Raw genomic sequence first — 68372 nt, 5'->3', positions numbered from 1 at the left:
ACGATTAAAGGGGATGAATGTGATATATGAAATAGTAACAGAGGATCGAAGAAAACGAAAAGTGATAAGCAGAGTATCACATTTTGAGCCATAGCGTGTATGTTGAATGTTTCTCATAATCATTGTAGTATGATTCACTGTTTTGTTGATAGGGAGAGTTGTCTAACTATTTAAGAATCTAATACTGCTAACAATGATATTACATTCCATTTTTTTTTTCACTGTAATGGAAATAAAAGGGTTCGTGTGTATGCGAGCGAATACCATGCTTCCATAAATGTTTTCTACTTTCCACTTAAACAGTGGGAAGAGGAATGGTGGAAAATTGTAATGAATAGCAGTGAATATTCGGGTAGGCACAGGAAACGTATTGTTTACAGAGTTTATGAGGAAAATATTCTTGTCAAGCATGCACTTAACCCTTTCATGTTTTTCTGTACTACCGGACAAGAGTATCGTGGTAATTTAAATCTTCTACTCTGGATATAGGGCTGCAAATTGCAGCCCTATATCCGGAGTGGAAGATTTAAATTACCACGTTGATATCCGCGTTACGATGGTATCGCTGGAACGAAATTCTGTTGTTTGATGAGTGAAAAACTAATTTCTGTGTACGTACAAACAAAAAAAAAATCCACATAGTCTGCACCCCAGTTCATCGAAGAGCACGTTTTCAGTGGCATTGTATCCATAAAAATTGGACAAGACAGCAATGGGCTCTTTCGTTTTTAGTCTTTCCTCCGATTCCACACCTGCTTGTTACGTGAGAATGTTATTTTAAAGGAATAGACACGGCAGTCATGCTTAATGACGCACCAAGCTGAAAGTGGCAAAAATCCCTTCCAGAAAACGCCTCATCCTTGCTCCAACGGACACTTGGCCAATTCGTCTCAAGAACTTCTGAATCACTTCGTGCTAAGCATGACATTGTAAGCTGCATCGCAGTTCAGTTGAAACGTCTCTCTGCAGTTTTCTGTAAACACATTATATTGATTATTTTTCGTCCTTAGGAAATGTAACTTTTGCCGAAAAAAGCACTGCAACTTAATTTGACATTTTTTGTGCAATGTAATTTATTAGTGGGTAATGCAATAGAGGTCCTTGTTATTAGACATGGTGGTATAAAGTACACAAAACAAATGCCAGACATCTTCCATAACAAGCGCGATTCTCTCCCAGGGCCTGGGAAAGAATCGCGCTTGTTATGGAAGATACTAACATACTACCTTATTAGTATGCTGGCAAATTTTTATCCAGATTTGGCTGTAGTCATAAAAATTATATATATATATATATATATATATGGTAAAAATGTATTCATCCCTAACTTTTTGGCCAGTATTTAATACGAGTCGATAAGGATCCCCCTAATATATATATACACACACACACACACACGAGTGTTTTTACTTAGTGTGGAAACTCTGCTCTAGAGACCAAACACTGAATTTTTCAAGCCACTTCAGGACTTCAATAAGCAGGGCAGTGGTTGCACACCAGGCAATGAAATTCCTGAACAGGCATATGGAGAAAATAAATTACTAGGTGGTTGCTGCAGACAAAAGGTCGTTAGGTAGCGAATAAATTTCTAGGACTGAAAACGTGATAACTATTTGTCAGGGAATTTTTTCACGAAATAAGTGGTCACAAAGTAACTCTTGAGCCACCAATTTCGTTTTAGTTTACACAATAATTCCAAGTCAAATGGCAGTTGGACACTTAAATATACAGGTCAAAACTTTTTTGTATTTGATTTTACTGTAGCACAACCACAAAAATGGCTAATCTGTAGATAATCTTATCTTCCATTAATTCTTCCTTCGATTCTGGCTAAAGACTAGACCAGAACTGCTAGTTTTTATCCAGCAAGTAATCAAGTTAGCCAATCCATGAGCTTCTCTTGAATTTCAATTAAACTTTTAAAATTCCTCTTTGAAAATATGCTAGTAATCACTTAGGGAGGAATAATAAATGAACTATACTTTTTACTTCCAAAGGAAAAAAAAACAAAAGTAGAATCTTTTGTTCTGCATGGGTTTTGTTTCACTGATCCACAATCTCTCCTTGCCTGCATTTTTGGTTTCGGACAAATGCCATGGAAGAGGTCAAAACTAGTGTACCACCACAAACCTGTAACATGTTAGCAGAGATGAGCATAACCAATGTGTTCAGCAATTACTTTTCTCTTTCGTAATACATGATTGGAATATATCTGTTCTCATACTTCAAATATAACATTTGGATATTGCATGGCCCTTAATCATCCAACCAATAGTTATTTGTATCTTTCAATATATATATATATATATATATTTTTTTTTTTTTTTTGTTGCTTATTCTTTGCTTTCACTGTTTAAGAAAAAATGTTGGCCACTTTGATTTTAAAATATTTGACCCTTGAAGTACGCGGGTTTGAGCAGCGCGGATCCACTTATACGCGGTTTTTTTTTTTGTATATAGGAAGAAATTTGGAGATCTGCAACGCTTTGAAAAAATTCGCAAACGAACGACGTAGCTTAGAAAAAAATTATGAATGCATAAAGTATATGTAGATACTAGTCTATTTTATTATTTATTATCATAAAGTGTACACAATCTATTATAAAAAGTTAAATTTTATCAAAACTTAGGCACACACTTATAGACCATACATTTGCAACCGACAGAAATGTAAACAAACGGAAAGATGAGTGTTAAATCACAACTGCATAAAAGTAACTATTATTTAGTTTAATTTAATTAGAATGAAATAAAAATTTTATAACGATTCATTTGTATAGGCTAGGCTACAGCGCAACAATCTTATCGATTGCACTAGGCTACGATAAAGCAGTCATTGCTGCTGCTTCGTTGTCAAGGCACGAATCGTTATACCTGTAAATAAATAGGAATCTCTTTTTCATTTTTAATATCTAGTGTTTTGTATCAGATCAGATAAGACCAATTAATGTAGATACTGACAGACATAAGATTCATCTTGTAAAAAAGAGGACAAACTTACGGTTTCGATAAATACAGTAACCGTAAATGTATTTTCACTTCCTTATGATTTTCTTTCACATTCTTTTCTCTAGCATACTTTATTGTAAGAATATAGTATATATATACATATACGAGGGTCTGAAAAGTTCTCGGGCTAATAATAAAAAAAACGAACCTTTAAAATAATTTTTATTTTTCAATATATAATCTCCCTTACGACTAATACATCGATTCCAGTGCCATTATCCCGTCCCTGTAGTGGTTCTCAGTAAGATCTGCAAAATATCCCTTCACAGCCTCTTGATTCGGGAAGAGTCTTAAATTTAAGTCTTGATGAATGATTTTATTTTTTTTTTTTTTTTGTCTGGTTAAAATATCGGAATATTCCCCCGTTAGTTTTACCCTTTTCAAGATAATAAACAAAATGCCTTTAGCATCCCAAAACACCGATGCCATGACCTTTCCTGCTGATGGAACCGGCCTGTGCACTGTTTGGATTGTGGTATAATGGTGATTCCAAGTCTCATCCATCGTAATATAAATCAACGCACAAAATCGGTTTAATTTTGTTAAAACGCTCCAAGCACTATTCAGATTTTCATGCGAGTGTGTTTTTAATATGCTGTGAGCAACATGGCACCCACTTCTACAAAACTTTTTCATTTGCAATTCTTCATGCAAAATACATCCTTTCTTTTGTAATGCCTGTAGTCTCAGCAATTTCACACTTTGACTCGCCAGTCGTCCAGTACCATATCGTGCACTTAATGATTTCTGACGTTGTTACACTTTTTGGACATCCTTCACGTAAATCATACAGCCATGTTTAAACTGGGCAGGCCATTCCTTAATTGTCGAAAACAAAGAATGCCCATAAAGGTTTGTGAACTTCGAATGAATTTCTTTTGTTGGCGTTAAACCTTCTTTAACAAATTATTTTATACATTTCAAGGGACACAGACAACACTTTTACTCCAGATAGCTGTATAAAACAAACTACTTGACAGAATTTTTTAACTTGCAATTTCACATGGATGCTTATGACAGATATACCGACTTATATATATGAAAAATCATGCCGATAGTGGTGCCATCTATGATCAAGGCCGAAAACTTTTCAGACTACCGTCGTACATATTATCTAAAGTATGTTATCAGTAAGGATTTCTGTTAACAGTAGGCCATTAATAGTTGTTTTTGGGGAGTCAAAAGTTAAACGCAGAAGGTCGACGCCCCTAACCCTGGGTTGTTCAAGGGTTCAACTAATTACATACACTTAAAATAAATTTAAAAAAAAATCAATTGCAATGTCTGCACTCTGAATGAGAAATCTGCGGTCCTTATTGACTGTTTTTCTTGTCATTTTACTTCTGACAGGTATAAACTGTCAGAAGTAAAATATCTGCATTGAGTAGTAGGAAGCCACCAGTCCCATTTTGAAGTCTGTTGTGATGTGCCTTCCTAAACACTTTGTAGTGTTAGATGGCTGCAGTTTGAATTCCAGCCAAAATTAGTCTTACACTTTATGACTAGTGTATGACGCCCATGTGTTTGCAATCTGTCATCTTAATTATTTCTTTAAAAAAGGTACAATCATGCAAAATTTCAATGGTATTAGCATACTGAATGCTTCACCTTTTGGGATTGGGAACAAAAAAGCAATTTCTGCAATCCACTAAAATTAACTGCTATTTGTTGCAAAGAAATATACTTTACTCCTGAATAAACCTTTTCTATTTGTTAAAACCACAAGCAGGAAGAGAAAAAAAAACTCAATTACATGAGGTACTGAAAAGACTATGTACAAGCAGACACACTGCCACAAGAAAATCTATGGACTGAAAAACAAGCCAAAGAATACCAAGGTGCCTGCTTGCATACCTATGCTTTTTTTTTGAAAATTGTCACATATGCAGAGATGTTTTCTTCAATGTCCTGATGCATTATCACGTGAGATGCAAATATATATATATTATATTCTTCATCTGAAATTTACATAAAGTAAGAAATGGCAAGACTTCTCACTGTTTAAAACAGAAAAATGTGAAAGACATTATTTACAAAATATAGTATCAAAATATATAATCTATAGTACAGGATATACTATATTATACATTAAAAATGAAGATGAGGTGGACACACTGCAAGACAACACAAGATGGCCTAAATCATTAAGACTAGGGGATGGCAAATAGCAAGACAAAATTTTCTAGAATGCTAGAATAGAATGAATGAGAAACACTGAAAACAGAATGAAAAAAACTGGAGGAGTTCATCCAGCAGGGCTGCTCCAGTAAAAATATATAGGTATAAACAAAAAAAATATTGAAGAAATTAATGTCTTGCCTTTGGATGCAATGACTGCTTCCATGTATTATATATGTTACATTCCTTTAAAGCATTAGAATGTTCTACTAATAAGATTGGCCATGTTCATGCCATAATTTTGCATTCTAGTTCATCCCATACATTTTTTTTGGTTATATGGTGATTACTGCAATGCTATTTTTGCTTCCTTAAAAATCAGAATTTCAGCAATCACCACACTGCTATTTCCTTTCCTTAACAAAAATCATTGGAAAGTTTCTGTGGGAAGCTTCTGGTATTGAGACCAGATTTTCATAATTCAGACTTACATTAGGGATACTAGCAAAACACCAAAACCTCCACATCATCCAATGAAAAAGTCAGGCATTTATGAGATTCATTGCTCTTATGGTATTTGATGTTGTAGGCCAGACAGGAAGGTTGGGGAAGATCTACATTTTCTGAACATGTAAAAAAGCCAGTATAAATAAGGCTTGGCACCCCACACAACTACCACATACAAAAATACCATATTGATCTAAATCAAGGCTTAAATCTTACAAGTTTGGCCTGTTTTCATTAAAAATCTAACTGTCATGGACCTAGGATAAATATGACATGCACAATGCCACAGCAACAACTAGCAGTGTTCCTACACCACTGCATATAGAAATGAATTTAATGTTTTTATTCTGGTTATTTATTCGTACAGTATGTACCAAATGTGAAGTTTCTGATAACATCTAAAATGTGTAATTAACTGTTTCTACTTTTTATTTATTGTGTATAAATTATTGCTAATAGCCCTGACGATATGTCTGACAAAACTTGTAGGGTTATAATTGCTTATTTTTATTACTCATTATTTACCTTAAAATATGGTCTCAATACCAGAAGCTTCCCACAAAATTATCACATTGCTTCTTTTTTGCCACATGCAGAAAGATGCAAGTCAGTACAAAAAAACTCAATGCAGGGTATCCAGTGTGAAAGCCCAATGCACCCGTGCACGCACACCTACATACATACACAACACAATTATTTAAAGCACTGCATAATTTGTGAAGAAACTATTCTGCCTGGTGCCAACACTGTTCTAAACTTTTAGTTGTGGAAAAGTGGCTCACCCATGTAGACAAGAACCTTTATGAGATGGAGGGGGTAGTTTCTTTATAAAGGAAAGAATTCAGAAGACATACAGGAAGGGAGTATAACTGGAGTGGATTACAGCAGAGAAAAGTTTAAATTAAACAGGAATTTTTATCACACTGTCAGAAATGAAAAGGCAGAATTTCTTTGGTGCTAGTATAAAACCTGGGCATTTGGGTACACTTGTTTATGAAAGAAGAGTAGCTTGCAATGGTGGATTATTATTGTCAATTTGTTTTTGAAAAGCAATGATTTTAAGTGATCTAGATGGGTAATATGATATGGAACTGTAGTATACTTCAATATTTTTTTTAAATTGAAAAAGGTGTGTGGAGCAGGACAGATAATGTCAGATTAAGACCCAGGGTTGAGTTCCTAGCTTCCATTTGGAGGTCAAAATTTAAGAGTACATGGTCAGGCCATTGTGATACTATTAGTTTTGCTATCTCAAAATGCCTCACTGCATGGGGCAGCCTAATCTGAACAAAACCATGTATTTCCACTATCAAAGTACAGTTAGTACCTATCTGTACTTTGAAATTTTTCAAAGTACAGTTAGGTATTTAAAAAACCTCATGCCAGTGTTTCACTAGCTCATACAAGCATTCAATGCAACTTTTCATTCATGATAGGATGCATGTCTAGGTTGCAATTTTCTGTAATTAGTGCTTTGGGATAAAAAGAAAGATAATGAAGTTATTTTTCTTTTTTTTAAATTTTCAGGTTCTATAGGACATGGGATGCTCTCAAGAACATTCACTGTAGTTTGAAGTATGATCTGTACAATAACTGATAGAAGAAAGTACAAATATTATGTACATCACTGACAAAAGGATACTAATAAAGAAGAGAGGATCTGTCCTAGCAGTAACCCAGGTGGATAAAAGCATTGGTGTGTAGACTGTTTAATCACGATGATTTAGAGAATAAATCAGACACCTGAGGTAGATTAAACCATTATAAAATTCCATCCCCTTACCATATTTGTCTTCTGCCAATGCACTACCCAACAGTTTTCATAGATAGGCAAGAGTACAATGATCACAAAGACTAATAACAAGACTACAACAAAGAATTCAAATTGAATCCAACATCAGACAAAGAATGACTTTCCTTCATATTTCAGTTTATCTTACAAGTGTTTTTCAAATTTCTAGATAATGCTAGCTTAGTCTAATGAAATAAGGGCATGTAAATATTTAGTTTAATAATTATTTCAGTCCTTGTTGCAAGCATTATTTTCTTCCACCAAACTTGAAACACAAGCATGCATGCTGTTGAATGCCATTTCCCAAAGTAACCAAATACTGACAACTTCCAATACAGTAAAATCAAATTGTAAAAATACTCATTAAAACCAACAGGAATTTATTTTTGTGGCATTTATTTTTTATTTTTTTTATTTTTTTCAAATTCTGCTTCTTCAATGTTGCTTCTTCCTGAATGAGCAACCTGAAACATACAAATTATTCAATTAAATTTACAAGATAGTTGTAACAATTTGAACTGAATTTAAAAAATAAACTATTACTGAACGGAAGAAAGTTATTTTAAAAGCAACTAGATACACAAAATGACCAAACATTACACAGCCAGTTCACAGGTATCTAATTTTTCATGATATACATTTTTTTCATAGCCATTTCATAAAAGGAAATTAGTGTTTTGACTAATGGCTGTCATGCTGTACCATCATTCTATATTTCATATTGAAAAGAAGAACACATAAGAAAGTTTTAAAATGAATAAAAGTTGATCAGCTCTCAGATGCAAACTGTAGACTAAAATACACAAACATGATTGAAGAAAACTGATTGATTCAGCCAGAGAGGCATGTGGCGAGGTTGTCTGTAAGGACAGAAAAATCAGAACTCCATGGTGGACACAGGAAGTTAAAGAGCTGGTGAAAGAAAGAAGAATGCATCAAAAGTTCCTGACAAATAGGTCAGCTTGTGCTCTTAGAGAAAACAGAGACAAAGGAAGATAGCTAAACACTACATAAAACTAGATAAACAAAAGTCATGGGAAGACTTTGGTAAGAAAATAAATATCAAGAAGGCGGAAAGATATTCTGGAGGTTGTTGAAGACACTCAGAAATGGAGGAAAGAGTGCTTGTAAAAGGAATTAGACATGAAAACAGGAGAAATCCTTCAAAAAATTGTTGTGTTGTGGCAGTTATTCGAAAACGCTACAATGGGCAGATGGCATCAATGGCAATATCTTATTAAGAATGAGAATATCAGGAAAGAACTTGAGATTTCTAGCATCCAGAAATGTGTTAGAACTAATCTCAGGTGGTATGGTCACTTAAACAGAATGGGAGAGGAAAGATTAGCAAAACAAGTATTCTCTACAAGGGTGCAGGAAAAAGACCCAGAAGAAGACCAAGATATATGGATTGATACAGTAAAAAGTGCCTTAGAAGATAGAAATATAAGATCTCATAATTTCGAGTTGGAACGTCAGTCTTGACACATAACAGATTAGCTAACACATTCCTGGATGCTAAAAATGTTAAGTTCTTTCCTAATATCCTAATTTTTAATACGATATTGCGACTAATGCCATCTGTTCATTGCAGCATTTCGAATAACTGCCACAACACAACAAAATGTTTTGAAGGAATTTCTCCATACTTCAAGGATATCTTTTTCTCCTGTTTTCATGTCACCTTTATCATCTCTAATTCCTTTTACAGCACTATTTCCGAGCTTCTTCAACAACCCCCAGAATATCTTGCCACCATTCATGATATTTATAATCTATGTTCTTATGTTTATCTAGTTTTACACAGTGGAGCACAAGCAGAATTATGTGCCAGCAACTTTTGATATACTTTCTTCTTTACCTTCACTGCCTCTAAGCTTCCTGTGTTCACCATGGAGTTCTGATTTTTCTATCCTTGCAGACAACCTCACAACATGCCTCTCTGGCTGAATCAATCAATGTTCTCTTCAGGATTTGTTACTGAATCTCCAAGATTTGGTTCCTGTTCTCAATCTGTTTCATTTTTTCTTGAATAATGTTTGTGTAGTTTGGTCTACAGTTCACATCGAGAGCTGCTTAACTTTTATTCGCTTTAAAACTTTCTTAATGTTCTTTTCAAAATAAAATTCAATTTTATCCTGCTCAAGACTAAATCGTTATCACTTCCAATTTCAAATCCTATGTACACTGTATGTCCTGCACCAGGGAGAAAACATCACTATTGACAATAACATAGTCAATGATTATCATCAAATTCTTGCCATGTACCCTCAGGGGGCGTACAGAATATGATAGTACTACATGAAAAATTTACATAATTACTAACTTCCTATCTACAATTTTCCTCCAAATCAGTCTATTACTTGTCAAGACTCCAATATTATCATTATCAGATCTTATATTTCTATCATCTAAGGCCCTTTGTACAGTATCAATCCACCTATATCTTGGTCTTCCTCTGGGTCATTTTTCTGCCAACCTGGCAGAGAACACTTGTTTTGCTAATATTTCTTCACCCATTCTGTTTAAGCGATCATATCACCTAATTAGCTCTGCTTACTCATTCCTGGATGCTGACAATGTCAAGTTCTTTCCTAATATCCTCGTTTTTAATATGATATAGCCATTGATGCCATTTGTTCACACCTATAATCTTTCTCAGAACTCTCATATCTGCGGTCTCTAGTCTTTGGTCAAGTGTTTTACTTCTGACCCAGCTCTCAGATTCATAAGTTAAAACTGGTTTGAACACTGTCTTGTATACAGCTAATTTAGTGTCCCGACTAATTTCTCTCTTATTCCATATGAATTTATTCAATTGACTTCCCACCATACCAGCTTTGCTGATTCTGTTGTCTATTTCTATATTTAATTTACCATCTTATGTAAAAATCGTGCCTAAGTACCTGAAATGTTTTACTTGTTCCACAGGTTCTCCATTCACAACACAGTTGACATTTTCAATGATTCTGCCTATTTTCATTGTCTTTGTCTTTTTATTGCTGACCTTCATACCACATCTATTACAACAGCTATTCAATTTAGTCAGAGAATCTTGCAGACTGGTAGCGGATTTATTTAGAAGTATATCATCATCCTCATAAAGCAAAGAGCTGACATTAACATCTCCAATTTTGATATCATGTTTAATACCACTTTCCTTCATAATGTGATCCATATAGATAATGAATAACAGAAAGTATAATGTACAATCTTGTCTCACACCAGATTTAACATTAAACCATCTTCCTGTACTTCCTTCAATTCTAACTGCTGACTTACAACTCAAATAAAGACTAAGTATTGCTTGATATAATGCCCCATTGACACCATATAACTGTAGCGTATTGAATAGCTTCTCTCTTGGCACCTTTTCATATGCCTTTTCCAAATCGAAAAAACTTAAATACAGATCTTCGTTATATTCCCATGCTTTCTTGACTATTTGTCATAAAGTGAAGATCTGATCCTGACAGCCTCTATTTGACCTGAATCCAGCTTGTTCTTCACCAAGCTTTTCTTCCATAATTCTTCTCAACCGTTTCTCGAATATACTTGCATAGATCTTGCCAGGAACACTCAGTAATGAAATGCCTCTGTAATTTTCACATTGTTTTATTTCCATTTTTATATATGGGTACTATGAGAGCTCTACTCCAGTCATCAGGAATTCGTCCCTCTGTCCAGGCCTTCTGAACTATGCAGTGCAGCCATTGTAAGACTTTTATACCACCACACTTCAGCATTTCTGGTCGAATATCATCTATTCTTGCTGCCTTTCCACATTTCAAGCCTTTGACGGTTTTTTCCACTTCAAGTATGGATATGTATCCCTGACTGTATGCTGTTGAGTGTTTTTTTACACTGTGATATAATTTTTTGTTTCATTTACCAATTTTTCCAAGTAATTACTCTATACTTCAATGATATCTTTTTCCCGTTTTCATTTCACCTTTATCATCTCTAACTCCTTTTACAGCACTCTTTCTTCCATTCCTAAGCTTCTTCAACAACCTCCAGAATACCTCACCACTTCCTGATATTTATTTTCTATGTTCTTGCCAAAGTTCTCCCATGATTTTTTTTAAAGCTAGTTTTACATAGTGTTTTGCATTCTTGCATTTGTCTCTGTATTCTCTAAGAGCACAAGCTGGCTTATTTGACAGGAACTTTTGATATGCTTTCTTCTTTTCCTTCACCGCCTCTTTAACTTCCTGTGTCCACCAAGGAGTTCTGATTTTTTTTTTTTTTTTTTTTTTTAAAATCCTTGCAGACAACCTCACCACATGCCTCTCTGGCAGAAACAATCAATGTTTTCTTCTGAGTTTGCCACTGATTGATTCCTGTTCTCAAACTCTTTCATTTTTCCTTCAGTAATCTTTGTGTATTTTAGTCTACAGTTCACATCTGAGAGCTGCTCAACTTTTATTTGCTTTAAAACTTTCTTACAAGTTATTATTTTCAATATGAAATTCAATTTTATCCTGCTCAAGACTAAACAGAGATCACTTCCAATTTCAAATCCTCTGTACACTCTGGTGTCCTGCACCAGGGAGGAAACATCACTATCAACAATAACATAGTCAATGAGACTTTTCTTATTCCTAGCCTCTTCTCTCCATGTGAATTTGTCCACATTTTTATGTTGGAACATGGTGTTAGTAATAACCAGTCCATGTCCTGAGCAGAAATCCAACAGATATTTGCCATTATTATTAGCTTTGCTCTTTTCTCCAAATTTTCCCAAAATATTTTTGTATGTCTCACAATCATTTCCTACTCTGCTATTTAGATCCCCAACAAGGACCAACTTTTCCTTTTTCATTGTGTCAGTTGCTTTTTCTAAAGCCTCAAAAAATTCCTCCACTTCTACTTTAGTAGAACCTTCTGTGGGCCCATAGGCACAACAAAGTCTCATTGTCCAGTTCCCCATTCTCATATTTGCCCACATTACTCTACTTGAGACTGACTGCCATTCAAGAAGATTAGCCTCGTATTTAGTGTTGAATACTATGGCCACTCCTTCTTTTCCTTGATTGTCATTGCCTGAATATAACATTTTGTATTTATTGCTCAGAAAGATCTCACCAGTTTTGGTCTTTTTTGTTTCAGTCACCCCTATTATGTCGATCTGGTACTTATCTAATTCCTCAGCTAGCTCCATTTCTTTGCCATTCAGGCTTCTTATGTTGATAGTACCGATCTTTAACTCTGGTGTTGTTGAGTTGGGGTGTGCTTTTTAGATTTGTTCCAGTAGCTGACTTTTCACTGTTCGCCCTGGTTCCCTGGCAAAAACAATGGGGACCTTGTTTAACCGGGCGATGCCCGGTTTGGCATGAAATTCTGTGAATTGTAACAATTTTGTATCGTGGTTTAAGCCAATAAAGAATACAATTTAGTTAGCTAAATCCTAAATTGCCAGCTCATCCTCACCCATTCAGTATCCAGGTAGATACCCAGCAGGGTGCACCACGAGAAGGTGAGGATTTTACATTATTTCAGAAGTCCTGGTCGGTTCTCCTCATTCCTTTAGATGCTATGTGGAGGTCTCCTCTCAGTTATACAGCTTTGACCCTTAAGCATCCCTATGTATAAGATAGGGTGCTTAAGATATATTATAATTAATTATAGTTATACATGATAGCACATGAAAAGTTTACATCATTACTAATTCCTTATTAATAATTTTCTTCCAAATTAATCTTCTCAGGACTCCAATACTGTCAAATCTTTAAGGTTGTTCCAGGAAAGAAAGAAATAAAGCATAATAAATACACAAATCATACTGTTTTCTGAATTCAACCACTTATTCGTTTACCAGTCTATTATGTTCATCTAAAAGCAATGAAAGAAGCACTGTCAATATTGATAGGGAAGTCAAGGACCCATAAATTTCCAGTTATGGGATAACAGCAGAAACATAAACCACAGTTAACGTAAGTCAAGAATCTGCTTCTGAATTATAACCAATTCATTTTCTCATTAACTGACCCCCCCCCCAAAAAAAAAAAAATCCACAAGGATATTAACTTACTCAGCAACAGAAAGATAAGAATTGTTTAATGTATCACTTATTCCCGCTTTCCCAATTTTTTCAACATTTTCTCAGCTAATGAAACTTTCCACTGTCCATCCAAGAAGCTGGAGGGTCCAATTGATGGCTTGGGGAAAATGGAAACAATGCAGAAATCTATCTACCAAAAATGAATTTGTGAACTAGCAAGTTGATCTTTGGGAAGAGTTTAGAAATTTTTTTAACAGAAAACATTTTGGAGAAAACTGCTAATCAAATAAAACCATCAAAATCCAAGCAGTTTGACAGTACTTTACAAAATTGTTTTGCATTTACCAAAAATTGCACGACAAACTCCAGGTATCAATAATAAATAACTTACCTTCTGTTAATCTTGCTTTGCCTCCAGTTGGTTGGCATAACACTGTGGAGCAACCAACACACAAAACTACAGTTTGAGCATGGCTAAACACAGTGGTTATCTTGTAACATCCTATTAAAAAAAAAGTGCATTATAATATGTACATATATAAAAAAAAACAAAAATGCAATGAACTTTTGATGGTTTTAACACACACACACACACACACACACACACACACACACACACACACACACACACACACACACACACACACACACACACACAGCTTCATTTATATTTAAACACCTAAAGAGCTCAGTCAAGTTTCAAATATAAAATTGTTCTGAATGAAAGGATGTTAAAAATCATTCCATCGTAGCCAAATATTCTGAAATATTAGTTTCGGAACTGACTGGAGAGATTGAGAATACAAATTCTGGCATCTGAGTTATCTTGTTAGTGCATTACTTAAGACACCACTTACCCCTACGAAGGAACCTGTATGTTTGTTATATAATTATTAGTGTTTCAGATTTTAAGGTTTCACAGACCTGACAAACTGTTATTTAGCAATCTCATATCAGTGATTTTCAAGCTTCAAAACTTGGCTATGAAAGAATGGATATACGATATTCCTTCAACAATGAACAAAATTAATTTAAGAGAAATTGCGATCCATACTACTACTATGCACAGATTTGGACTCCCAGATTCCATGCAGATGAAGCTGTGGGGCAGATCCAGCAGGACAAAAATTATGGCAGATCTGTGGAATGCTCCCTATGAGAATAGATTGAATGTATGTAGGCTTCAAAAATTAACTGATAGACAAAAAAAAAGGAGACAATAGAAGCATTTAAGGAGTTTTATAAGATTGACAGACATTTTTCAGCACATGGCAAGGGAGAGAATAAGGGATCGCCAGTGGAAGTTGTGTAAGAGTGTTGTTAGAAAGGGTGTTAAGGACTATATTTTTTTTGCTTGGAGGGTGGTGAATGGTGGAATGAGTTGCGAGAGGTCTGAGTGCTTCATCAGTGAACAAGTTCATGGAGAGGTAGGTATGATAGGTATTGTATGAATGATGGCTAGAAGGTGAATAATGGATCTTCCACAATGGGTCTTCTTACCCCATGGAGATACCTGTATAATAATAACAGAGCAAGGTTCCCATAATGCTAATGCACTATAGGTTTATAATCTTTAATGGATGGAAGTCAAAATGCTGAATCATATTTAATGTACCATATTTAGGAATAAATCAAATCAGATAACACAAATTAATAGAAATATTTGAGTTTTCTGTATTAATATTTTCTAATAAATATCTGTTTACCAGAAAAGTTTAAAATCAAATATAAGTAATGTATATCACTTCTTCACTGGAATCCCCACCTTGATATGGTGAAGGGGACTTGCATGTTTTGCAAGGATGTATTGAGTTATGCCCATGGTTGTATATTCTACCAATAGGGCCTTCTCAAGCCAGACAGGTCAATACTGAGGAACTAGAATAAGAAGGCTTCACAGACTGGGTGCAAAGGTACTTCAGAGCAGGAGCTTCCTAACAACATCTGATACCCACTGGAATGTAGAAGCTAACTATAGAGCTTGCTTACTAGTCACTCAGACATTCTGATGCAGAGCTGTGTAGGAAAAGAGGCAGGTTACTTATCCTTGAGGACAACAAGAGTCATAATATCAATTATGACATTCCACAGGTCCAGTTAGATTGGCTACTCCAAGGTGATCTGTTATTGTGGGAGAAAAGACAACCACACCCTATTAAAACCACGAGTACACTAAATACAAGAATGAGTCCACAGTAACCAGCATTACTTGGCCTTACAATATCCAGAACCTAGCTCAGCAGAGAAACTGAGCTATTGGACCAGACATGTTACTCCAAAACAAAATAATAAAAACAAGTGTAAGAAAACTAATCTCATTATCGCTACATACAATGCAATGCAAAAATATTAACAAATGATAAAAACATGGAATTGCATATGAAATGGGATATAATAGGACTAAGCGAAATATAAAAAAAAACAGAAGGTTGCATAACACTGCAAAAAAATTATACAATCAAAGAAATAACATGAACAAAAACAGAAATTTCCAAATGGATAATATACAGGAAAATCTAATAATAGAAAGTGCATATAAGATTGCAAAAGATAAAATGGTTAAATCCCACAGAAAACAAAAAATCTGTTGGAGAAAAGAAGATACCTGCCGAGTTAGATGCAGTTATGGAGACTGCAGCAACAAAGCCTATTTAATTTTGGATAAATGAGTTTAAACGTGGTCATAAGTCCATTGAAGATGAAGTGCACTCCGGACACCTGACTTAGACCACTACGAAAGAAATTATTGACAAAATCCATGGTATTGTTATGGAACAACAATCAACAATCGCAGCACAATGGGTGCTGCGATTGTTGACTGTTGATCAAAAACGCATGTGTTTGGCGATGTTTAATCGCAATTAGCAGGATTTTTTGCACTGATTCATGACCGTACATGAAACTTGGATCCACCACTACACACCCAGTAGTTCAAGTCCTGAGTCCAAGCAGCAGTCAAAACAGTGGACAATGCCCAGTGAAAGAGCACCGAAAAAAGTGAAGACCACTTTGTCAGCTGGGAAGGTGATGGCCACTGTTTTTTGGTATTCCCAAGGAATTATCATGATAGACTATTTGGAAAAGGGCAAGACAATAAATAACAGGAGTCTATTATGCAACATTGTTGGACTGTTTAAAAGAAGAACTGAATTAAAAACGCCCATGATTGGTGCACAAAAAAGTTCATCAAGACAATGCATCCCACACATCCGCCGCAATGGCAAAATTGCACCAATTGAGGTTCGAATTGGTTCCACATCGACTGTATTCTCCGAACATGGCCATTATTGTTCCCAAACTTAACTTGAAAATTTTCTTCGAATGAGAATGTCATCAAGGCTGTCAAATGACTATTTTGCACAATTTGACAAATCCTACTTTTTTTAGATGGGATGAAAAAATTGGAAGCTTGCTGGACCAAATGTGTAGACCTCGATGGAGACTATATTGAGAAATAAAGGTGATTTTTTTCCAAAAAAAGTGTTTTAACGTTTTTTTTTTTTACCAAACTTTTCAAACAACCCTCGTATTAATTTTAAAAAACTAAATTTATAATATCCAGATGATACTGTAATACTAGCAAACAAAAAAACAGAAGAAATGATGAATGAATTAAATACAGTATCAAAAGCAGGTTATACATAAACTATGAAAATACTAAAATGACAAATATCAAAGGGAACCAAATAATAGAAGAACAAATAATATACAACAAGGAAATAGAGCAAGTACCTTAGTAGAACCTTTACATTAAGCAAAAGAAGAATTCATGAAGAAATAAAAAGGAGAATCCAGCCAGGCTGGATAGTTTTTGGCAAACTGAAAAAAATTTCTGTAGTAAAATCAAATCAGAAAACAACCAAATTTTTCAACCAATGCATTATCCCCATTATGACACATGGTCAATAACCAAACAGAATGGAGGAGCCATGCTAAACATCAAAATTGCAAGACAAAATAGGGAATGAAGATATAAGAAAAGAAACAAGTATTGGATGCAGGAAAAGAGATTTTACAATTAGGAAAAGGCCAGAACCTATTGCACAGATAAACAATCACCCAGATGAATCCACATAAAGTAAGAAGAATGCCTGGATAACGAGAGAGAGAGAGAGAGAGAGAGAGAGAGAATATATAATACATTTCCAGCCTGCACATTTGATATGCTAGTCACACAAGGAAGGAAATGCTTTCAAATCAAAATTACAATTAGCAAATGCTTCTGTCTTTGGTTTTTAACTGTGGATCTTCAAATCAATCTCATTTTGTTCATTTTAAGCAAGTATCACACTGCTATATCTGGTTTCATAGGTTGAAAATGATTGGAAAAACTAATCACAATCGATTAATAAAAAAGAAAAGAAAAAATACCATTAAAAGTTATGTATAGGAGAAAGAGTGACAAAATAGAGCCCTGAAGCACTTCACCATCAAAGCTTAAAGAGATGCAATCCACAATGATATGCAGTGAATGCCTAGGAAAAGGATGTAATGATAAAGAAATGACTCAAAACACTAAACTAGCTGCAAAATCAATTTTAACTTATGGATCTGAGAGCTGGATAAGAAACAAAAACACTTAACTGGAGGCTACAGATATGAGTTCTGAGACAGATTAGGAGAGTAAGGGGCATTAAATGCAGAATTACATTAAAAATGAAGATACAAGAAGAAATTTTACACTATTAACAAAGCAAGCACTTTTGGCCAATGCCAGGATTGTAGGAAAAAACCAAAGTAAGACCAAGATACAGGCAGATTAATTTGATATAGTAAGGAGCACTAAAATATAAGATCATTCGTCCTGACAGATAACAGATTAATTAGCAGGAAAATTGTTGATAGGAAGTCAATGATGTAACCATTTCAAGTACTACTACTGTAATATCCTGTACACCCTAAGGGTATGTAAACAATTTGATGTAGAATTTATATATATATATAAAAAAAAAAAAAGCACCGAAAATGTAGTTGATGTTTTCAATGAATCTATTTTGCAAACATATTTTTTATACCCAGTGATGGCTGCTTATTTTGTCCTAACATTAATCACATGATAAAAGATCATGTCAAGTGTCATCTCCATCTAGGAGATTGACTAAGTCTACCTAAGATCCATAATGTACAGTAAAAAGATACGATGGTAAGGTTCTAATCTCTTTCACCTCGTATTTAGTATCCTATGCATGTAGGCACATGTCCATGGGGGCTGGTTTTCTTCTGGGAGACAAAATACCCAATTGCCTGGGAGAAAAACCCTCCACCTCAATATGAGACTGCATAACTCACTATTTGAAAACACCTGATAAAGGTTGCTCTCATCATATAATGGATTCAAACCTAGGTCATTCCAACCAAAAGGCTTGTCTATACCAACTGAGAAACAGAGGCCCTGATAAAAGGACTAGAAAAATAACATTGTATGCATTCAGCAATAACTATTGGAAATTACAGCTACAATGCATATACACTGTAAGGAACTATGCATATTTTGCATAGCAAGAAATGCAAGGTAAGAAAGTACAGTAGAACTGAGATGCAGCAATGAATGCCACTTAATCCGGTTAAATGGAATATGAAGGATTATCACACCTCTTAATGGAGATAATTGATAGCACTTCTTATCCATGTTTCTTCAACCTTATCATATGCTTCATATCCATATTTTGGTGGATATGAAACAAGCCATGGATGGTAGGGAGGTTAAAGGATTCATTAGAATAAGCCTTCCACTATAAGAAAATGAAGTATACTATGCATACCAAACTTCAGTTTGTTAGAGGTAAAAAACCTAAAAGTTAGGAATTGTATAGACATTTGTTATTTACAATTGATTTATTTTTATCCAAAAAAAAAAAAAAAAAAAAAAAAAAAAATCCCACTTGCAAAATGCGTGCAAAAAGTCAGCCAAGGACTACCTTGGCTGACTTTTACATCCTGCTTGGCCAAAGGCTTCCATTCAGCTAGCTCAGTATTACTGCCAAGCTTGGAGTCTTTTCTGAATAGAAACTGTAACAACTAGGAGTAGTTTTATTTATAAAGAATTAATGGTAAAATGTAATCATTGTGTTATTATTTTGACAGTTAATTCAAACTCTTTCAGTTTCAGATAAGAAAAAAACTTACCAGGGCATTTAACATCCATGAAAAAGGAGTTTGGATGTTGAACAAGTCTCTTAAGCTTGCATTTCCGTCTCTCTTCATCTGCAGATGGATGAAGCAGATCTTTGGCCAACTAAAGAAATAAATTGCGCTACTTATTTTGAACATCATTAAAAATCGATTTATATTGGTATATGTGCAAACCAGAAAAAATTTTATCATAAATTTTTGCAGGAAAAAACTCATTTGGCAATTGTACATTACTTAATAAACAGACCAAAAAAAAAAAAAAAAAGCAAGCTCAAATGAAATGCATCCTGGGAATGGATATTTTTACACGTTATATTCAGGACACATTTTCAACCACACAGAAACACTATTAGTATTATTACGACATGACATCCTCAAGGAGTCCAAAGACTCATCAAAGAAGGGCACCTACTCTACGTCTCTACCACTCAATCCACCAACTACAGAGACCACATCTACACAATTGCTATCTACTGCCCACCATCACTAGTATCTTCAGATAATCACAAACACCCATGCCCACAGCGGGATTCGAACACACAACCTTTTGGCTGGATAGCAGATACACAAACCACTCAGCCAACCAGGCCAGCAAAGCCAAACTACCAGCATTAATAATACACTATTATTTAATAATACTTAAGAGTGCTTTTCATGTTTGCAGTTAATAGTATTCATAAAAATGTTAAAGCATTATCTGATCAAAGTGACACACCATGTTCAGGTTAATCCACATATGTGGTCTCAGCCAACAAATTGCAATGGATATCAATATAGCCATTATGATATATATATATATATATATATATATAAGGAAAATGTGGATTTCTAGACAAAAGTAAAAAGATGAACTGAAATTATTGTATCTGAAGTAATCTCATACCATAACAATCAGTTCTAAAAAAAAATCGAAATACTGCGATTACAAATGGTTACCATTTGTCATCAGTATTTATAGATTATAAAAGCATAACTAGAGTAGGCTGGTAATTTTGTATGATGTAAGATGCTTTATCCTTTGTTCAATGGTATGAGTAATAACTCTAAATCTGAGTTAATAGCATAGTAGCAATTATAAAACAGGGATCCATAATTTGGCAGTTTTTGCAAAATTGGCTGCCAGAGCAAGCCGTTTTTAATTATTGGCTGACTGCCTGACACTTCAACACTTGAAATAATATATTTGCTAGTTATGCTAGAAAAAAACATTTGCATTAAATGTCAAGAAATTATAAGTTTAATTTAATTTATAACCAAGAAAAAAACTTTCAACAGCTAGCTCTGTCACCTGACTGAATCCTCTCCACCACTTTTTCACCAAGTAATCCAGACTACCAGATCTGTGTAAAGTTCCAGATGTGGCCTCATTAACAATTTATAAAGTGGAACAATATCTTCCCTATCCAAATTGTCAGTGTGTTCTTCAACAACAAGATGGTCAAAACAGCACATCCATGTAATTGGATGTGCTGTTTTGGCCATCTTTGCAATATGCCCTCTAAACATCAATTCTCTGGAGGAAGAGATCACATGCTATTTACTATATCGATAGAACTGAACTAAAAGAATTTCATGAGGCAAGGGACTTATGGGAATCATGCACCTCTAGAGAATTGATGTTTAGAAGGTATATTGCAAAGGTGGCCAAAAACAGCACATCAAATTACATGGCTTACATAATTTTTTGTTGTAATCTTGAAAACAACTGCTTTAAAGTTGATGTAGATGACAATACTCACTAGGCACGTCTTACACTGTCACTTGAGTTGTCGTCAAATGTTTTCAAATATTCACCTAGCTTTATTCCACTAACTGGGATGGAAATCAACATTTCTGGATGGTAAGAACTTCATTTATTTAACATGATTGGGATCAATGAGGGATCAAGGATTCCATGAAAGGGTCGACAGTCTAAAATATAATGCATAAATGTTTTAGGCAAAATAAAATAAAGCGCATATTTTAATCATCACTCCCTTCAAAACTAACATTTCATTGATGGTCTTTATTTACGAGTGGCCAGATGTCGTCATCACTTGAAATCTCTCATTTGTATAATTCTCATTGCATACTTCGGCTGGTTTAGTTATCAAGTCAGTAATAAGACCTTGCTTACCACTATGCTGCAATTTTTTTTATTAAGTTCATAATATGGTGCTAAACAAATATCCAATTGTCTCGTGAATTTTCTGGAACGCTCCCCTGAGAGATCATTATCCATAAAATTCTTGCCAAGTTCAATGCTTCTGCTTTCTGCTAATTTCTTTAAACCAAATTCTTCGCAATCAGAATCTTCAGCAGAACTTTCCCTGCACTTGGTTCGATGTCATCTATTAATTATACCAGTTCCTCCTCATTTAAATCTATTTCCTCATCAGTTAATTCACTAATTTCATTTTCAACCATATCGCCATTATTATAAAAATACATTTTTTTACATGAAGGAAAAAAAAAAAAAAAGCATTACATATTGTAACTCACCAAAAAATGAAGTGCTCAGCCTGAGATTAACACAATGATTTTTAATGCACTTTCCTGGTAGAAAACGAAGACAAATTTCAACAATAAACACTTTATACGGTAAACAATTGATGCACATGTGTGCTAAAGGGTATTTTCCCCTAATATAAATTCACTACATAACTACATGTGCAATACAGGCAGACGCAAATTTAACGAAGATGAAATTTGATTTTTAAGTCACACGTTGAAAAATATATGAAAAGATAAAGGATTACTAGTTTGTAGATTGTCTTATATCGAAACCGAGTTGTATCCCTTGTTGTATAAGTTCAACAAGGGATACTACAATTGTAGACTGAGTTATATTGAAACAGCGTTGTATAAGTAGTTATACGAGGGTTACCTATATATTAAACTGTTCTTTATGCAGATGATATACTTTTAAACTAAAAAAAAGTATAAGATTTTCAGGATTCTTTATTAGCTGCTGTATCAAATATGGCATTATAAGGAGCGATAATAAAAAAAACATATAGGAACATGGAAAACTTTCTCAATGGCAACCTGTAGAACAAGTAAAATATGCTTTTCTATTCACAATTTTTAGCAAAGATACCAAATTAATTCCCAAAAGAGATAACAGAATAAACAAAACTGGTATGGTTAGGAATCAGTTCAATAAATTTATCTGAGCTTTCCTGTCACTGAGTTCCAGCTATATCATCTTCCCACCACCAATTTGGTCTTTTCAAACAACAGTTATGACTTTTCTAGCCTGTTGCTTGTCATTTTCATAACAGACATCATCCATATGCACACAGTATTCCTTCCACATCATCCGTTTATTACGAATCTCTTCCTTAAGATTACTCATCCATTTGACTCTTAATTTTGTCCCGAGATTCTTCGAAATCTCGGGACAAAAGTATTTTCTAAAATCTTCCCACACACAATTGATATCATTGTATCCTTTAACCGATACCATTTCACTGAACTCAGTATCGCCTCAGTTCGCTGGTCGTAATTTCCTGCTTTATACTCCAGTATGTAACTTTGTTCTGAATGGAACATTCATAAACTTAGTCACCTCCAAAGTGAGTACAGCATGGAAACTGTTAGCAACCGAAGATAGAATAGTTACGTCTTTAACTGACACCCCCCCTGATGCTATGAGGGTGGTCTGAAAAGTTCTGCTTCGAACATAGATGGCAACACTATTGACAAGATTTTTTTTCTAAGTTGGTACATCTGTCAAAAGCATCCATGTGAAATTGCAAGTCATTCTATCACGTAGTTTGTTTTATACAGCTGTCTGAAGCAAAAGTGTTGTCTGTATTCCTTGAAATGGAGAATCGTGCAGTTATGAAATTCTTTGTAAAATTTAATGCCAAAAGAAATTCATTCGAAGTTCATAAAAGTTTACGGGAATTCTTCTCCTTCGATTTCAACAATTAAGAAATGGGCTGCTGAGTTTAAAGGTAGCCGTACCAGCCTTGAACATGATCCACATGAAGGATGTCCAAAAAGTGCAACACCACCAGAAATCATTGACCAAGTGCATGGGTATGGTATTGGATGACTGGCGAGTCAAAGTGCATGAAATTGCTGAAACTACAGGCATTTCAAAAGAACGTCTAGGATATATGTTGCATGAAGAATTGAAAATGAAAAAGCTCGCACAAGATGAATGGCTGCTTGCTCACAGCAGATTAAAAACACACTCACATGAAAATATGAAGTGCCTGGAGCGTTTTAACAAGAATAAAACCGATTTTGCATGTCGATTTATTACTATGGATGAGACTTGGATTCACCATTACACACCAGAATCCAAACAGTGGACAGAAGCCAGCTGTTCAGCACCAAAGACAAAGTCGGTTCTATCAGCAGGAAAGGTCATGGCATCGGTGTTTTGGGATGCTAAAGGCATTTTGTTTATTAATCTTGAAAAGGGTAAAACAATAACCAGGGAATATTAATCTGGTCTTTTAACCAGACTAATTTAATTCATGAGAAAAGACCTGGTTTGTGAAAAAAAAAAAATCATCTTTCATCAGGACAATGTTTCTACCCAGAAAGGTGTTTTGGCAATGGGAAAATTAAGGAATCTGCACTATGAATTGTTGGAACATCCACCCTAATCCCCAGATTTGGCTCCCCCTGACACTCTCCCTTCCCAAAACAAGCTCTTCCTCGCAGGTCAGCGCTTTTCTTCAAATAAAGAGGTGATTGCAACTGTAGAGGGGTATTTTGCAGATCTTACTGAGAACCACTACAGGGACGGTATAATGGTGCTGGCACATCGCTGGAATAAACGTATTAGTCTTAAGGGAGTTTATGTTGACAAATAAAAATAATTTTGAAATTATGAATTTGTTTTTTCATTGTGAGGCCGAGAACTTTTCAACCCACCTTCGTATTGGTGATATTGCTATTCCAGGGATGTGTACTACACGCCTAGCATACTCGCCCGATTTATATTTTTATATTATATAAGAGAGAAAGAGAAATAAAGCATTGCAATAATTAAAAAAGCAGTTTCCCTACTGAATGTTGCAAGTAATATTTATGCAAACTCCTATGGATTCCTTGGTGATGAGGAAGTTGTGAAGAGCGTTCAGAGGAGAGTGACTAAGTTGGTGAGTGGTATAAAAAATGATCCCTACATTGATAGATTTCGAGTTTGTGGATTATGGACATCGTAGATAAGCAGAGAAGAGGGGGATACGATGCAAACATTTAAATACTAAAATGTTTTTTTACAAGATTGATGCAGGGTAAATATTTCAGCTGTGCGATAGTGATGGAAGAACAAGAGGTCATCCCTGGAAATTAAGGAAGTGTCATTAAAAAAGGTGTGAGAGAATTGGGTTTATGAAATACTATGATGACCGGCTGAGGAAATGTATTTTACAGAGATTGGTAAATAGGAAGAGATGATATGATCAAGAGGAGCTTACCAGATAAATACACAGGAGGTGGTTTTCAAAGGGCCTGAATTAGGGAATAAGATGAGAAGACAATTGTCAGCAAGGGTGATATAGAGATTCTGCAGGAAGACTAAATTCATGCATTACAGAACACATACCTTGAGCTGCTTAAAGGTCACTACTACCCACAGGATATGGAGGAGGAAACACTAGAGTTGAATCTGATATGTAAAAACTGATAAGAGAAAACAATCACCATGTTGCCACCGGATGCAAGTGATCCTGTAGTTGTGACATGGGATGGCCAGAAAAAGCCAATTTTAAAAGCAGACACTATGACATACTTGGGAAACTCATTGGTAACATCAATGCATTTCCAATCAGTAGTAACTAGAACCTAGTTTGAAAATAAGGGTGATAACAGTTAAACAGAATGCATGACTTATAAAATTAAGGAGCTGCAGAGAATGCTACGGAGAAATTTTTTGTCCTCCTTAACATCTTAATGGACTATTTAGATTTACTGCTACCATCACCAGGTTTATCTCTTTGCCTGTCATAGGCAACATCTGGAATTCATCCAGCTGTCATAGATCTTATAGATAGTCATAGATAACATATTTCAGTTTGCCAAAGCGACAATGATTTGATCAACTGTTATTCTACTGGCCTGACTGCTAGTAAAAAAACGTACAAAGCTATCTATATCCTATAACATCATCATCATCATCACAGAACAAATCAATATTAATACTTTTCATACAGCAATATTGGTAGCCCAATCGATAATTTAGCATAAGTGTGTTATATTAAAACTAAGATTCTAGATTACTACAGTCCTAATAATTTATAATGAACTCTTAGAACAAAAGATTATGTGGGTAAAATATGGACCATCCATATTTCTGAAAATTTTAAACCACTATTATTGTTACAATTAAGAGGTTCATAATTTCACAGGCCTCTTTAAATTTTCGCTCAATACCACATTTTGTTGTGATGTAATAAAAAAAAAAAACTAAGAAGGAAATTCACTTCAGCAAAAGCACTAAGAATTTATAACCATATAGAGAAAGCAAGAGAGCAGAATCTGCTATCTTGGAATCTACTTGCAGAAACTTAGCATTTCCTCAAAATTAGATTCTAAATTTAAAATTGGAACTCTTCAGGAATATTTTTTTAATTTTTTATGTAGTCTGGAAACTCTGCTTAGAGACCAATCATGGAACTATTTCAAGCTACTTCAGGCTTCCAAATAAACAGGGTGCTCTCACACCAGCCAATAAAATTTATTTCCCACCTAAACATCCATGCTTTCATGGCAGGTTTCGAACCCAGAGCCTGTTGTTGGAGAGTGGGTACACTAACCACTTGGCCAACCAGGATGACAAGATATTTGGATTGTTCTTGAGAGGATTACTGACAACTCAATTAAACATACCTTGAAACAAATAAACTAAAACTTAGTGATTATCCTTTCTAACAACACCTTGAATAGTAATGAACTCTTGCTACTTAATAAAGGCCTAAACTTTGCTGTGACACCCAGGCCAGTTAACAAATTGGATTTTATATACCATATTGAAAGAAGCATAAGATTTCTCCCAAGTTATCAGCAATACCTTCTTAAAAATGGCTACAGCAAAAATACTGTAACAAAATTCTTCACAAGACTCCACTCAGTAATAAAAATACACTAGATTACAATACAATTGTAGTCATTCCATACATTAAAGGGATATCAAATAAAATAAACAGAATACTGCAGAAATACAATCTAATGCCACCTTTTAACCCTCCCTGCAAAATTAAATAACTTATTCAACTCTTCCAAGGATCCACTTCCTCCAGTGGCCCAACCTGGAGTATGCTGTATTCAATGCACCTGTAATTTGCCTCATATGAGTAATACAGGACGCACATTTCTTATTCGAAAAAAAGGAACATAAACGACATTAAATTTAATATCAATGGTAAATCTGGCCTTTCTGATTCATGTCCTGAATACTCTACATAGAACTGACTGGAAACGCACCTGTTCATTACATCATACCAAAATGTAATACAAGTGTAAATTTAAAGAGGCCTGTCAAATTCTTATCAACCACCTTAATCTGAACAGTAATGGTGGTCTAAAAATGCCAAGAATATGGATGGCACATATTCAACCTACATAACCTTTTGTTCTAAGAGTTCATTATAAATTAAATTAGGACTGTGGTAATCTAGAACTTGTAATTTTGTAATCTTTAATTTGTAATTTCTTTCATTTTTTTTTTTTTTTTTTTTTTTAACTAGAAGTCAGATTAGAATAACTGTTATTCAAATCTTGTCACTTTGACTTACTATTTGAAATGTAATACAGCTTGTCTTTGTACACTTTGTACAACGGACAAAACATTAGAGATAAGGATGTTGGGAAGTTGACACCACTGGCATTAACATGCAGAGTGAAACATACCCAAACCAAATGCAGATGATAAATAGGCAGACATTGTGAATTCACCAAGTGTATAGCAATCAACAAACGTGGGTATACGTGGCAATCTTAGCAACTTTGATTGTGGACATATTATATGCATAAGACAGATGGGTCATTCTATCGCCCACGTGGTAAGAACCATAGGGTTCTCGAGGACAACTGTAAGAAGAGTTTACTGTGAGTATGCCATCAATGGACATATCAGCACTCCGCAAGCAAGTGGTAGCTAACCACGCATCACACTGTTCAGGCCCATACTGCAATATGTAGTATGGGCACAAATAACATCCAGTTTCAATGTCAGAGGTCCAAGCAGCATCAGTGAGCAAATGGTACGGCATACCCTGGGCTACGAGAGCTGATGCCCTAATCGTGTACCACTGATGACAAACTGTTGATAGTTTGTTATCAGACACTGTGACTCGTCTGGTGTCAGAACCATCAAAACTGGATTTCTGCAGAGTGAACCAGAGCTGTGTGGTCTGATGAATCCCATCATCAGTTGTACTGAGCTGACATAAGGGTGTGGGTGTGGTGTCAACAGCATGAGGCCATGGCCTCATAGTGCCAGGCTGGCTCTGTGATGATTTGGGGAGCTTTGAGGATCTGGAGAGATCATCAAAAACTGTGAGCTAACAGAATGTGATGGCTAATCACCTACACATTTTAAAAGCCCTTACACATCCTGCAACTAATGGTCTGATTCAGCAGTACAATGTGCCTCCCATCAGGCCTCAACCACCCAGGTATGGCTTGAGGAACAATTCACCTGAGTTTGGGACCATCCAGTAGCCCCCATGCTACAGGAGAACTGACATGCTATTAAGATAGGTATCTCTAATGTTTTGTCCACTGAATGTGTGCGTGTGTGCGCGCGCGCATATTGTAAAATCATGTATTCAAGGAACTTTATTCAAAAACCTCGTATACCGATTTTACTAGTAAGCAAAATTCACTAAAAATACTTGAGGGAAAATAGAGAAATTTTCATATTTTTAATTTGGAAATAATATTTTTTGTATATTATTGAATATTGTCACCTTTTTAAAAAGAACAGAAAAGTGTAAGATTAACTGTGTGTCTAAAGAAACCTCTTAGTCACTGGTAATTCCAGATGGATTAAGGATAACAAATGACCTGGGGCAACTGCAACCTCGAGGGTCAACAGTGTGCGGGGAGGGAGGGGGTTCCCATCTGAATGCAACGATCGAGAAGGGTGGCGGGTGCAGACCACTGAAGTTCCAAGAGGCGATGACATAAGCGAACCCCAAGGTCATTGATTTAATTAGAATTAAGATTTTAATTAAATCATGCTAGATTTAATTAGAATTAAGAGAGAGAAGTTCCGTGTGTTTTACTGTGTGTCATTCTTTTGGAGGGAGATTCAAATTCTATCCACGAATTTGGTGATGTAGCTAGAAACTAAATAAATTTTCCAAATTCAGTTGAGAATAAACACCAGTAGGTCAGACAAAGAGATTGGCTCCAGCCTGAGGCGATTTCTTTGTTCTGTAAGTTTTGCACACATCAGCTTTATTATTTGCAGCCATAAATCAGAAGTATAATAAGGGTCAAGAAGATAAGCTTTAAATGACAACTAGTTTTTTTACAAAAGGCGCAGAAGACAAGATATAATTGAGATTTGATAAAATTAAGATTTTAACAATGGCACAGCCAACAGGATTTAATTCACGCAATGAATTGGTCAAAATTGTGAATTAAAGTGAGCGAGTTTTGGACTAGAATCCGGCAGAGTGTAAAATTTGAAAATTAATCCACAAGTGTGAGTCAGTTTTCACTTTTGTACACCACTTAACTGAACACGTTTCATCTTGGTTCTTGGGATCTGTTAAATACAGAAAAACCTATTAGTACAGAAATGGATGACGCTGACTTTTTCAGAACTATTAATCCTCAACAAGTTATTCTACAATTTTCTGGAGAGGAAACTGACAACGTATTAGCTTTTTTTTCAGCTTCGTAGAGGAATTGAGGAAGGTTGGTAGATGGACAGACTTCCAACTTATCTTGTAGGAAAGGCAAAAAACTTTCTATATTCTTCCCCTATTTTGAAAGATACTTTGGACTACTCCAAGTTTAAAGAGATATTAATTTCCCAGTTCTCCAAGTTAAGAAGTTTGGGCCCTGATATATGGAAATTGCAGAGATGTGCTCAAAAAGAAAAGGAGAATGTGACTGAGTTCTATAATAAGTTATTGACAATTGCTAACAGTCTGAGTATCTCATTAGAGATGCTCAGACTGTTGGCAATTGTCTAATGAGATGCTCACCTCAACTGGGCAGTTTTTCATCAATTTAGGCTAAGGGTAAAACAAGATTTGAAGGAGACCACCTATAAGAAAAAAAATCACGAATCTTGAGGAATGTTTCCTTGCTGTGAAAGAGAAGGAACAGATACTCGGAGACATTCGTCGTGCATCTACTAACAGCTATATTAACGTAATTAAAGAGGCAAATAATTCTGCTAGCGAGAATAAAACTGAGAAGGAATTTAGCACATGTGAGGGAAGGACTAAAGATCAGTCAACATTAATAAAGTGACTGACAATAGAAACATCACAAAAGAAGCAGGGCTAACTAACTTAGAGGAAGTACATTCTAAGAAGTTGAACAAGTACAACAGCCCTTCATGGACCGTCTTGATGCTGTACTGAATCAGCTGGCAGCAGTAACAGTAAAATCCTCGGAATCAACTATACCTCAAACAGAGAGGACTAATGAAATAATACAATAAGAAGTCAAAAGACTACAAGAGCTGATGATGGACTGTCTTGATGCTGTAATGCAGAAGTTGGCAGCAGTGCCAGCAAGGACCTCCGAAGTATCTCTAACTCGGAGAGAAATAATGAACAAGGAGACAGAAGGGAGCATCCCAGATGTTTTAGTTGCAGTAAGGTTGGGCACACAGCTCGCAACTGTTTTAGTAACAAGAGACTCTCCAATAGAAATAATAGATAGGAGTCAAGGTTTGGACACACCCCTCATAATTATGAAGGTAAACCATGGAGGAGAGGACAATGGAATCATGAACAAGAAAGGTCAAAGATGATAATTAAGGGTAAGATTCAAGGATCGCATTGTGATGTATTGTTAGATACTGGTTCCCAGGCTTCTGTCATAACGAAAGATTATTTTCAAGAAATAAAATTCCGTGGCGAGGCATTTCTAATCTAAAGAGACCGATCAGATTATTGGGGTTATCAACATCTAAAGTTGGTGCAACCAAAAGGGTTAAAGTAATATTACACTTACCTGAGTTTAATGTGTGTGTTTGGCAGGAGTTGTTGGTCCTCCCTAGGACATCTCGTCCACACATTCAGATAATTTTAGGAACTAACTTTCTAGAGAGGCACAAGTTCTCTTGCAACTTCTCTAGAAATGAGATAATCCTAATGGGAAATAAACGGTTTGGTAGAGGGAACGAAAAATTTAATGGTAGAAATAGAAACGAGAGATCTCGTGAAGAAAGAATGCAGAAAAAAGGGAATGTCCCGCCAACTTAATGAAGTGTCTCAAGATAACCACATTGATTCTGAAACTTCAGAAGTGAACAATCAATCTGAGACTTACCAAATATCAAGCGTAAAATTAGTAAATGACCAAGGTGTTACAGAAGAAAATTTAGAGGAGGACTGCCCGAGAACAATCGGGGGCAAACAACATTGAGATAATTAATAGATCTAGAAGTTCCTATAACAGACCGAGACGGAACAAGCACAGAAAACATGAAGTTAATATACAACCTCAGCGGCAGTTTGATTATGCAAACTTCCTCTGTATTCTTTTTATGCTTAGAAAAGTGGTTTGGTTTGTTGGAATTTAGCAATTGCTACAAAAGGCACACACTTACTAACAGATTGTGCAAGTTTTATGAATAAAAATGGGGAATTAAGTAGGTCCAAAACATTAAAAGATAGCAATGAAATTAGGTATAATCATGAGGATAAAACACAATGAAATAAGGTGCAAATTAGGTCCGAGAGAGAGAGAGAGAGATATACAAAAGAAGGAAGAAAACAAGTTGGTGGTCAAATTCTCTCCAAAAAATTGCAGGAAGTTGAAAAAATTTTATTAAAGAAATTTTTTTTGGGGGGGGGGAAGAAAACCTATGAAAAATCGTGTATTCAAGGAACTTTATTCAAAAACCTCTCGTATACCGATTTTAATGGTAAGCAAAAATCGCTAAAAATACTTTTGGGTAAATAGAGAAATTTTCATATTTTTAATTTGAAAATAATATTTTTTGTATATTACTGAATATTGTCCCCTCAAAGGATTTTGTAAAAGAACAGAAAAATAAGTGTAAGATTAATTATGTCTAAAGAAACTTCCGTCCCAGTAATTCCACACGGACTAAAGTTTTAACAAATGACCTGGGGCAACTGCAACCTCCAGGGTCAACAGTTCGGGGGGGTTCCTGTCTGAACGCAATGACCAATAAGGGTGGCAGGTGCAGACCACCGAAGTACCAAGGGGCTGAAGATACTTTCAGGTGCAAACTTTGTTTGCTCACACTTGGATAAAGGATTAAACTAAATTTATTATAGTCTAACCAAGTGAAAAATAAACTTTCAACATCTTTCTCTAAATCCAGAGTAATTTAATAAAAAGGTGGCACACCGTTTGGCAACTCCTATAGGTAGAGATGACCTTGCTAATGCTGCCTGGTATCTCCACTCGGGCCTGGCTCCCACTGAAGAGACCTCAATAAAGGTCGAAACTAATCTCGGTAGTGGCCTTTCCCTTAATGCATAACATTATACATATCCGCAAGGAGATGTGTTTTGCATTATGGGAGATACTGAGATAAGAGTGATGTTAGCTTGCTTCACCTTTGCAATGAGTTGCTCGGTCCAAAACATTAAAAGATAGCAATGAAATTAGGTGTAATCATGAGGATAAAACACAATGAAATAAGGTGCAAATTAGGTCCATGTTGCCCACCTTACCCCAGTCTTGAAGATACTTTCAGGCGCAAACTTTGTTTGCCCACACTTGGATAAAGGATTAAACTAAATTTATTACAATATTATTTTAGATGGTGTCAATGGGGCATTATATGAAGCAATACTTAGTTTTTATTTGAGGTGTCAGCAGTTAGAATTGAAATACAGGAAGATGGTTTGATGTTAAATCTGGTATCAGACAAGGATGTACATTATCCCCATCTGTTATTCATTATCTATATGGATCACATTATGATAGAAAGCAGTATTAAACCAAAATTGGAGATGTTAATCTCTGCTCTTTACTTTATGCAGATAATGTTATATTTTAAATAAATTCAGTGTAAGTCTGCAAGATGTCCTCACTAAATTGAATAACTGTGGTAATAGATTTGGTATAAAAATCAGCAATAACAAATAAAAACAATGAAAAAAAGCAGAAACATTGAAAATATCAACTGTATTGTGAATGGAGAACCTATAGAACGAGTAAAACATTCCAGCTACTTAGGCACAATTTTTAGTGAAGATGGTAAATTAAATATGAAAATAGACAACAGAATCAAAGCTGGTATGATAGGAAGTCACTGAATAAATTCATAGGGAATAAGAGAGAAATTAGGCAAAACATTAAATTATTGGTATAAAAGACAGTGTTCAAACCAATTTTAACTCATGGATCTGAGAGCTGGGTTAGAAATGAAACATTCGACTAAAGACTAGGTTTTTGATATGAATAATGGCAATATCATATTAAAAACAAGGATATTAAAAAAGAACTTGACATTGTTGGCATCCAGGAATGTGTTAGCAGAGCTAATCTCAGGTGGTATGGTCAGTTAAAAAGAATGGAAGAGGAAAGATTAGCAAAACAAATATTCTCTGCCAGGTTGGCAAGAAAAAGGAAGATGGTGGCTTGATACAGTGAAGTCTTAGAAGACATATGTCTTCATAGTTATATGTCTATGAAGACATATAATGACTATGAAGTCATTATCAACATTATCAGATATACATCTGATAATGTTGGAGTCTTGACAGATAACAGATTGATTTGAAGGAAAATTTTTGATAGGAAGTTAGTAATGATGTTCTTCATGTAGTAATATAATATCCTGTACATCCTTTGAGGGTACATGTCAGGAATTTGACAATGATGAAGTCATACTGTATAATATATTTTATATGTAATTACTAAAAATTAAATTAATATTGCAAATACGTGTAGAATACACAAATATAACAGAAAAGATGCCACTATTTACCGGTATATCAATACCTTTGGTGACCAAATAGGTTAAAACCTTTATTCTGAATTTGAATAAATTAAAGATACCAAGAAATTATATACTTGGTTTAATCCTTTATCTGAATATGCATGTATCTTGAAATTATATTAGAATGATGCAAAACAATTAATGACATGATGGCCAGAATATAGAAATGAGAAAAAAAGAAAAATATGCAAGTAGCTCGTTGCAAATAAAGTGAATGATTATTAGAAATGTGCATGCAGATAAACAGGGCTTAATAATTCAGTATATTTTGAATAGCTGGGTTAATTACACAGCAACAGTATCCTGGAAATAAATTTAATACATTAACTAGAAGTTCAAAAATGGAGTGATTAAGGGTCAAAGCTGTATAACTGAGAGGAGACCTCCACATAGTCTTTAAAGGAATGCGGAGAACCGACCAGGGCTTCTGACCTAATGTCCAATCCTCACCTTCTCGTGGTGCACCCTGTTGGGTATCTACTTTGATACTGAACGAATGAGGATGGGCTGGCAATTTGGGATTTAGCCGACCAAATTGTATTCTTATTGGTTAAACCAAAATAAAAAATGATGGTACAACATGACAAAATTTCATGCTGGCTGGGGCGTCGCCCGGTTAAACAAGGCCCACGTTGTTTTCGCCAGGGAACCAGGGTGAACAGCGAAAAGTCAGCTACTGGAACAAATCTGAAAACAAACCCCCAACTCAACATCACCAGAGTTAAAGATCGGTACTATCAACGTAAGAAGCCTGAATGGCAAAGAAATGGAGCTAACTGAGGAATTAGATAAGTACCAGATCGACATAATAGGGGTGACTGAAACAAAAAAGACCAAAACAGGTGAGATCTTTCTGAGCAATAAATACAAAATGTTATATTCAGGCAATGACAATCAACGAAAAGAAGGAGTGGCCATAGTATTCAACACAAAATATGAGGCTAATCTTCTTGAATGGCAGGCAGTCTCAATTAGAGTGATGTGGGCTAATATCAGAATGGGGGGATTGAACAATGAGACTTATTTGTGCTTATGATCCCACAGAAGTTCTACTAAGGTAGAAGTGGAGGAATTTGACGCTTTAGAAAAAGCAACTGACACAATGAAAAAGGAAAAGTTGGTCCTTGTTGGGGATCTAAATAGCAGAGTAGGAAATGATTGTGAAACATAAAAATATCTTGGGAAAATTTGGAGAAAAGAGCAAAGCTAACAATAATGGCAAATATCTGTTGGATTTCTGCTCAGGACATGGACTGGTTATTACTAACACCATGTTCCAACATAAAAATGTGCACAAATTCACATGGAGAGAAGAGGCTAGGAATAAGAAAAGTCTCATTGGCTATGTTATTGTTGATAGTGATGTTTTCTCCCTGGTGCAGGATACCAGTGTACAGAGGATTTGAAATTGGAAGTGATCACTATTTACTCTTGAGCAGGATAAAATTGAATTTCATATTGAAAAGAATAACATGTAAGAAAGTTTTAAAGTGAATAAAAGTTGAGCAGCTCTAAGATGTGAACTGTAGAGTAAAATACAGAAAGATTATTGAAAAGAAAATGAAAGAGTTTGAGTACAGGAATCAAACCTTGGAGATTCAGTGGCAAAATCTGAAGAAAACATTGATTGCCTCTCTAGCAGAATCTAGCATGTGGTGAGGTTGTGTGCAAGGATAAAAAAATCAGAACTCCCTGGTGGACACAGGAAGTTAAAGAGGCAGTGAAGGAAAAGAAGAAAGCATATCAAAAGTTCCTGGCAAATAAGTCAGATTGTGCTCTTAGAGAATACAGAGACAAATGTAAGAAAGCGAAACACTGTGTAAAACTAGCTAAACAAAAGTCATGGGAGGACTTTGGCAAGAATATAGAAAATAAATATCAAGAAGGTGGCAAAATATTCTGGAGGTTGTTGAAGAAGCTTAGGAATGGAGGAAAGAGTGCTGTAAAAGGAGTTAGAGATGATAAAGGTGACATGAAAACAGGAGAAAAAGATATCCTTGAAGTATGGAGTAATTACTTTGAAAAACTGCTAAATGAAACAAGCAGTGATGACAGCACAGTGGTAAAAAACACTGAGCCAGGCATGCAGTCAGGAATACATATCCATACTTGAAGTAGAAAAAACCATCAAATGCTTGAAATGTGGAAAGGCAGCAGGAGTAGATGATATTCGACCAGAAATGCTGAAGTATGGTGGTATAAAAGTCTTACAGTGGCTGCACTGCATAGTTCAGAAAGCCTGGACTGAGGGACGAATTCCCGATGATTGAAGTAGAGCTCTTATAGTACCCATATATAAAAAGGGAAATAAAACTGAATGTGAGAATTACAGAGGTATTTCCCTACTGAGTGTTCCTGGCAAGATCTATGCAAGTATACTAGAGAAACGGTTGAGAAGAATTGTGGAAGAAAAGCTTGGTGAAGAACAAGCTGGATTCAGATCAAATAGAGGCTGTCAGGATCAGATTTTCACTTTACGACAAATAGTCGAGAAAGCATGGAAATATAACAAAGATCTGTATTTAAGTTTTGTCGATTTGGAAAATGCATTTGACAAGGTGCCAAGAGAGAAGCTATTCAATACACTGCAGTTATATGGTGTCAATGGGGCATTATATCAAGCAATACTTAGTCTTTATTTGAGTTGTAAGTCAGCAGTTAGAATTGAAGGAAGTACAGGAAGATGGTTTAATGTTAAATCTTGTGTGAGACAAGGATGTACATTATCCCCTCTGTAATTCATTATATATATGGATCACATTATGAAGGAAAGCGGTATTAAACCTGATATCAAAATTGGAGATGTTAATATCAGCTCTTTGCTTTATGCGGATGATGTTATACTTCTAAATAAATCCGCTACCAGTCTGCAAGATTCTCTGACTAAATTGAATAGCTGTTGTAATAGATGTGGTATGAAGGTCAGCAATAAAAAGACAAAGACAATGAAAATAGGCAGAATCATTGAAAATGTCAACTGTGTTGTGAATGGAGAACCTGTGGAACAAGTAAAACATTTCAGTTACTTAGGCACGATTTTTACTGAAGATAGTAAATTAAATATAGAAATAAACAACAGAATCAGCAAATCTGGTATGGTGGGAAGCCAATTGAATAAATTCATATAGAATAAGAGAGAAATTAGTCGGAACACTAAATTAGCTGTATACAAGACAGTGTTCAAACCAGTTTTAACTTATGGATCTGAGAGCTGGGTCAGAAGTAAAACACTTGACCAAAGACTAGAGACCGCAGATATGAGAGTCCTGAGAAAGATTAGAGGCGTGAACAGATGGCATCAATGGCAATATCATATTAAAAATGAGGGTATTAGGAAAGAACTTGACATTGTCAGCATCCAGGAATGCGTTAGCAGAGCTAATCTCAGGTGGTATGGTCACTTAAATAGAATGGGAGAGGAAAGATTAGCAAAACAAGTGTTCTCTGCCAGGTTGGCAGGAAAACGACCCAGAGGAAGACCAAGATATAGGTGGATCGATACGGTACAAAGTGCCTTAGACGATAGAAATATAAGATCTGATAATGTTGGAGTCTTGACAAGTAACATGTTGTTTATTATTTTAACGGTATAATAGAACACAGAGACTAAGTAAATAATTAATTTATTGACTTGATGCTGATATTTCGCTGGTATTATAACCAGCATCTTCAGAGCACAAAAACACTGTTTGTCACAATACGCGAGACTAAAACAACATGGTGTACTTAACCAAAATTGTAGCAGCAACACAAAGACTAGAGTCCTGATTTTGGCGCCCTCTATCTGAAAAAAAAAAAAAAAAAAAAAAAAAAACGCTATCATATATTACTAGAGTCCTAGAAAAGTGCTAGTTTTTTCTTAATATGACTGTCTCCCAGATCTTCGGCAAGTTAATACAGCCATATTTGTTGAGATTTGGAGTGTGTTTTAGGGCTTCTGTCGCCTCTAAGAACAATCTCTCTGATTTATATGGGTTTCTACACAGAAACCCATATAAATCAGAGAGATTGTTCTTAGAGGCGACAGAAGCCCTAAAACACACTCCAAATCTCAACAAATATGGCTGTATTAACTTGCCGAAGATCTGGGAGACAGTCATATTAAGAAAAAACTAGCACTTTTCTAGGACTCTAGTAATATATGATAGCGTTTTTTTTTTTTTTTTTTTTTTTTTTTTTTTTTTTTTCAGATAGAGGGCGCCAAAATCAGGACTCTAGTCTTTGTGTTGCTGCTACAATTTTGGTTAAGTACACCATGTTGTTTTAGTCTCGCGTATTGTGACAAACAGTGTTTTTGTGCTCTGAAGATGCTGGTTATAATACCAGCGAAATATCAGCATCAAGTCAATAAATTAATTATTTACTTAGTTTCTGTGTTCTATTATACCGTTAAAATAATAAACAACATGTTCGACGAACACATAAGTCTGTCCACACGTTTGACAAGTAACAGACTGATTTGGAGGAAAATTGTAGATAGGAAGTTAGTAATGAAGTAAATTTTTCATGCAGTACTGTCATATCCTGTACACCCCTTGAGGGTACATGGCAGGAATTTGATGATGATGATGAATATCAAAAATTAGATAATGTGTTCTAATTCCATGCATTACAAATAATTCATTTTGTATATCGTTAATCAATTGCATTTTATAACATCATTACTCTAACAAACCAGACTATTAACTATAAACAAACAAAAAAAATATAAGTTAAAAGTTTCTCTATGTAAATAGAAAACTTAAAAGTTCAAAGCCCTGAGATAAATCACTGCTAGCAAATATTTCAGGGAAAAAAAAAAAGAAAAACTGAAATACTAATTGCCGTTTATGGTAATAAGTCATTAATCTGTCATGATAATATTAAAATACCACAGTAGAATTAAATCCTTACTGATATAATTCGAATTAGAGAATTTAAAATTCTCTATAAAAGATTCATGTTTTACAGTAATATGGAAAGTAATGTTTTTTTTTTTTTTAAAAATTCACACAATAACCCTAATCACTTTTGAGAAGGCTGAATTTTTCACTTAATTTTTCAAAATTTATAATTATTTTAATGTAAAATAATTTCAATTTTTTAATTTCCAAATCAAACTGCATTAAAAAAAATCAAATGCTACTGCTACTTTCTAACAAGCAGTAGCACAGTCCATGATTATTCTGGTGTAAACAATTTTATGGCCTGCTGCCAAGTAGTCAAAACACCAATTTATCTATGTTTAACTCCAAGTTACAAAGGCTGGCTGCTAAGGCAATCATATTAGTTTACTAAAAACCTGGCATGAAAAAGTATACTGTCAGCATCAATTAGATACAAACACTATGCACAATATGATTATGAAGAATAATGGTGCAATAACTAAATATTTTGATTTTCATCTAAATTTAGAAATATATTAAAATTTATTTAATGTATATCCTAGTATGTTGTAATTTCCTGAAATAATATAGTCATAATGCATAACCAACATCTAAGCCTTTCCACGAGAATTAAATTTAAAAGAAACTCATTTTTTGTCAGTTAAAGATCAAATCCACTGTTAAGAATGTGTTATACAAATAAGTTGTCTTATTAATCTATCTTCTTTGCTTATTGAGAGAAAAATCTGACAAACTGATATCCCTTCCCATCTCTCAGACTCACTGTATCTTCAGTCCTTTTCTATGCATATTTCTGTTAGTGTTTCCCCAATGAACTGGCATTTACCATCCAGCACTGCACTAAATTCGAGATGGGAGGAAGGTTGAGAGTAGACTGAAGTTAAGAGGGAAATTGCAAGTTTAGTAAAGATGGAATATGTTTTTTGTTTTTTTAAATCAAGAACCTACATTGAAATTGTATAATAATAAGTATAATGAAGGGATGAGGCATTGTGCAGCACAAACACCAGAAAAGATCTACAGATGAGCGATCAAGGTCAGGACACTGGAATGTTGGGGATGGATAGAGAGAGAGAGAGAGAGAGAGGTTAAAGGAATGGTTTGGTGGATAAGCAGAAAAGAAGTAACAAGAAGAAATACATGTCATCTCTGAAATGGTATACAGTAAAAATTATAGAAACAACTACTGTGTTAGAATAAAACTTCAGATTAATATTAAACCAAAATTATCACTCAACGTTTCAACTTTCACATAAAGTCATTATCTGGAATATACACAAAGAAACAAGCTGGAAAAAACCCCTTACAACATCAAAGCTAGAGTGCTGTTATTATTAGCCTTCAGCACATGTCAATGGGACTTTTGTCCAGCCAAAAACTATTGGTTGTAATACCTAAAAGGTATTACAACCAATAGTTTTCGGGACAGGTAGCACCATCTGTAATAGCAGTAAAAACTTTAGGTGGAGCACTACACTGTAGGCTGGTAATCAGTTTCGGTTTGTCCTTTCAGGTGTAAAAGAGGCCTCGAAGTTGCTGAAGAACAAAAAAAAGTCCCACTGACATGAACAACGGGTGTCAAATGAAATATTGAGTTTGTGCTCGTTTTCATTTTTTTACTGTGTCTGGCGATATTTTTGTGCAGAAATTACTAAGAGGCAAGTGTTAAAAAAATTTTCACAAGTTTTAGCCAAAAAAAAAAAAACGTTTTTGAGAAACGCAAATTTTTCGAAATTTTTAGCTCCAAAAATGACTCTTCGCAATTCAAATGAAATTGTTTATTCTCTCCGCGAACATGAGCCCATTAATTACGTCAAGAGCAAAGGTCCAAAGAAGAAAATGAACACTTAGAAACAGAAGAAGGAGGTAATAATTTTTTCACCAATGCAGAACTTCGAGCACCCAGTTTCTCCAACTGTGGGGGCAAACACCTTATATTCGAGGTAGAAACGGTCACAAGTGGTCGTCGATCATCGGATATTTGAATGCATTTTCCGTCTCCATCAGGAGATGTGTTAATTATTCGCTGTCCATTAGACGCACGGAGCTTGCTTATAACGGATATATTTTGAACATTATTGTTTTTCATACTAATCAAAACATTCGATCTGTTACGAGTAACGCAAATGGTACATTTTGAATATTTTCATTAAATAAATCATGTAAATAAAAGAAAGCACACATTTATATCTTTTTTCACCTTTTTTACGACAGCAGCATTCAATCGCAAAAATAATTATAATTTAAAGATACGATTTTCATTAATTTTGCGTTAATGTACATACATTTACCTACAAAACTTAAAGAAAAAACAAGGGTTTTGGTCTATTACAAGCAGAGATATGAATTTTTAAAATTTTTCAGCCTTTTTTTTTGCACTTTTCCAACACTTGTTTAAACAATTATTTAAATAATTTCTTTGCTATTGTTATTGATTGTACCATGTTTTGGAATGTATTAACAATGTGCTCTGTGAACACCAGCTTAATTATTCAATAAAAACATTTAATAAGCCTAGAAACACAAAAGTCACACTGACATGGTTTAAGTTGATCGAAAACAGCAACATGGGTTGAGGGTTATCTTTTAGGTAACAAAAATAAATTAAGCTAGGAAGCAACGTGTTCACACAAAAGTTACTCATAGAGACATACATATAAATTAAAACAAATCCATATGGATGGTGGCCGATAAAAGCTGAAAAAAATTGCTTATTCAGGGTTTGCTAGAAAACTTCAACTAAGTGCACTGAATGAGAATGAAATAAAAAAATTCACAAGTGTGTAAAGTAAAAAATGCCAAAGGAAGACCAAGTAATAGCAGTAAGGTATACTTTATAAGATTGAAATGTGGAACGCTGACTACATAATCAGAAACCAAACAGATGAAAGCAGTCATGAAATCATGTACTGGACCACCCCCAATTGATAGTATTGATGAATGCTATAAATAGTATATTGAAAGGATATATATTTCCTTAGTACACCTATACTATATTTGTACCATAGGTTAACACGTTCATTGCCAATCACGCGATATTGCACGATGCGAGTTCTCACCAAACGGCCGATCACACGTTATTGCGTGGACGTCAGTAACTAAATAAAAAAATTTGGCCACCACACGAAATTCCAATTTTCAGCTTGGCAATGAAAGTGTTAAACATTTATTTACTATATTTGCAAAACCTTTTGTGGGTATGAGTCACTTGAAAAAAAAAAAAAAAAAATTTATTTTGTTTTACACAAATAGCTTAAGATAGTACTACTTGTAAGTTTTCATGGAGCACTCACCACTCATTCTTGGTAATGCATTCACTCGTTCATTACCCACCAAAGCAAAAGATCTCCTTTTCACTTCTTTACTCACACGACCTTTGTCCTATATAACAATTCCCCAGTATCTATTTTTTTTTTATGTTGGTCCCACATATGAAAGGATATTTTGTAAACCTATAGTACATGTTGTACTGTGGGTGGGCTAAGGATTTTTTTAAATATTTTTATCAATTTTTAAATATTTTTGTATTTTTCATTTATCATTTTTTTTTTTTACATAGTCTGGAAACTCTGCTCTAGAAACCAAATATGGAACTTTTCCAAGCCACTTCAGGCCTCTATTAAGCAGGGCAGTGGTCTGACACCAGGTGATGACATTTATCTTCGACCTAAAGACAATCACAAACATCCATGCCCATGGCAGGATATGAAACACGGCCTGTTGATTGGAGAGTGGGTATGCTAACCACTCAGCCAGCATTCAATAGGCTCCTCTCAATAACGAACACTTCCACTATATCTTCTGCAGATGTGACATGTTATTTCCAGCAACTAAAGTCAGTCTTCTACTAGCAACCTAACTATAGAATTCTCTAAGGTTTTGCATTACTGCTTAATCTTCTCTTTTCAAATACAAGTAACCCTCGTATAACGTGGCCTACAAATTGTAGCAACCCTTGTTAAACGTGGTACTTATACGTGGGTTCGATAAAAAAAAAAAAGGTTTACAAATTGCAGTAATTCTTTATCTTTTCATATATATTTTTCGCTGTGCGACTTAAAAAAATCAAAATTTATCTTCCTTAAATTTGTGTCTGCCCGGATCATGCATGTAGTTATAAGTTGCAAATTTATATTAGGAGAAATAACCTTCAGCACACATTTATGTCAATTCTTTATCATATGAAATGTTTATTGTTGAAAACTGTCTTTGTTTCTGCCAGGAAAGCACATTAAAAATCATAAGTGTTAACCGAGCAATTTATTTTCTGGTGAGTTACATACATAATTAATATGTAATGTTTTTTATGTAAAAAATTTTTTTTATAGTAATGGCCACTAAAATTGCAACAAAAGGAAAAAAAAACCAACATTGAAAAGAAAATTCATAAAAATCAAAATCTTGGATAGGTTAAAAATGGAGAAAAACCAGGAGTTGTTGCAAGGACGTTGAATTTAAATGAATCAACAATTCGAACAATCAAACAAAATGAACATAAAATCCGAGAAAGTGTTATTGCTGGGTCAACGATAAGTGCAAAGCGCATTGCTTGTGTATGCGATATTCTAATGAAAAAAATGGAGAAATCTCTAATGATTTGGATAGAAGATTGCACTCAAAAGAAAATCTTTTAGATGGAAATCTTATTAAACAAAAAGCTCTCAAAGTTTATAAACATCTGATCAAGATTCTTCAGAAGAAAGTTCTCAGCATGAATTTTGTGCTAGTAAGGGTTGGTTCGAAAACTTTAAAAAGCAGTTTTGTTTTCTTTGCAAAATCTTAAAATCCAAGGACAATCAGTAGACGTAGAAGCTGCCTGGAATGCATAATTAATACATATTAATCAATTCTCCAATTGATTAAAAAGCATTGAAGGTGGTTAATGAAAAATTCAGTTTAAAGAAATTAGCAGAAGGATTGGACTTAAAAAATTGCAGCATAGTGGTAAGCAAGGTCCCATTACTGACAACTAAACCAGCCAAAGCATGCAATGAGAATTTACAAATGATGTCCAAGAGATTTCCAGTGGTGACGACATTCGGCCACTCTTAAATAAAGAACATTATTTACATGAATTACTGTATTTGGCAGTGTATAAGATGCACCCTTTTTTTGTACACATTTTTTAAGAAAAAAAAGATTTTTTAGATCCTCTTCCTGATTCTGCCAACTTCTTATTTTCTCAGTTGAGGTGGCCAGAAATGTCTCTCTGCAGCCCTGTTTCCATGTTTTTTAGCATACGCTATCACACGTAGCTTGTATGCAATATTGTAGCAATGCCGACGTGTTTCAGCCATAATTTACGCCAAGAAATTTAGAGAAAATTTAACGGCAGAAATTTATCACTGTTCACAACAACAACTGGAAAGTTTAAACGAAGGAACATAGCTGTGATCATCGATGACAGTACATGCACTGAACGCTATGCTCTCACACACCACAAGGAAGCAAGAAAGAAACACGTAACTCCGAACAGAGAAAATTTCCAGAAATGAAAGTAATAAAAAACTGAGTATTGGCATATAAGATGCACCATGTTTTTCAACTTATTTTCAAAGAAAAAAGTGCATCTTACGCACTGGCAAATACGGTACTCAAATTAAATAAAAATATTTTTTTGTTGGATGCGTCATTATTATTTATGTGATTTTAAAAAGAAGATTTCGGAACCTAACCCTACTTTTTCTATATGATCTGAGTCTCGCATAATGCGATTTATACAACATGGCATTTCTAATGAACCTAATATCTGCGTTATACGAGGGTTACCTGCATTAATTTCTTTCTTTACTACACTTGTTATTAATACTACTGAGGATACACTGTTGTATCCCCTTCATAACATCCTTTTACAAAAGTTCTTACATAATTCATCCACTTCACTCCTCCATTTATCATCCAAACCTTAAGAATATAATCTGACATTGCCATAAGAAATAGATTCTGGACCAAGTTCCCGGTAACAACCCATCAAAAGCTTAAATATCTCGATTGTAGCCCCCTTTTCCTTCTATCCACCAAATTCTGCACCCGCATGACCTCAGTCTATCCTCATAATTTGTACAATCCTAACATTTTTGTTATCCATCTCTGCACCCTCTCCAATGTTCATTCCCTTCAAATCCAGTGACCAGATCTGAGCACAAAAATCCAGATGTGGTCTGATCAAAGCTTTATACAATGAGACCAGCACACTGTAGTGATCAATGTTCTCCTCAACATTGCCACAATTCTATGGGATGTCTTCACAACCTTTGCAATATGTCCCCAGAACTTTAAATCTCTATCCACAATCACCCCAAGATCCCTTGCTTCCTCCACTTCTTTCAGTATAACTTCACCAAGTGAGTATGAATCACCCCCTTCTCTGGATCTGAAATTTTAAACCTTACATTTAGTTGCATTAAACCAGCATCCCAATGTCTTTGCCACCCTTCCAGCTTATTCAAATCCTCTTGAAGAGCAAAAACATCAGCACTATTACTAATAAACCCTCCCAAGCTTCACATCATCTTCAAACTGAAGATCGCCCTATAGTCCTGTGACAATATCACTAACATAAAGAGCAATGGTCCCAGGACTGAACCCTGTGGAACTCCCCTTGTAACCTTCCTACTCCCTGATATTGCTGTCCCATACAACTCAGGGTGGCCAATCACCAATTTAATTTACTAACCTGATATCCAACACCATATGATGCAACTTAAAAATCAATTTATCATGTTTCACCCTGTTAAATGCCTTGGAAAAATCCAAGAAAATTACAGTGTATGCCTTACTCTCATCCACTGTGTTACACTATTGTAAAAAGTAACCAGATTACTAAAATAAGAGTGCCCTTTAACAAATCCATGCTGGCCTGCATAAATATTATCCTGTCCAATTCTGTAAGAGTTCTCATATTCATTAACTGTCTAATGGAACCCTAAACCTTTTATAAAGAGAAATGAAAAGTGATCTAGACATGAGAAGTAGAACAGAATTCTTGGAGCTATCTAAAACAATAAGAAAAAGGATGAACACAAGAAATTAGAAACTTAAGAACTGGGAGAATTATAATTACAAAATAGGGAGAAGTTGTCCATATGACAAAATAAATTAATACCCTTAAAAATGAAAATGGAGTACAGATTAAAAGATAAAGAACAGAATCCTTTCATGCCAAGTTGTATGATGATTCCCAAGACAAACCAACATGCAAACAAAACTGTAATATCTCAAATGGAAATGGAAGAAATATGTCCTGATGTTTTAAAAGAACTTCAATATGAAATGGGTAGCATAAGTAATGGAAAGACACCAGGTGAGGATGAGTTACCAACAAAGTTCTGAAAATAGGTGTACTGTTAAAATTTATATATCTTGTCTAAAACAGAAGAGAACACCAAAGAGATGGAACAATGCTATCCTTATTATAGTTTTTAAAAAGGGAGATAAGAGAGGATATTAAAAATTACTGCCCTATCATTCTTTCAACTATACACAAAACAGACTAGATTTTGCCATTCTGAAGAACAAGGATGATTCAGAAAAAAATTATAACACCATTGATCATATATATGTAAAAAGACAATTGAAAAAACAGAGGAATAGCAAAAATCTTTAGGTCTGGCAATCATTCATTTTAAAAAGGCATTTGATTCATAAATTAAAGATACCAAGAAATTATATACTTGGTTAATCCTTTATCCAAATGTAAGCAAACAAAGTTTGTGCCTGAAGTATTTTCAGGACTGGGGCAACTTGTATATAGAAGATAATGACTTCACATCACTTGCCTTAGTATACCATAATGCAAAGAACATATCCTTGCAGACATGTATAATACTATGCATTATAGGAAGGCTCACTATCCAGACCTTTATTGAGGTCTCATCAGTGGGAGCCAGACCTAGAGGTAATACTAAGGTTGAAGTAATGCAGGAGTTATATTTTCATGAGTAGCCAAATAAGGTGTCACACCTTATTATTAAAATACTCCAGATTAGAGATACTTCTTGGAAGTTTTCCAAGTTGTATCCACTTGGTTATACTATAAATTAAAGACACCAACAAATCATATACTTAGTTTAATCCATTATTCCAATGTAAGCAAACAAAGTTTGCACCCAAAGTATTTTCAGGACTTGGGCAACTCATATATAAGCTATATCGAAGCATATATAAACGTAATGCTGAAGCTACTTCTGCATTACTTCAAACTTAGTATCACTTCTGGATCTGGCTCCCAGTGACGAAACCTCAATAAAGGTCGAAACTGGTTTGGGTAGTGACCCCTCCCATAATGCATAGCATTATGCATGTCCACAAGGATATTTGCTTTGCATTATGAGATACTAAGACAAGTGATGTGAGGTCATTAGCTTCTATATACAAGTTCCTCAGTGCTGAAAATGCTTCAAGTGCAAACTTTGTTTGCTCATACTTGGATAAAGGATTAAACCAGAAGCATTTGATTCAATCTCAACATTAGTTATTTTAGAAGCCTTTAAAAATCAAGGAACTGAAAAAGCTAACACTGATATACAGGCAGCCCTCGGTATACAACGGTTCAATCTACGCAGATTCACAATAATACCGGATGCCTGCGTGTGCTTTCTTACTATAGTGTGGTCTGACTGAGAAACAACACTAGCAGGCACTCTAGTGTTTGAGTGTTTACCAGGCTACCACGACGTATATGTATCAAACCTAGTTTTACTGTTGAATGTATCTAATTGTTCTATTTTTTATTTTTTTACATACATGTGTATTTAAATTGATAAAGTACGTAATTACATACCATGCCTGATAAAAGAAGTGCAGAAAAATTAGCAGAATTTGGTGTTAAGGTGGCATGGAAATGAATCACACTAAAGAAGATGGAGGTGATTCGAAGAATGGAAGAAGGGCAGACACATGCTAATGTCTGTAGAATTATGAACTTACCTCCATCGACTGTTACTACAATTATGAAAAATGCAGACAGAATAAAACAGTCTGCGCAACAATCTACGGCAGTACTAAATGCAAAACATACAAGTTACAGCAGGGCTAAACTTCATGAAAAAATTATTATCATTATGTGTGGCTGACTTGAATCAGAAAAACATTCCTCTGATGCAGGCTGTTATAACTGAGAAAGCAAAAACAATTTTGGAGGATCTTAAAAAGACAGATGGAGGCAAAGAAACATTTTTAGGAAGCAAAGGTTGGTTCATGAGATTTAAGTCTCGAAGTAAGTGCCATAGTGTCAAATTATGTGGTGAGATGGCAAGTGCAGATGTGGCAGCAGCTGCTTTTCCTAAAGAATTTCAAGACTGTGTAGAACAAGGAAGTTATCCTGATCTCATTTTTAATGTTGATGAGACTAGGCTCTACTGGAAAAAATTGCCACCATGCACCTTCATTTCCTCTGAAGAACATTCCACTCCAGGTTTTAAAGCTGCAAAAGATAGACACACTTTTGCTGGGTGCAAATGTCTCCAGAACTTTGAAGCTTAAACCAATGTTGGTGTATCATTCACACACTACACGTCTTCAAGGGTCTAAAAGCCATACTGCCAGTCTAAAAGAAATGGAACAAGAAGGCTTGGCTTACAGAAGACGTTTTTATAGATTGGTAAACAAATTATTTTTGTCCTACCATGCTTCGCTTCTGTAAAGAAAATAATTTGCCAGAAAAGGCATTGCTTCTCTTGGATAATGCCCCTGGACATCCTCAAAACCTTGTTGAAGTAAGAACACCATTAGATGTCAAGGTTGTTTACATGCCCCCAAACACAACATCGCTTTTGCAACCGATGGATCAGTGGATTATAGCTATCTTCAAAGCCTATTACTCCCTTGGACACTTCAGGAAAAACTATTAAAGACTACTGGCGGTCATTCGATATTTTGAAGGGCATTAACAGCATCAAGGCAGTTTGGAACGAAGTGTCAGCAAAGTGTTTAAAAGGAGCATGGCGAAAACTTCTTCCAGCATTTATGCAAGACTTTGAGGAATTAGAGCAAGAGGAGAATGTTATTGAAGACTGTACCAAGCTTGGGCGAGAGGTGGGATTGGATGATCAGCTGAAGATGTGACAGAAGTCTTAGAGAGCCATGATAAACCGCTTTCCAATGAAGACTTAAAAGAATTAGCTGAACAATTAAGTCAACATCCAAAGGAGAAAACGGAGGTCCTCTGAGAGATATAAAAATGGCTCATTTACAGTGTATCCTTGCAAGCACAGAGACATTGACTGATGAACTCTGTGAAATGAACCACGATTGGGAACGGAATGCGAACGTAAAAAGGAGCGTAATCACATATATTCAACCTTACACTGAACTCCTTAAAGAAAGAAAAAGAAAATATCCAGTGTTACACTGGATACTTTTTTCAAAAAAAATGCAGGTGATCCGAAACCAGGAACTTCAACATAGCAATATGTAATATCTTTTCAAAGTTTCATATTTTTGTATATAATTTTGTTTTGTTTTCATTATTAATAATTTTATTTTAACAAATATATTATTATTCATGACTCCTCCAAGGAGTCCGAAGACTCATCGCAGGAGGACACCTATTGTACAACTCTCCATCTCTACACTGAACCTCTACTACCAATCATCTACATCAGCGCCATCTACCGCCCACCACAACTAGTATTTTTTGTTTGCATTTTCTGTAAATTGCATGTGTTCTGAAGGGCCGATGTGTCTATGCGGGATGAAAAACCCTTGCTACCTCAATATGAGATCGGCTAACTCGCCGTTAATTGAAAAAAGTCCATATAAAGATTCCTCCCGTCATGACGAGACTAACTTAGGCCTTTTTTTTCCAATTGAAGGGCGCAATGTACTATCGTTCTTCCAATTGCACTATATATGTATGTATTATCAATGCTTTAAATATAATATTACACATACTTCATGTTCATATTATTTTGATTGCGTGGAATATAACTTTGTACCTCCCATTAAAATTGGGTTCGTTTTACACCCGTTTTTTCAGGAACGGAAGTGAGGCGTAAACCAAGGGCTGCCTGTACTTAGTCACATATATAAAAATTTAACTGCATCTTTAAAATCAGGAACATCCTAAATTTACTAATAGACAAGCTTTGGTGTTTGAACATTGTTCATAATGGACAAAAGATCTAACGTCAGAATTTGATGACCTCTAATGGGGGAAAAAAAAAAAGTACTACAGTTATGTAGTTGATTTTAAGATAATCCCTGAAATAATCCCCAGTTTGTCAGCATATTCCCCAAGCCCAAATTTTTGGTTTGGGGAATATGCTGACAAACTGACTGTTCTATGTTTAGGTGTTTAAGTATTACAACTGGTAGATAAATGCCAATGAAATCAACAAACTATTAACTAATTTATGTTTCTTTGGCGATAGTTAAAATTTTGGAAAACTGCTAAGGAGTTATGTAGTTATATGCAGAAACGAAATGAGATTCTTTATGATGGCAAGCAGAAATCTTTAAAATTGTGATCATGTTAGTAATATGCAATGACATTTGACAAGTTGCAACACGAGTAGTATATTTGGCATTCAGTCTTTAATGATGATGTTAATGAATTGCAAGGAGAAGGGCATTCAGTTGTTTACAGGGGCGAAAAGATTAGAAAGTATGGCACATGTATGAGCTTTTCAGGATTTGAAGAGGCTGAAATGGCTGACAAATGAATGGGTTAATGTGACTACTACAAGAAAAAGTTTAAAGTGCGATTCACAGATGGAATGATGTGCACTCCCTGAGCAGTATTACTGGAAGAGACAAGGGACCTTGAGGCTGACGACTACCTACCAGATCACTGCATTGGTGAAAGAAGTGAATAACAGAAACTCAAAAGTAGGTCCATTGCACAGATACAATCATCTGAATTTCAAAGAATACAAAAGCAGATAGTGAGAGTAGGGAGGACTTTGGAATGAATGCGAGATAACAGATTAAGGATGCATAGTCTGTCCTTAGAGAATGGTAGAAGGACCACAATGATTGAGACTGCTTGCTGAAGGTACTCCAACTCAAACTTCCTACTTAAAAGAAGGTGGCTCATCAACTTCTTGGTTGAAAATGACCCACCAAACAGACAACTGAATTTTCCAGGAAAATCTGTTGTCTATTTGGTGAATCATCTTTGGAAGTTGCACAAAAGCAAGACGAAAGCAGTTTTTAAATAGAGAGCAGTGGACATACACAAAATTCATTGTCCAAGATGACGGCTGCAAGGAAAACTAGAAAAGAGAACTTCGCAGAATCTGGTCTTTGAAAACAGCAATCAGTATCTCAGGAATGGTGGTTATGATGGTACAAAAGTTAATAAGAATTCAGGACAATGGGGATAAATAGGAATATGATGTTTTATAGGGGAAACATGAATTTGTCAAAAGGTAATTTTGTCTTAGTAACTGGCTCATTTTTTCATAATAAAGTGCCTAATGAGTTGTATAAAGGAAGATGTTATTAAGTAATACAACTGGACTTGCATTTAACAGGATTCTAAAGCAAATGGGGATGGTAATGAAGCTAGTGATTTGAATAACATGGTGGTTGATAGATAAATATCAATGAGCAGTTTATGAGGCTTGAGCCCAGAAGAAGGAAGGAGATTAATGGCATACCACAGGCTCAGTACTTGGTCCTCTGCCATTTTATTAGTACATCAACGATATAGGAAATAATTTAAGAGAAACATTTTTTTTTTTTTTACAAAAAAAATTACCATAGACAAATGTAGAAGTACACTAATTTTGTTAACATGCAATATTTATTCCTTTTCCAATTTCTCCATTCCTTTGTTTAAGGAAACAAAAGCTTGTTCCAAATTTCACAAGAGGATATTTCTGAGAAACAGACCTGCATTTATATACAGTGCAATATGGTTTACTTTCTGAAATAAATCAACAGGTGTTTTAATTACTTAACCATATTACTTGCACAAGTGCAAGTAACAGAATTTACTGGATTACTAGTTTCCCACTCGAGACTGTGGTGTTAAGGAAGCTGTCAGGCATTCTTTGTGTGGATCAATTTTCTTAAAATCTCAATTATAAAATGGCGAGCATATTCTTACTCTTCTACAATTTCATCCATCATCATTGCATGATACCTTTACGTTATTTTTAGATAAATGTGAATTGCAAGACGATCTTTGCATATACTAAGGTTGTAATATGCACACAAACGCTGTTTGGATAAAAAAGAATTCCACCTGAAGAATGCACTCGCCTGACGATTTATATGGTTATTTTATAAGAACCAAATGACAATGCTAAATCGCATTCCGAAGGGGAGGGGGGGGGGGAACAAACAATAATGTACCACTATTTTACAAATATACAATCTTGAAGTATAATACGTTCTTGGGGGGAAAGGGGGACAATAAATTTTTCTTTTAGGCCTAAGTGCCACGCGGTCAAAAGATATCTTTATTACAATTGTTACGTTTCGAAAACAAGAGAGACCTAAATCCAAATAATATCTAAATTGCATACTTACAGGCATATTTACTGCAATACAAATACGACAAATTCTTAAAACTTAAGCACAACTTTAACTTCAACTGAAACACGAAGTTCGCAGATGTGCAAGGCACACAGGTGGATAACACTTGAAAAGGCCTTCTACCAGCAGAGGGCCTGAAACTATCCTTAACAAGTATAAGGGATACAATATTATGTGCGAAAATTTGCACAATATTGTGCAATATTTTTATCATGCTTTCCCGCAATTGGATAATATACTTATCAAGTACAAGACATGCAGCATAATGTGCAATATTTTGCACAATATTGTGCAATATTTTTATCATGCTTTCCCGCAATTGGATAATATACTTATCAAGTACAAAACATGCAACATAATGTGCAATATTTTGCACAATATTGAGCAATATTTTTTTATCATGAATTCACCCAATTGATCAATATTTTATGCAATATTCAGCAATGCATATATATATATATATATATAAGTTTTTTTTTTTACTTTGGGAATAATGTATTAGGGTTACCAAGTAATTTTATAAACTTGGTTGTTTTATTCCTAATCCCAAGTAAGCAAACAGTTAAGTTTGCACCTGAACGTAGTTCAAGTCTGAAGGTGGTGCAACACCAGGTCAACTCATTGTAAACGTGGGTAAAGCTCTGATCACTCTTCTTAGTATTTTCCATAATGTAAAGCACATCTCACTAAGAGATGTATACTGCAATACATTATGGGTGGGGTCACTACCCAGACTGGTTTCAACCTTTTCTGAAGGCTCCTCAATGAGTAGCTAGACTCTAAATACCAAGGTTTTAGTAATACAGAGCCTTGTCAACTTTAACTGTACAAGTCGCTAAAAGGAATTTTTATTTTTAATAAGAATCTCTGAAGGAGATATAGATGTAAATAAGTTTTTTTACCTTGGGAATAATGTATTAGGGTTACCAAATAATTTTATTAACTTGTTTATTTTACTCCTAATACCAAGTAAAAATTAAAAAAATCCCACCTTTAAAATGAGTTGCCCTGGTGTTGCACCACCTTTAGACTTGAACTACGTTCAGGCACAAACTTAACTGTTTGCTTACGTGGGATTAGGAGTAAAATAACCAAGTTTATAAAATTACTTGGTAACCATAATACATTATTTCTAAAATCTTATGCTCCTCTATACATAGTTCAATAGATATGTTAGTCTGTCCAAAATAAGGAATGTTATAATCGCACTATAACTTGTATACACCTGGATATTTCAAGTTATGATGAATAGGCTTCGGATGTTTCCGTAGTACACTGCCTAGGAGGATCCAAAAGAAATTTCTTAATCATTTTTTCAGAATATCCATTTTGTTTAAAGATAAGAGAAAATTGATTAATTTCTTTTTGGAGCTCATCTGGTTCATTTAAAATAGAGCGTGCTCTGTGTCTTAAAGTAGAAATAGTTCCGAGCTCATGTGGTGGAAAGTGATGAGATTCATAGTGCAGATATCTGTTAGTATGAGTGGGTTTTCTGTATATAGAGATTTTAAATCTATCAGAGCATCATGTAAATTATAATTAATTATAATTAAATTATAATTAACTATAGCCTCTCCAAGTTTTTGAGTTATAGACCTTTTTACGTTGCAGAAAAAAGCAAGACAGCGTTTTGATCTGAGATTCTTTCGCTGAGAAGATGTAACTTTGCTTTATGATAAATTCTTTTAACGCGTTCTGTTGTTATTTTTTCTAGAAACGATATGAAATTAGCAAAAACTTGATTGAATTTACAACGTTTGAGGAAACTAACCTATTGACTATCAGTCCTCTATTTTCTTCAATATTTTTTTATAATTTCTTTTGATGTCAATTAGAGATGCCTCATCATTTAGGCTATAGATATATTCCTGAATTTCTACTCGGTTGTTATGGTACATTTTAAAAATAGATATTTAATGACTTTAAACCGAGATAAAATATTAAGTTTTAATGAAAATGATACAACTAATTTCAGCCTTTTACAACCTTCAGCAGGTATTCGCTAAAGGTAGAACACAGTAATAAAAATTGAAGTTACAAAAAACTGAGAATTACAGGCAAAAATGCAATATATAATTGACACAGAAAAGTTGTATTTTTTAAGTTGTTTTGTCCAATGCGCCATTGTTTGTTGTAAAACTTCTCCGTATTGAATCCATTTGGCAAAACGTCTCCGTATTGAATTAATCTTCATTATCAATAATCCTAAACCTCTAACAGATAATCTTTCTCCTGCCGAAAGTAAGGCCTTAAAGAATCTTTAAAAGAACAAAAACATTATTATTTTACCTGCAGATAAAGGCAATGCCACAGTCCTCCTCGATTCTTAAGATTACCATAATAAAATGGTACAATTGCTTGAAGAGAATATTACATATTCAATTCTTCAGGATGATCCAACAAGGGAACTACAAAACCGCACAAACAATCTGTTAAAGACTACAAGTGAACGTCCTCACAATATTCGCCTTTTTTTATGCTCTCTACACCCTCTTACACCAAGCATTTTTGGAGTACCGAAGATCCACAAGGAAAACACCTGTCTTCGCCCAATTGTCGAAGGAATTGATGGTCCTACATATAAGCTTTCTAAACATGTTGCAGAATACCTCAAGTGTTTCGCCAATAAATCTTCATCGTTCATCAAAAACACCACAGATTTCGTTTCTCATATCAAAAATATTTCCATCAGAGAAAATGATATCATAGTAAGTTTTGACATTATCTCATTATTTACTAACATCCCTACTGAGGAGGTATTAACATTACTAAAGGACAAATTGTCTAAAAAGATATTTGCTTTATTAAAGCATTGTATTCAATCTGGCTACTTGATGTATAGGGACTCCATTTACAAACAGAACCAAGGCCTAGCAATGGGCAACCCTTTATCCCCGGTTCTAGCAAACATTTTCCTAGAAGATTTTGAAACGAAAACCATACCGTCCTTCTAACTTAAGCCGAAACTTTGGAGGCGTTATGTTGACGACAATTTTATTATATGGAGTCACGGGCACACATCTCTCATGGATTTTCTTCATCATCTTAACAACCAGCATTCTAATATAAAATTCACTGCCGAACTAGAAAGAAATAACTGCCTTCCATTCCTGGATGTAATTCTTACATGATGCTCTGATAGATTTAAAATCTCTATATACAGAAAATCCACTCATACTAACAGATATCTGCACTGTGAATCTCATCACTTTCCACCACAAGAGCTCGGAACTATTTCTTCTTTAAGACACAGAACATGCTCTCTTTTAAATGAACCAGATGAGCTCCAAAAATAAATTAATCAACTTTCTCTTATCTTTAAACAAAACGGATATTCTGAAAAAATGATTAAGAAATTTCTTTTGGATCCTCCTAGGCAGTGTACAACGGAAACTACTAATTTTAAAGGTAGCATCTCCATCCCATATATTAGTTCAGTCTCCAATAAATTGTCTAAAGTCCTTAAAAAATACAATATCAGGACACTTTCACTACACTTCCTAAAGTCTGTTCTCTTATAAGCCATCTGAAGCTTATTCATCATAACCTGAAATATCCAGGTGTATACAAGTTGTGGGGAGATTGTAAATTTCCTTATTTTGTACAGACTAACAAATCTATTGAACTGTATACAGGAGCATAATAGAGACATCTCCTACAAAAGATCACATGCACCTGCGCTATCCAGTCATGTTCTTTTGTCAAATAATCATCATGATGAGCTACAACGTCACTTAGTTTGCTGGGATAAATCCGAAAAAAATATTTCGCTGCAGTGATGAGTTTGGAAGGAAAATCGTGGAGTCCAGGGAAATTCTCCTTAATCCTGAACATTTGCTCAGCAATTTGAGTTACAACATCCGTGATAGCCATGATGCAGTTGTTCTCTACTGGCGTTCACGAGAACTTGCAAGCATGCACGCAACAAACAATGGCGCGTTGGATAGAACAACTTAAAAAATACAACGTTTTTTTTTTGTCAATTACGTTTTGTATTTTTGCCTGTAATTCTCAGTTTTTTGTAACTTCAATTTTTATTATTGTGTTCTACCTTAAGTGGATACCTGATGAAAGCTGCAAAAGGCAGAAATTAGTTGTATCATTTTCATTAAAACTTAATATTTTATCTCGGTTTAAATAAATAAATAAATAAACAAATAAATAAATAAATATATATATATATATATATATGATTAAAAAAATTACTAGAAGCCGAATGAAACCAAAATAGAAACAATGCTCTTTATTATTTCAGCGCACAACTAGTTTCGTTTCCTTAGAAAAGTTCATCGGGTACAAAACATGAAAAGAGCAATACAAAATATATACATTAGAAGACGCAGCTACTACTGATATAAAAAGGTTTATATCTCTACCGTATATAATCTCGGTTTCACGAAAAAAAAAAAATCAGCTAACGCCTTTTTATTCCCGTATATGGGGAGTAGGCGAGGCCATTTATCCCTATCTAACTTTTGGAGACTGGTGAGCAGTTCAATCTCCACTGGTACCAATCAGAGATAGATGCCCCAAGGCTATCACTAATTAAGCTGTACACAGTGAAGAGAGACGGCTCAAATGTGCCGCCATCTTGTGGTCCCTAACCCTGACACAAAATATTTAATGTCTGAAATAATGTTGATTCTACGGTCGATTTTCTTGAGTTTACAGGATGACAAACCCGAGGTTCCGGGAGGAAAAACCTGCTTGCCCATACCAGAGACCGACTAACTCGGGAACAGGTCGAAAAAAGGCTTAGAAAAATTTCCTGTAGTCGCCGCGGTTTCACGAAGGTTAGCTGAATTCGTCAAGAAATTTAAATCCGTACTTATTTTACTTCTCTTAACAAACGACGTTCCTTATTCATACACATAAACCGAAACATGACAGCCCGAAGTAACCAGGAGTTTATCGTCTTTGGTGTAATGAAATGTGCCCTATTTTGGTCAAAAGGAGAAATTCATTGAGTTGCGTTAGGACGATCATGAGAGAGAGAGAGACCATACATATGACAGTACTAAAGCCATACATATGACATTTCTACACTGCTGACATTTCTGTCAGTATATTAGAGATGGACTGTTTAGGATAACCATTCTTCTGAAAAATTGATAAAACAAATGTAATTCTTTGGGGAGTAAATGCACACGAGTTCTATACACTAGAAATAATACAAAACGTTTGAGGTGTATAATGATGGGACTTAGCGTAAAGGTATCTGTTAGCAGGTGTATGCTTTCTTTAGTTGGAGATTTTTAGTTTTTGAAACCAATATGTGTGTTTTACTTCAACAAAAGGAAACGAACTGTTATCTTCTAGTTCTATTGTAAATTGTATCATAGGATGTTGGTTGTTATGATGATTCAAGAACTTTTGAAGTGAATCTACACCATGTCTCCAAATCAAGAAAACATAGTCTACATATGTTTTCCACATTCTTTATTTCAATGGAAAGAAGTTTATTGCTTTTTCTTTGAAAGATTCTAATTATATACATTCGATCGTACACGTGATAGAGAGCTGAACATGGCTAACCAGTAATTTTGCTGGTTGATCGTATTTCCAAAGATACAGTAGCCAGGATTTTTATATTGATTAAAAGTGTCAAGTATTTTAGATAAGATATAAAAAAATCAGCTAACGCGTATTTATTCCCGTATATACAGGAAGTAGGCGAGGCCATTCTTGCCCTATCTAACTTGTTGGCAACTCAGTGGGCAGTTCAATCACCACTCGAACCCAATCAGAGATAGCTGGCCCAAGGCTATCACTAATTAAGCGGCACGCATCGAAGAGAGACGGCTCTACAGGTGCCGCATCTCGTGGTCCCCAACCCTAATACTCGTATTTAATCTCTGAAATAATGTGGGTTCTACGGTCGAGTTTCTTCAGTTTACGGGACGAAAAACCCGAGTTTCTGGGAGAAAAAACCCGATTTCCTGTGCCAGAGATCAACTAAGTCGGGAACCGGTCGAAAAAAGCTTAGAGATATTTCCTCTAGTCGCCGACTAGACTCGAAACCAATTCTTCCTTCGTACGGACAAGCACTGTGGTTTGCAAACGCCACATCCACAATGAGATACACAGGCTCTAGATAAGATATTTGGATAAGTATTTTAGAAAAGAACTAATACGTCTTCTGTGGATATATTGTTAAAGAAAGAAGAGACATCAAAACTGGCTAAGATTTCCAACAATGTCTTGTAGGTGTATATTTTTAATCATGGAAACAAAGTGTTGGGAATTCTTATATTAAGAATCTTAATGTAAGAATTAGAAGCACCCGAAAAGAGTTTAATAATTTTACCAGATGTTTGGATAACTTATAAGTAGGGGAGTCGTGTCCATCTACAAATGGCCTTAGCATGATTGGCAAAAAATACCATGTGCACAAAGTGATGTCAGTTGTGATACTTATAAGCAATTCTTCTGGATTGTCTTTAACATTGTTAAAGACAATCCAGAAGAATTCTGTCGTTATGAAGAAAAGAAAAAAAAAAGAATGAATTTGAAAGAATAACTCTAATGAATGCAGGTGTCATGTGGGTGAGATTGTTCAATTAATAAGGACTAGCAACTTGGCTAAAAGTTATAAATCTGGTATATGCATCATTGAACTGATCATTATCTCTTCACTGTACGAAGGAAATCATGTGCATGAAGAGAAAGAACTAGAGTTTGCACAAACTGAATAACTATTCTGCAATAAGGACTGACGTGGTATCAGCACAGATAACCAAGAGAGTGTTCAGTTGAACTAGTTATTCCATTGACTACTCTAGATAACATGAGACTCAGTACAGGGAAAATGCCACAAGATTGGGAAAATCTATGGTAATCCTATTGCACATGGGTGGTGCGAAGAACGATGTACCCAATTATTGAGCAATCATTATCTCAGGAGCGTTGGAGGGATTTTAGATCATGTGGTTAGGGCAAGCATTCAGATATCGGTTGACAGAGAATATCTGCAGAATAGGTTTACTAAGGTGGTTCATGTTTTAGAAACTTCCCCGCCTTATATGTTAATCTTACCATTGAACAAGATAAGGGGAATGGATACACCATGATACGTTTTCATTTTGCTGAGGCTTTTAACAAAGTACAGCAAGAAAGACTTGCATAAATTGGAGATTATTGGTGCGGATTGGATTATAAAATATTAGCTTGGATGAGAGGATGATTGACTGACAGATATCAAAAAAGGGTATATGAGGAAAGTGTCTCCAAGATTTAAGATAACTAGTGGTATACCACATGGATCAGTGCTTGGTCCACTGTTATTCAATCAGTAGATTAATGATATCGTGAAGGATTTTACATGCAACATAGCGCTATTATCTGATGATGCAAAGAGGGTAAGCAGGAATTCTACTGATAACGAATAGGCTGGAAATGTCGGCATGGGAAAGTGGATGTCAGTAAATGAGTCATGCAGTTTGGCGAGATCAGATATTCAGTGTTGTATATTGGTGGCATTATGCTAGAAGAACATAATCAGGCTAGGGATCTTGGAGTGTTTGTAGATGGCAAGTTAAATTTCAGAAGCCATGCAGCAAGGATTGTAAATACAACTAAGAGAATAATTGCAATGCTGAAACGAATGTGGACATGTAAAGATAAAGAGGTCATTTTTCCTCTTAAAATATCCTGTTAGGATTAGGTACTAAGAGATGGCAGCACTTGTTTACCAGTCTCTTCACCGGTGGCCGCCTATAATTAGTGGTAGTCATGGGCCGGTTATCTCTGATTGGCTGCCGGTGGAGATTGAACTGCTCACTCAGTCTCAAAAAGTCCTCGCCTGTTCCCTATAAGGGAATAAAAAGGCGTTAGCTTATTATTTCTTTATATATAAGACTGAGTTATAACGGCTAAGTGACATTACTGTGAGTTAAAGGCAGTGTTCTGAGATGGCACAAACGTATTCCTTTTTTGTTCTTCTTCTCCTTCTTATTTGTATGTGTGTATAAATGTAAATGGATCCTTAACCTGCGTGGATCTATTTTTACTTTTTTATTCCAAACATGACTATTTTCTACAACAATAATACTGATTAACGTACATGGTAAAACATGCAATCGGTATTAGAAAACATATAATTGACAAGAACAAGGACAAGAAGAAAAACCTCTAGAAATATTTTAGTTATAGCTATCGTTCAACTACTTGATTCATAAAATATTAATAATTTTCACCCGTTTCCCATAAAGAGTAAATTCTTATAGTGAGATGTTATAAGCATGAGGAGTTAAAGTCTAATGCAAAAACTTAAATTTATTTAATCAGCTAAGTTTAATTTAAAAAAAAAAACCAACAATGGTGACGTATTTAGAAATCCTTCTAAAATGTATTTAGAAGGATTTCTAAATCCTTCTAAATACAATACAACTTTCATCACAAAGTTGGGAAGAAAAGCATTCTTTTGTCAGAGAAATGAATATGCTTACCGTCTGAAAGATATATTGCAACTTGTTTGTCTGAATAACGTGAATGAACATAATCCTCTGGAGATTCTAAGCATACCATTATAAACAAATATGTCTGCCCATATGCAGTGGTGTATTTAGGTATTTCCCGCCCCTAGGCCCGCAGAAAGCGCGGCCTCCCCATATTTAATGAACATGTTGATTTTCATGAATAACCTTTTTATATCCTAGATTCATAATATAAATATAATTACAAAAATGAGAGCCTGGAAATTTCCGCAGCCCTTCAAAATTTGCGCTCTAGGCCCAGGCTTATATGGCCTATACCTAAATACGCCACTGCCCATAAGATGAAAGGATTCAAGGCCAATCAACCAACTAACCCGAAAGGCTTCAGCTCGGAAAGAGGAAAATGATGATCATTCACAGAGCATGCAACTATCTCTAACTTGCAAAGTGGAAGTAACAAAAACTGCAGAACCTTTCTTATAAACCTTGAGCAAAGACCAGAAATCTTAAAATTTAGAAGAACGAAGAAAGAGACCATAGCTATCCATTATCTTTCAAATCAGATCCCAGTTACAATCACCAATAATTATAATCATGATAAAATTGACATGAATGTTTAAATAAAAATAAATTTTAAAAATATTGTAAATCGTTGTTAGTGTCCCAAGGAAGTAGACACATGTAATTTAGCTTAACATTTATACTAAACTTACATTTTGATTAAACCAAAACTTTCTACCGAACAATTTTTTAGAATGGCTAGCAGCCCATTTGTACCTTTTAATCGCCGCAGATAGTCGAGTGGAATCCTAGTACCGTATACTAATGATAAAACTGGCCCACGATAAAATAAATGTCAGTAGCTTGTGATCCTAAATCCGAATGCTGATATTATTATCATAATTAACATTAGATCTACAGTAGATTTATTCTGAGATATGGAGTTAAAACCTGAAGTTTTTAGGAAGTTAAATATCTTGTCTAAGCTAGAGATCTAATAACTCAGAATCCAGAGCTGATATAAGAATAGAAAGCGTTGTTCTTCTGAAAGGCGACTCGATTCAAACCAATAATTGTCTTTAATAAAGTTGTGTACCATCATGGAGCTAAAAACATTGCCACAAGGCTCCCCAGGCCTAGACACTAAATATGAAACTTTTTTCATATCAAATCCGCAGGCAGCATTTAAAACTGCAGCCTGTCGGATGGAGAGAGATATGTAACCAACTTAGCCATCCATTCGAGTAAATGTAATTGAATAATTTAAATAGCGAAATTTAATCAGATTATCAGATAGACTGCGTGGGAATTACAGAAAGTCGAGAGGCGTTTGAAAAAGATAAGTAATGTTTTTATTATTATTATTATTATTATTATTATTATTATTATTATTATTATTATTATTATTATAAAAAGAAGGATATTTGGTATTGTCTCTCTATCATAGAAAACTCGAAGTTAAAATCCGCTGAGAACAACATGCTGTTCTGAGTGGATTTTAACTTCGAGTTTTTCCAAGAGCAAAAATGTAAAATATAACACAAGTAATTGAAAAATAGAAAAGAAAAACAAACGAGTGCGTAATTGTTGTTGGCATTAACGACCTCCAAAAAAAAAAAAAATCAGCTAACCCCTTTTTATTTCCGTATAGGAAGTAGGGGAGGCCATTTTAGCCCTGTCTAACTTTTGGAGACTGAGTAGGCAGTTCTCCACTGGCACCCAATCAGAGATAGTTAGCCCAAGGTTATCACTAATTAAGTGGCATGCAGTGAAGAGAGACGGCTCAACAAGTGCCGCCATCTCGTGGTTCCTAACCCTCACACAATATATTTAATGTATGAGATAATGTGGGTTCTATGGTCGATTTTCTTGAGTTTACGGAACGAAAAACCCGAGTGTCCTGGAGAAAAAGCCCGATTGCCCGTGCCAGAGATCGACTAACTCGGGAACCGGTCGAAAAAGGCTTAGAAAAATATCCTCAAGTTGTCGACTAGATTCGAAAGCAAGTCTTCCTTCGTGCAGTCAAGCGCTGTGGTGTGCAAACGCCACATCTACTGAGCTACACAGGCTCTTGAGTTACACAGCGATAAGTTTAGCATGAGAGAGGACATAAAGGGTTGTCGGAAGAGGCGACGGTGAAGAATGAGAAAGTGATAATAGTATGTACAGAGTGGCCATAAAATAACTTTTCCTCTTTGGAGGCATCTGTAGCTAAAACCAATAAGCGGAATGAGACCAAATTTTATGTTAAGACTTTTGAAGGCATGGGGAGATGATTTACGGGAAAAAAGCTTTAATATCAAAACTCGCCAATAGGGGAAAGTTTGGCACTGGTGGAGCCGAAAACAAGCGGATAATTACATTAAAGATAGATAATATGGAATAATAACATTTCGACGGTGTAAGCGACAGCTGCGCCACTCATTCCAGTTGGATATGTGGTGCGTTACAATGATAATAAGAATAATAATGAAACTAAAACAACAACTTGCAAGAGACAGAGAAATTAATGTAGTGATTGAACTCACGTGAAATAATGTTTTATTCGTCAGAATCAGGGTCCCCTGGACCACAGACACGATTTTCAATGTGATGACCTTTCTTGTGTAGAACAAATTGCATGCGGTGTGCGATATGCTCTACAGCTGAGCATAAGGAGTCAGATTGGATGTTCATAACAGCCCGTTTTATGTTCTCTTTCAAGACATGCAAGTTGGGAACGCCACCAACATACACAACAGATTTCATATACCTCACAGCCAAAAGTCACATGGAGTGATGTCCGGGGATTGAGGTGGCCATGTCGTCGGAAAGAACTGACTGATAACCCTCTCATTACTAAAATGCTGGCTTAAAAGGCAATGTGTGGCCGTGCTCCGTCCTGTATAAAAATTATGGAGTCCAAACATTGTCTTTGCTGCAATGCAGGAATGACAAAATTTTCCAACATTCGTCGATAAATTTCTTCAGTAATGGAGAGGTTACAGAACCTGTAGGGGTAATACCCTCAAAAAGTATGGTCCTATTATGAAATCGTCAGTCATTCGAATAACTGCCTGAACGTTCCCAATCCCTTTTTAAGTGGAATTGGTAGCGCTTCTGTCACGTACTCACAGTAAAGTTTGCATAACCCTTTTTACCTGCGTTTAGTGTAAATATTAGACTGCTTTCCGCTCCGCCAGCGCCAAAATTTCTCCTCTCTGCGATTTCGGTACAAAATCTTTTTTTTTCGCGGAATTCATCTCCCTATGCCTTCGAAAGTCCCAATATAAAATGTGGTCTCACTCCGTGTATTAGTTTTAGCTACAGATGCCTCCAAAGAGGGAAAGTTAATTTATGGCCACCCTGTGTATTAGGTCGATATGATAAGCATGAATTCAGAATGGGCTATGATGGGACACGATCCGCTGCGTAGACTGTAAGAAATGGATACAAGCTTGTAGATTTGTGTCGTGAATATGAGGGGAAATTAGATTTATATGAGGGACGAGCCTACGCCTGAATATGTTTGGTATAAGGACTCTTGGAAAACTAATAACGGGTATGAGGCTTAACATAGAGAGTCAGAGAAAATAAATTTTAATGGGAGGGATGGTGAGATATGAAGGTAAAAAAGCGACAATGTTATATAACCCAGTACAATGTTGTATTAATGATCGCAATGGGCATTATCATGGAAATTATTGTTAGGCGAGGATGTCGACTTTGTTTTGTTTGATTAGTACCCATCAAACGAGAGCAAAAGATATCTGCATCTATAAGGCAGTAGAAAAATTGAGATCTGCAAGTTGTCCTGCAACTGTGTCATGCAGACTGCAGACAATAGTATACAAAATAACGTGCAGGTAAATTATTATGTCTATAGACGATCAATTGGAGTATCAGAAAGAAAGCGATTAGAGTTTGTTGCCTTGGTCAACATGTGGAGACCTCAGATTGTAGGCATTAGTGAGATGGCGGCTATCAGAATCAGACACACGAACTGGTATTGAGTGTAAAGGGTACAGTATTTTTAGGAAGATTAGACCGGATAAGTGTGGAAAGGGGTGTGCTTCTAATTATACCGGATGACTTGAATCCAATTAGTGGTGAGAACTATGATTGTAATAATAGTAACAGTTTTTTATGTGGCCGTGAGATTGAAACCATCTAGTAGGAGGTGAAATCTAACAAGATCTAACAAGATCAAATACATAGTGGGTTGTTGTCAGAGATCTGGTAGATCAGATGTTAGTGATGAAATTCATCGAAAAATATGGACGATGGATGCGAAACAGTAATCATAATGAGCGATTTCAATAATGCATATATTGATTGGGTAGCAGGAAAATCTCATGAGAAGAATGACACTGAATATATTGAGCTGTTGCGAGACAAATTTCTCAAGAAGTGTGTAATAGAAGAAACTGGAGATCAAATAGAATTCGATTTTATTTTAGCATCAGAGGGTGTTTCTGTTAAAGACGTAACTATTCCTCCTTCAGTTTGTAACAATTTTCATGAGGAACTCACTTGGGAAGTGGCTAAGTTTATGAATGTTCCATTCAAAAAAAGTTACACACTGAACTATAAAAAGAAGAAAATTATAACCAACTGAGGCGATACTAAATTCATCGAAATGGTATCGGTTAAGAGATGAGAAGAGATATCGATAGTAATTGGGAAGAATTTAAAAAATACTTAAATCAATCATGCAATATGAGACCATGTCTCGAGATTTCTAAGAAAACAAGAGATTCGTAAGAAACGGATAATATGGAAGGAATACCGTGTGCATATTGAAAGGAATACCGTGTGCATATGGATGGTGTCCGTTATGAAAATGACAAGCAACAGGCCAGAAGAGTCACGACTGTTTGTTTGAAAAGCTAAGTCTGAATATGAACAGAAACTGGCTTTACAAGGTAAATAAAACTCCCCAAGAATTCTATCAATATGCTGTAAGTAAAAGAATAACGCTTCTGAATGCATATAGTGTGACGGTGAGAGATAAGAAAGAGGTTGTTCAACTAATGAGTACCCATTTTGCTAAAAGCTATCAACCTTGTGTATGCAACACTGAGTTCTCTGCTACTTCTTCGTGAAACGAAGAAACTCAGCTGTATGAATAGGAGGTATTAGAGCTGTTGCACAAACTGAATAAGAATACATCAATACGGACTGTTGGGATATCAGCACGGTGTTAAAAGAAAATTCATCTGAAAAGGTTATTCCTTTGACCTGGCTTTCTAATTTTTCTCAGGAAGGTAAAATTCTGTAGTAAAGGAAATAATATATTGTCATTCCATTGCACAAGAGTGGTTCAATGATTTTTGTATTAAACTATCGACCAATCAGTATCTCATGTGTGGTGGAGAAAATTTCGGAAAAATTGGTCATAACTCGGAAGATTATGTTTTAGCAACTTGCTCGCATTTTACAATAATGTTACCATTGAACTACATATGGGGAATGGATACACCATGACACATTTTGGATTTTTCTAAGATGTTTGACAAAATGCAGCATGGAAAACTGTTGCATAAATTGAATGGTATGGATTTGAATTATAATATATTAGCATGGAAAAGAGGATCGCTGAATGACAGATAACAAAAAGTGGTATTTGGGGGGGGGGGGTGAGTCAGATAATTTTAAGGAAACTAGTGTGGTACCACAAGGATGCCTTTGGTACACAGTTATTCAATCTGTACTTTAATGATATTGGGAAGGATTTAACATGGGACACACACAGTTGTTTGCTTATGATGGAAAGATAGGTAGGGTAATCAGGAATTCTGCTGATATTCTGTACTTGCAGGATGATCTGAATGGGCTCGAAATGTGGGTTTGGCAAAATGGATATCAGTTCAATGTCAGTAAATGTAAAGTCAAGCATTTCGCAGTGAATTGATATCAATTGTTGCATTATATTGGTTCGATTATGCTAGACGAAACTGATCAGGTTAGGGAGATTAGAATGCTAGTAGATATGAAGTTGAAGTTCAGGGCTATGTAGCAAAGATTGCAAATATAACTCCAGAGATAATTGCAATGATGAAACGAACATGTACTTGCAAAGATAAGAATGTCATGTCATTTTCCCTCTTTACAAGGCCTTAATAATGATGTTAAAAATGATGCCAGCATTGTGAATAACTGATTATGAATGGATATTGCGAAATTGTAGAGTGTAGACACTAGCAAACGAGTGAAAGAGTGTGATATGATTAAGACTTACTTCTGAAATGGTTATACAGAATTTCAGTAGATGTAATTTTTTATTTCATGGAGGGTAGGAAACAGGGCATCCTTGCAAGCTAAGAATGAATGTCGCTCAGAAAGGGGATAACGGCTAGATTTTTCTCTCCTAGGGTGGTGATTGATTGGAATCGATTGCCATTGGATGTTGTGTGCAAACAGCGTGAATGAATTCAAGAATAATCACGATAGCTGGTGCAAGTAGCATATGGCTTCTTTCAATGAGTCCTTGTCTTCCTGGACATCTCTCTTAATAATAATAATAATAATAATAATAATAATAATAATAATAATAATAATAATAATAAATAAAGAAATCAGCTAACGCCTTTTTGTTCCCGTATAGGGAGTAGGCGAGGCCGTTTTTAAGCCCTATCTAACTTTTGGAGACTGAGTGGGCAGTTCAATCTCCACTGGCAGCCAATCAGAGATAGCTGACACAAGGCTATCACTAATTAACCCGAGTTTCCGGGAGGAAAACCCTGATAGCCCGTGCCAGAGATCGGCTAACTCTGGAACCGGTCGAGAAAAGGCTTAGGAAAAAGTTCCTCTAGTCGGTGACTAGATTCGACCGCCTTTTGTCGTGCGGTCAAGAGCTGTAGAGTTCAAACGCCACTTCTACGAAGCTACACAGGCTCTCTAATAATAATAATAATAATAATAATAATAATAATAATAATAATAATAATAATAATAATAATAAAAATCAGCTAACGCCTTTTTATTCCCGTATACGGGAGTAGGCGAGGCCATTTAGCCCTATCTAACTTTTGGAGACTGAGTGGGCAGTTCAATCTCCACTGGTACCAATCAGAGCTAGATGGCCCAAGGCTATCACTAATTAAGCAGTACACAGTGAAGAGAGACGGTTCAAATGTGCCGCCATCTCGTGGTCCCTAACCTTAACACAATATATTTAATGTCTGAAAATAATGTGGGTTCTGCGGTCGATTTTCTTGAGTTTACGGGACGAAAAACCCGAGTTTCCTGGAGGAAAAACCCGCTTGCCCGTGCCAGAGATCGACTAACTCGGGAACCGGTCGAAAAAAGGCTTAGAAAAATTTCCTCTAGTCGGCGACTAGATTTGAACCACCAAACCCTTTCTTCGTGCGGTCAAGCGCTGTAGAGTGCAAACGCCACTTCTACTGAGCTACACAGGCTAAATAATAATAATAATAATAATAATAATAATAATAATAATAATAAATAGATAAATAACTGCAAGTAAAATTTTAAAAAGTGCCACTTCTCTGGTAACAAATAACAAAAAGACCTTTAATACTCTATAAAATTGTTTTAATAACTTAATTAATGTTGATATAAATATTATATCACATATGTGAGAATCCGACGATGAGACAACGTTGTTGTAGGAAGTGATGTGGAAGCTGTCCACATAATTGCTTTCTAGACTACAATGAATAAATACAGTTTTCTATTTAATTTGATGAAAGGGTGCTTATGCCATTTTTAGAGATTTTATTATTATTTTTATTATGATGATTAAAATAGATCTACATGGAGTCAGGAAATTCATCGTGGTAGGTCCCACTTTCACATAGCTTCATTATTATCACCATCATTAGTGTTCTGTCTCTTGACAGGTATCACAGGAAATTCTCTTCCTCCAATTTCCTCTATCTCT

The 68372-nt window shown here is 35.2% G+C and overlaps 1 protein-coding gene across 1 annotated transcript; it reads right to left on the bottom strand.

Moving 5' to 3' along the window:
- Positions 1 to 7805: 7805 nt before the first annotated feature.
- Positions 7806 to 52201, bottom strand: RpS27 (ribosomal protein S27). Its single transcript, XM_090412635.1, has 4 exons — positions 52047 to 52201; positions 19557 to 19665; positions 13822 to 13932; positions 7806 to 7890 (listed from the first exon to the last, which is right to left on the bottom strand). The coding sequence occupies exons 1-4, from the start codon at positions 52050 to 52052 to the stop codon at positions 7862 to 7864; spliced, it is 255 nt and encodes an 84-aa protein (XP_090268761.1). The 5' UTR covers positions 52053 to 52201; the 3' UTR covers positions 7806 to 7861.
- Between the last annotated feature and the right edge of the window lie 16171 nt (positions 52202 to 68372).

Source organism: Typopeltis vanoorti, chromosome 23 (assembly GCF_054136105.1).
Source record: "Typopeltis vanoorti isolate ZY-2024b chromosome 23, IOZ_Tvanoo_1.0, whole genome shotgun sequence".
Taxonomy (NCBI): Eukaryota; Metazoa; Arthropoda; class Arachnida; order Uropygi; family Thelyphonidae; genus Typopeltis; species Typopeltis vanoorti.
The sequence above is the reverse complement of the archived record's forward strand: the minus strand, read 5'-3'. Positions and strand labels throughout refer to the sequence as shown.

Coding starts and splice junctions, on each gene's coding strand:
- RpS27 (XM_090412635.1), bottom strand. Junction 13,933..19,556: donor CATGGATGTTAAATGCCCTG/GTAAGTTTTTTT, acceptor TTTTTTTAATAG/GATGTTACAAGATAACCACT. Junction 7,891..13,821: donor CAAAGCAAGATTAACAGAAG/GTAAGTTATTTA, acceptor TGTATGTTTCAG/GTTGCTCATTCAGGAAGAAG.